The sequence below is a fragment of the Trichosurus vulpecula genome, chromosome 8, assembly GCF_011100635.1.
Source record: "Trichosurus vulpecula isolate mTriVul1 chromosome 8, mTriVul1.pri, whole genome shotgun sequence".
Lineage (NCBI taxonomy): Eukaryota > Metazoa > Chordata > Mammalia > Diprotodontia > Phalangeridae > Trichosurus > Trichosurus vulpecula.
In genome coordinates this window covers 265,521,160-265,593,248 of record NC_050580.1, presented here as the reverse complement: position 1 = coordinate 265,593,248, position 72,089 = coordinate 265,521,160, and the positions used below count along the sequence as shown (strand labels likewise).

General features: G+C 40.0%; 1 protein-coding gene across 1 annotated transcript; it reads right to left on the bottom strand.

Moving 5' to 3' along the window:
* Positions 1-43,159: 43,159 nt before the first annotated feature.
* Positions 43,160-48,974, bottom strand: LOC118829927 (60S ribosomal protein L18-like). Its single transcript, XM_036736740.1, has 2 exons — positions 48,958-48,974; positions 43,160-43,727 (listed from the first exon to the last, which is right to left on the bottom strand). Exons 1-2 carry the CDS (start codon positions 48,972-48,974, stop codon positions 43,160-43,162), a joined length of 585 nt encoding a protein of 194 aa, XP_036592635.1.
* Positions 48,975-72,089: the final 23,115 nt, after the last annotated feature.

Below are 72,089 nucleotides of genomic sequence, written 5' to 3'. Positions count from 1 at the left end.
AGGAGTGGCATGAGGTACCCAAACAGTGAGAGAATACAAACCAAGGCAGATTCCCTTAGTTTTAAGATTGGCTAACAGTTATGCTGAAGAAACTGAGCATTTTTTTGCTTTTTTAAAAAAAATTTGGAATTTGACAAACCAGTCAACATTTTGCTACATGGATTCCGGTGTGATTCTTTGGTGCCATGTGGAGAGGCAGTCGAAAAGACAATACTAAATTCTCCCCAGGAACCTAGTCACATTTTTGGAATTTGGGATGTGGCCAAATGGGCAGATAATCCCCATGTAATTAACTGAGGACATACAGGGATATTGCATCACTTAAAAAAATTTCACCCTCATCCCCAAATCACGAGCTGTGAGCTGTGAACTATAATTCTCTAGAGCTTCCCCTGAAAGGCCCTTGAAGAGCACAGACATCAGTCACCAGGAACGTTTCCCTAACCCTTAGCAGAGATTTGTGTAGGGAAAATAGAGCCTTGTATTAGCCAAGAGGAATCTCTGTCTTTTTTTGTGTCGCGTTGTGTTTTCTTCCCAGCACAAGGAGGTAGAGTTGAGTCCCAGCAGCAGCACCCGTAGTATTCCTGATGAGCATAGGAGGGTAGTGGCAATGCAGGCCTCCCGTCCAATTCTGCATAAGGTGGTAGAGTCAGCCTGCTATAGCAGGGAGCAGTCCAGTTCCCACAGTATCAGCGCGCTCAAACCTACAGGAATACTTTGTTCTAGCACTGGCTAGAAAATCTCAGCCTCTAATAGTGACAGCTGTCCCACCCTGGCACAAGGGTAGCGGTTGACTCTACAGAGTGAACAGTGGGGCCCAAGTCTCTGGGGCCTCTGGCTTTGTCGGTTTTTATTTTTTTTGTGTCTTCCCCAGAACACAGGTAGGTGATCTTGGGCATCAGTAAATTATAGCCACCAGGATCTAAATTGGTTGATAAGTTTGGATAGAGTAAACCTCAAGAGAAGGAGAGGTTGTTGAGTCAAGGAAGTAGAGGGAAAGTCTGGAAGAAGCTTTGGAGAGCAAGGGGTGTTTTGATTTACCATCCCAGACCAAGGAAGGTACCACTATATCATTGTAACACTTGTGACAGTGCCTCTCTCAACCAACATGGGGCCTGAGTTATGTGGCTCCGGTGCTGCTTAAAGCTTAGAAAAAAACTTTTGTATAGGAATGGACTACAATATGAACACTAGATGGCACTCTAGTCATCAGTCCAATCTTCCCTGTTAGCTTCTCTTTGGCACATGCTATGGATAACCTTTTTAAGAAACTCTGACATCCTGACTGGTCTTACTTAGCAAATATCTAGGCTGCTACCCCCACCCACCCCTTAAAGACAATGTGGTCACTTTAAACATTTTGAATTAACCCTTGTTGGTCCAGTCCAAAGTTAATTTAGGGGGGGAAAATCAATTGTTCAAAATACTAAAACGTAGAATCAACTATATGTACCAAATTTGGGAACCTCTACTCTAGCTGGGCTCTCCTCTCTCAGTTCATTGCCACTTTATTCACAAACTCAGAGACTCATCACGGTGTGACCACACCTCCTCCCAGGTGCTTTCCTGGATTTTTGGGAATGTCTTTGGGAAAAATCCTATCCAGAGGGTGTGCTAATACATATTTAATAACCAGTTTTAAAGAAAAAAATTATACAGACACATTTTAAAGTTTAATCTGTATTAGTAACATTTTCTCAACTCCCTTAAGTGTAGAAAATCAACACAACAATGAATTAAGCCCTGATTTGCAGTGGGTGTCAATTCTGAGGTGTAACCGCTTACACTGAAAGTTTAACAATCTGCTTCAGCAGAGCTGGCTCTATCCAGTTCACTCTTGACCATACCACACTTCAAAAACCCTTTTGCTTAATAAATTTCTTGGCCCTGTTCTGCTTTGAAGAAGTCTTTGTTTCTGTACCTGTGACCTGGCATTGAAGAAAAAAGCTCCCTCAGCACCATTGAGTTTCTATTCAAAATAGAGATGTGAGGCATCATCGTCAGTTAGTTAAGTAACAGTTGTTAGTCAATATATTGTATATTTACATAGCCTTCTTAACCAAGTAAGCCTCCCTTAATAGAAGCATAGACTTAGAAAGGGAACAAGCATTTCAAAATCTCCTTTGGTTATTGAGGTCCCTATCACTCAAGGATCTCTGCTTTCTTATGGGAATCTGTTTCACTTGAAAGCACCTGCTTATTAGCAAAGGGGAAAAAGAGCCCTTGCCTACAAAAAAAGGAGCAGATTTTTTACAAGACTTTCCCTCACTTGTTTTTCACAGGAAGAAACTGTATATATAGGCACATGTGCAGGTATATAGGCATAGGTATACATTTTGTTGTTGTTGTTGTGAGCAGCTAGGTGGTGCAGTGGATTGAGTTACCTGGCCTAGAGTCAGGAAGACTCCTCTTCCTGAATTCAAATCTGGCCTCAGACACCTACTAGCTGTGTGACCCTGGGCAAGTCACTTAAGCCTATTTGCCTCAGTTTCCTCATCTGTAAAATGAGCTGAAGTAGAAAATGGCAAACCCCTCTAGTATCTTTGCCAAGAGAATTGCAAGTGGGGTCACAAAGAGTCAGATGGGACTGAAAAATGACTGAACAACCAAAATATGTGACACCCAAGCATGTATGTATATAGACATACATACACACATACGTACACATATAGATGTACAAATACATAGATCCACATGTGCACATGCACATGTACAAACCTGACTTGGAATTCCATTGATGGAGGAAGCTCTCATTGAGGAAACCCTATCATTGCTACTTTTTATGCAACTTAGAATCTTCCACACTTACCTGGGGGCACTGACCGATCAAGGCTCTTGTCCATAACTAGAGTTTGTCAGAGGTAGAACTTGAACCCCAGGTCTTCGTGACTCCAAGGCCAGCTCTTATTCCGCTACTCCCTGCTGCCTCTTCATAATATGGATCCATATATTCGCACATTATAGTAAAAACCCCTTTCAGTAAAAGTTTTTTTTTCTTTCTGTGTATGCTTAAACCTAAGTCTCTTTTTTAAAAAAAATTTATTTAATATATTTAGTTTTCAGCATTGATTTTCACAAAAGTTTGAATTACAATTTTTTTCCCCATTTCTACCCTCCCCCCACTCCAAGATGGCATATATTCTGGTTGCCCTGTTCCCCAGTCAGCCCTCCCATCTGTCACCCCACTCCCCTCCCATCCCCCTTTCCCTTCTTTTCTTGTAGGGCAAGATAAATTTCTATGCCCCATTGCCTGTGTATCTTATTTCCTAGTTGCATGAAAAAACTTTTTTTTTGTTGTTGTTGTTTTTGAACATCTGTTTTTAAAACTTTGAGTTCCAAATTCTCTCCCCTCTTCCCTCCCCACCCACCCTCCCTAAGAAGGCAAGCAATTCAACATAGGCCACATGCGCATCATCATGTAAAACCCTTCCACAATACTCATGTTGTGAAAGATTAACCATGTTTTGCTCCTTCCTAACCTGTCCCCCTTTATTGAATTTTCTCCCTTGGCCCTGTCCCTTTTCAAAAGTGTGTTTTTGATTACCTCCTCCCTCCCGTCTGCCCTCCCTTCTATCATCCCCCCTTTTTTATCATCTTCCTCCTTCTTTCCTGTGGGGTAAGATACCTAATTGAGTGTGTATGGTATTCCCTTCTCGGGTCAAATCCAGTGAGAGCAAGATTTACTCATTCCCCTCACCTGTCCCCTCTTCCCTTCCTACAGAACCACTTTTTCTTGCCACTTTTATTCGAGATAATCCACCCCATTCTATCTCTCCCTATCTCCCTCTCTCAATATATTCCTCTCTTATCCCTTAAATTGATTTTATTTTTTTAGATATCTTCCCTTCATATTCAACTCACCTTGTGCCCTTTGTGTGTGTGTGTATATATATACCTACATATATACATACATAGACACACACATATGTATATATATATGTATACACATACACACACACACACATATATATATATATATGCATATTCCTTTCAGCTACTATGATATTGAGGTCTCATGAATCATATACATCATCTTTCTATGTAGGAATGTAAACAAAACAGTTCAACTTTAGTAAGTCCCTTATGATTTCTCTTTCTGGTTTACCTTCCCATGCTTCTCTTGATTGTTGTGTTTGAAAGCCACCTTTTCTATTCAGCTCAGGTCTTTTCACTGAGAAAGCTTGAAAGTCCTCTATTTTATTGAAAGTCCATATTTTGCCTTGGAGCATGATACTAAGTTTTGCTGGGTAGGTGATTCTTGGTTTTAATCCTAGCTCCATTGACCTCCGGAATATCGTATTCCAGGCCCTTCGGTCCCTTAATGTGGAAGCTGCCAGATCCTGTGTTATCCTGATTATTTTCCCACAATATTCAAATTGTTTCTTTCTGGCTGCTTGCAGTATTTTCTCCTTGACCTGGGAGCTCTGGAATTTGGCGACAATGTTTCTAGGAGTTTTATTTTTGTGATCTATTTGAGGAGGCGATCTATGGATTCTTTCAATTTCTATTTTGCCCTGTGGCTCTAGAATATCAGAGCCATTCTCCTTGATAATTTCTTGAAAGATGATATCTAGGCTCTTTTTATGATCATGGCTTTCAGGTAGGCCAATAATTTTTAAATTATCTCTCCTGGATCTATTTTCTAGGTCAGTGGTTTTTCCAATGAGATATTTCACATTGTCTTCCATTTTTTCATTCCTTTGGTTCTGTTTTATAATATCTTGATTTCTCATCAAGTTACTAGCCTCTACTTGCTCCAATCTAATTTTTAAAGTAGTATTTTCTTCAGTGGTCTTTTGGACCTCCTTTTCCATTTGGCTAATTCTGCCTTTCAAGGCATTCTTCTCCTCATTGGCTTTTTGGAGCTCTTTTGACATTTGAGTTAGTCTATTTTTTAAAGTGTTGTTTTCTTCAATATTTTTTTCAGTATTTTTTTGGGTCTCCTTTAGCAAGTCATTGACTTGTTTTTCATGGTTTTCTTGCATCATTCTCGTTTCTCATCCCAATTTTTCCTCTACTTCTCTAACTTGCTTTTCCAACTCCTTTTTGAGCTCTTCCATGGCCTGAGACCAGTTCATGTCTTTCTTGGAGGCTCTTGCGCTTTGTTGACTTCTTCAGGCTGTATGTTTTGGTCTTCTTTGTCACCAAAGAAAGATTCCAAAGTCTGAGACTGAATCTGGGTGTTTTTTTGCTGCCTGGCCATGTTCCCAGCCAACTTACTTGACCCTTGAGTTTTTCCTAGGGGTATGACTGCTTGTAGAGCAAAGAGTACTTTGTTCCAAGCTTGAGGGGATGCACTGTTGATTTCAGAGCTGTTTCTATACAGCCAGCTCTGCCACCCCAGCACTCCTCCTTCCTCAAGAACCACCAACCCAGACCTGATGCAAATCTTCAGCAGGCTCTTCACTCCTGCTCTGATCCACCACTTAATTCCTCCCACCATGTGGGCCTGGGGCCAGAAGTAACTGCAGCTGTAGTTCTGTAGCTGCACCTCCCCCGCTGCCCCTGGGGCGATGGCCAGCCAAACCGTGAACTCTCACCTGCAGATTTTCCCACTAACCTTCTCTGTTGTCTTTGGTGTTTGTAGGTTGAGAAGTCTAGTAACTGCCACAGCTCACTGATTCAGGGTGCTAGGGCCTGTTCTGCCCGGCTCCTGGTCTGGCTGGTCCTGCTGCCTCCCAAGCTGAGCTCTGCTCCCCTCCACTCCGTGTGCGATAGACCTCATCCAGTGACCATCCAGGCTGTCCTGGGATGGATCCCTGCTTCCCTCTGCTATTTTTTGGGTTCTGCAGTTCTAGAATTTGTTCAGAGCCATTTTTTATAGGTTTTTGGAGGAACGTGGTGGGGAGCTCACGCAAGTCGCTGCTTTCCAGCCGCCATCTTGGCTCCACCCCCGGAAGTCCCCTTTCGGTAAAAGTTAATGGTACTTTCTTTCATTCCTGATAAAATAGTCGAGGACTGTCTCCAGGGGTGTTTTTGTTTCCTCGAACACTTGTTGCTGTCTCTCATGCTGAAATAGTATCTTTTGGATGTGAGGAGCAGAAAAAGGGCCTGACCAAAACCCACTCAACATAGAATTGGTAAAGTCGATAGCAAAATTCTGCACAAGTAAACATCTATATTTTTATGTGAAATAAGGTTAAACAGAATTAGAAAATGCTTGTATTTGATGATTAAATACCTTGTTTCTCTTGAATGCTTTAAAAGTCTCTGTTCCCTCTGCCTTCAGATTCCTAAAGTCAAACTCTGGCTCTAATCACTGAGTTGCATAAAGTAAAGATTTCGGAAGCAGACTGCTACGATGCAGTGATTTCTATCAGAGTTGGCAATTTTTCCGAATCTAACAAGAAAATTAGGAAACTATCTTGTTGCTGGAATCCAAGAAACTGGGCCCACACATTTTTTCTCCTTCACACGTGTTGGGTCACCAGTACGTATAGGATTTGGAAACAACCCAAACCAGATGGGGACGTTATTCTTATTAATATTATTATTAGGATATAGTGGTGCATCATTGTCCTGTGAGAAATAATGAATATGAGGGTTCAGAGAAACATGGGAATCATTGTAAAAACCGATGTAGAATTAAATTAACCGAACCAGGAGAACAAAATATACAATGACTATCGTAGCATATGCTCTCTGGGCTTCCTCTCCCAACTTCTACCTTGTGATGGCAGACTGGGTCCCAAGAGATTAACTATTACATCTCTCTAGATGGCTCGACACACAGCCTTGAGATGTTGGGGGTGTTTTTCTAGTACTGTTTAGCTCATGAGCCTCTACTGCAGTGTGCTTTGTGCCATTTAGTTATTGGTTTTAGTCAGCCACCCTTAATCAGCTTTTAGAAAAGTAGTGTACAAAGCACCTGCACTGGAGTCAGGAGGACCTGAGTTCAAATGTGGCCTCATGTACTTACTAGCTCTGTGACCATGGGCAAGTCACTTAATCTCGATTATTTTCAAAAGAAAAAGAAAAGTGGTCTAGTACGAAAAATTGGCATAAAACACCCGGAGACACTGCTATGATGCTAGTGAAAAAGTCCAAATTTACTACAAAATTCCCTAAATTCTTCTCTGCTAAAGGTGAGAGGGGAAGAGAGGCTGACACTTTCCTTCCCCTCCTCCAATTAATTTCTTCTCAGGGGCTTTGCTAGCTTCCACCACTAGGCTGACAGATGTTCACGTGCCCAATTCCAAACTAGCTTGTCAGTTTTACAAGAGGCCTAACCAAATTCCTTACCCAATCCCAACAGACTTCCTTTGAATCCTTGATGCAGTGGGAATATCCAGGCCTTGTTTACCCTTCCGATTCATCGATCCAAAAGAGATTCTCTCATATGTTTAAGGTAATGGAGCTATTATCTCCTTAGTTGATTTAAATGGGATAAGGTGGTTTAACGGATTGACGCAGTTGACCCTACCGTTCCACTACAATAAGGTAAAAGAAAACATCACTAAAATGAGACCAAACTCAGAGTAGTTGAAATGATGGCCATGCTTAATCCTAGATAAGAGCTTATCAAATGCATCTCTTTCTTTTTGGTAGAGAGATAGGAGATTTTAAGTGAAAGAATGTTACATAAAGTATCAGAAATGACCAATGGATAGTTTTGTTCAACCGTTTGTCTTTGTTACAAGGGGGAGCTCAATATTTCAGTAAGGTCTATATGGAAATGACTGATATAAAAACAGAAAGCACAATGCAGCTCATTTTAAAAAATTGCTTCTCACATTAAAAAAAATAGAATAGGGTTGTTATGGGTGGGTAGGTGGGTGGGGACAGAGAATATTTGGCAGTAATGTGGAACCACTATGATAGCTCTGAAAATTCTAATGCCCTTGAGATTTGTTACAAATTATTGTTATAAAGCACTTTTCAGACAATAAGACAGCAAACTCCATGCCAAAATAACCCATTTAGATAAATATTTTCATTATAGTAATCTGATTTCAGATTTTATATCAAATAACAAATGGAACATTGCATGCTATGTTTATACATTTCCCAAGAGACTAAATTACTTATGCATAATTTATTGGAACTTTAAGTTTGCTACTTAGTTTACATATTAATGGAGAATACTTATTGTGGAACACACAATAGCTTTAAAAAAGAAACTACTTAAATTTCTGTGGAGGATTGAAGACCTTAAAGATAAGTATATTAGCTGGCAAAGAATTGCAAAGTGAGAGGATGCCCATCAACTGGGGAGTGGCTGAACAAGTTGTGGTATATGAATGTAATGGAATACTATTGTGCTGTATAAGAAATGATGAATGGGCTGGTTTCAGAAAAACCTGGAAAGTCTTATATGAACTGAAGCAAAGCAAAGTGAGCAGAACCGAGAGAACGTTGTACACAGTAACAGCAATATCGTAATGATAATGAACTGTGAAAGACTTAGCTACTCTGATCAAGACAATGAACCAAGACAATTCCAAAAGACCCATGATGAAAAATTCTATCCATTTCCAGTGAGAGAACTGACCTCTGAGTATAGTCTGAAGCAGACTTTTTTCACTCTATTTTTATTGGGGTTTTTGTGTGTGTGTGTGTGTGTGTGTTTTCTTTTGCAATATGACTAAAATGTGTAGTATGACTTAACATGTGTAGTATCATGTTGTTTACCTTCTCAAGTTGGGGAGAGACACAGGAGGGAAAGAACTTGGAATGTTAAAATTTTTTCTAAAAAATGTAAAAGGAAATTGTTTAATGAAATAAAATATCTTTAAAAAAGATAGTGCTTTATCAAATTGGCTCTCACTAGGCCTAGGTCTCAGAAAAAGAAGCTAGCTAGACACAGAAAGAGCACCAGCATTGATCAGGGCATGACTGATAGAAAGTAAAGACTCTTTAATTTGGAAGATGGATGGAGAAACTGGTTAAAAGAAGCTCCAGGAGAAAGCTACCAGAAACGAATAAGTATAACTTCACCTGGAGAAAACATGAACTATAGAACTGTTCTAATGCCCATGAACTCATTCTTTTTTAGTCCATTTGTCTAAATTGAAAACTGGGCTCCTGAAATGCTGTATGAGGTTAGAAGCTCGAGGGGAGAATTTGGAGTTTGCTTGGAATGTTACCTGTATATGCAGAATTGACTGCTGTGGTAGGAGCAATAGTCTAACCGCTCCTTCCCATGTGTGTTAGGCTAGTTTTTCTTAAACACTGGGTTGGCTCTGGTCCTAGTTTCAGAACTACTGATGACATTTACTCATCACCTGAGTGGACAGTGGCCACAAGCAGCTCCAGGGGCCCTCTGAGGGTGCCTGGGGGATCACAATGGGTGACACCAGTAGTGGAATTTTGCTCAGCTGAATCGAGTTGAGGTATTCTCCATTTTGTCCATTGTATTCTCAAAGGAATTGATCAATTTTTCTCCCACCTCTCTAACTTGATTTTTAAAATCCTTCTTGAGCTCTTCCAAAAATTCTTTTCGGGCTTAAGACCAGTTCATATTCCCTTTTGAGGCTTCAGATGTGGGTATAATGGCAATACTGTCCTCTTCTGAATTTGTATTTTGATCTTTCCTGTCCCCATAGTAAGAATCTATGGTCTTTGCTTTTCCAGGTTACTTTTTGCTCATTATGATTGCCTTTTTCCTGGCTTTTAAAGTGGATCTCTGCTTCTAGGGCACAGGGGGCTCTGTCCCATGCTTCTTGGGGGCTAGGGGCCTGGTTACTGGCTTTGTGTGCTGGGGCCTCTGGTTCTGGCAGCTGGAACCTATATAATGCTGCAGCTTACCTGGTGCTGAGCTGGAGTTGGCTGGTGTGTGCTGAGGCCCGGTGAGGTCTTTCTGTGTTTCCCTGGGGTTACGCTGAAGCTCTCAGCATGAGGTGTGGGGGAGGGGTGGTCCAGCTGCTGAAGGTCTCCTCCTACCTGAGGGCTGCTCTAGAGCATAGGGAGGCTCAGCCACTGGTGGATGCCTGTCCTCTCTGATATCTTCCACTTCCCCTGGCTGTGCCAAGGCATGCTGGGGGTCCTGGTGTTGGCACTTGCTAGCTCCACCACCTTGGCAGCTCTTGCTGTTCTGCTAAGGTGGGGCTTGCTGCTGACTTTCCTGGATGCCTCCTGTTTTGTACTGGTTCCCTTCAGCCACAGCAAGAGGGATTTTTCCTGTTAATCTGCCTAGCCTCTTGAGCTAAGAAACTGCTCTGCCCCGTCTTTCTGCTGGATCCACTGTTTCAGGATTTTGCCTGGGGCATTATTTTCTGAGTTTTTCAAGGTTAGTAAGGGAGAATGAGAGCAGCTTGTTGCTTACTCTGCCATCTTGGCTCCTGGAAGTCCAAGTTGAGGTATTCTCAATGCCTATCCTTGTTGAATATCCTTCTCCTGCTATGGCTAAGTAAATTTCTTTTGGTTAATTGTTGAAAGACCTAGGAGAATCGGGCTGAGTCAGACCCAGCAGAGAACAACTGTCATATAAATACTCAGCTGCTAATTTCTTGAGGTTTATTGCCATTTTAAGCCCTTATTATGTGCTACCTAAAATAGTTCTTTGTTCTATTAACCCTGTGTCTCACTTGTATAAAATTATACACCAAACACTTTACGTGGTCACCTACTAGAAAGCTGTTGGCAAATTCTGAGACCAAGAGATAGTCAAGGGGACGTTCAGAACTTTAACAGATAATTGCACAGTTAAGAGAAACTCTGTAGCCAAGATTCTTCCTAATGGAAAAAAGTGACTCTAAGAACTGAGTCATGTAGGAAGTTAGTTATTTCCAAATGATCCATGCCACCAGAGCTACCCTTTTAAATAGTTGTATTGTGTATTAAGTGAGAAAGGAACTGTATTTACAAGTCTGCCCAAACTTGCTTTAATTAGTTTAGTCAACTATCCAACGGATTGAAAGGTATGTATTGGGGGGAAGGGGAAGTAAATTGAATCAAAAGAGCTGAACTAATAACCTTCTAAAAGATGCAACTATAGAGAGTTAACTTAAAAAAACATTTTATTGATGCTCTGTTTTTCTTTTAAATAACACTGTAACTTTACAGTAACTGCTTGACCTTCCTCTCTCCTGACCCCATAGAATGCTACCTGCTTGTAACAGTATAGTCAAGAAAAACAAATATAGACTCTCTGCCTAGATATAGAAAGCAAATATCATCATCCTTCTGAAGTAATGATTGGACAGAGTTCTGAACTTTTTTATTATTATTTCCTTTACATAATTATGGTCAACAGGTAAATTGTTCTCCTGTTCTGATTACTTTGCTCACTTTTGCTTACTTTTCCATCAGTTCATACAAGTCTTTGTAAGTTTCTCTGATTTCTTCACATTCATTATTTCTTATAGTGGAATACTATTCTGGTCTATTTATTTGCAACAATTTATTCAGTCAGGTTCCAATCATTAGGTACCTACTTTGTTTTCAGTTCTCTTCTAATGCAAAAAGTGCGAGACACACACACACACACACACACACACACACACACACACACACTTTGCCTCTATCTCTGGCCTCCTTGGTCTAAGCCTAATAGTGGTACCACTGGTTTAAAAGCAGGACTGTGTTGGAACCAGCTGTAGCCAAGGAGTCCATTGTTAAATTATCAGTGTGAGTGTTTACACCTCAGAAATCAGTAATAACTCTAAATAAGGGTTGGATTTATTGTTTTGTTGAATGCCTAGAGTCTAGTGTTAATAATGCAGCTTAAATTTAAAAGTATACAGATATTATTTTTCTCTGGCCAGATTGTTAAACATTTATCAGCACACCCATATGCTGCTCTATAAGTGTTTCTAGAGCTCAGCAGGACTGCAGCAGAAAACTTAGGGAAGGAAGTTATCACCAGATAGGAGGCATGATGACTGTAGGTTAATAACACAACAACAACAACAAACTTGCATTTATATGGCACTTATTTGCAAAGTGGTTTGCAAAGTCCATGTGGAGTGTGTGTGTGTGTGTGTGTGTGTGTGTGTGTGTGTGTGTGTTTTAGTAAGACATCTTCGACGCTGTGGTCACAGAATGACTTGTAGATTGCAATGAGAGATTAAAAAAAACAAACTCCAAAACAAAAAATAAAAAACCCACTATTGCTTTGTATCAGTAGCGGCAAAAATTCATCAGCTAATCTTTGCTGGAAGACATTTTTTATTTGTCTTGCTGATCTGAATTTGTCTACCCTTCCAGAGTTCTTCAAGTTCTTTTCTCTCTATGGCCATAATCGAGGAGACTTGGGCCATTATTGGTTCAAGTCATTTAACTTCTTTGTGCATCAGTTTCCTCATCCTTAAAGAATAGGGCTAGACTACGTGATTGCTAAAATTCCTTACAGAAGTAACATTCCGTGATGCCATGGTTTCGTTATTCATAAATAGCTACCTAGGCATAGTCTAGCCTTAGCGTTGGCAACAGGTACATTTTCTGGAAGCAGGAGATTTGGGGAGAGGGCTGGGGTGAGTAGGGACTGACCCAGGTTGCAACATTATTAGCATGAGGAAGAAATATTACCATAAAATTGTGGACTGTGCTTGAGAATATTTATAGAAAGTTAGGTATCAGAAGCAGGGGCAGCAGCACTTGGCACAGTGCCTGGCACAGAGTAGGTACATCATAAATGCTAGCTGACTGGACTAAACAATGTGTGCCTGTTTACTGTAGAAGAGACAGTTCATCTTTTCTGTAGCAAAACCTAAGACTTTGAGGAAAAGGGCTTTATGCTTATCTATTTGACATACTCTTTCAACAAAGCCCAATTTCCCTATTTGTGGAGATCAGGACATTCCCTGGAAGGATAACAGAAGTCCTAGTACAGTTGTCCCTTCCACATTGTGGGGGTTAAGGGTGTGGTGGCTCTCTGATCTGGAAAATCCACGTAAAACTTTTTGGCCCTCCTTTCGTACCAGAGAAGAAGACTGAATTTTTCCTTTTTCTTTTATAGGGTGTTTACAGTACCTTGTTATAAGATTTGGGTTGATGTTGTTGAATACTGTACATATATTTTATGCATTTCTGAGCTTCTAAACCTTTTCTGTGTCACCTGCTGGCCTTCATGTGTTGTCTGTGGCTCCCACAAAACTCCCCCAAAATTCGCATTTAATTTCTTATGCCAACCCACGTTACATCGGAACCATGATGAGGAAAGTCATGATGTCAAAGGGATACTTATTATTTCTCCTAGAGGATCTACGGTGCTCTTTACAAAGGAGTATGTATTGATATTGATGTGTCAGTTCATAGGGTTCTGCCCTACTTCTGTCCAGTGGGTTGTTTTAATTATTCATCCCCCCCTTAAGGATATGGTTGAACAAATGATTTAATTTAATTAAATAAAAACACAGTAAAATTAAAACAAGTAGATATATGTTCACAAAGTGCCATATTCTACTCCTTCCTAGTGCCAACCCTCAAGAGGAAAAAACATCTCTCTCAAGTTGGAATCTGGTTCTTCCCTCTTCTAGCCTCAGCATGGGGAAGAGAAGAGAAGCAACTTGGAATTCAGTATATGCTGCTAGACCTCTTATCTTCCAGTAAAGTTGAGAACAGGCAATAGGCAGTAAACTTACAACCAATAAATAAGCATTTATTAAGTGCTTACCAGGTACCATGCTAAATGCTGGAGATATGAAGAAGAAAAACAAACCCTGCCCTCAAGAGGCATACATTCTCATGTAGGAGACAAGATGTCTATGAATAGGTGCACATAAGGTATATACAGACTAGATGAAGGTAACTTTAAAAGAGGAGACACTAGTAGCTAAAGGACTTGGAAGGGCCTCTTGCATAAGGGAATGTTTGAGCTGAGTCTTGAAAAAAGTCAGGGATTTCAGACAGTGAACAGGAAAGGCCCCGAGATAGGAGACTGCTAGCTAGAATGCAAAGCGGAATAATGAATAAGACTTTAAAGGAAGGGGCCAGGCTGTGAAGAGCTTTAAATGCCAAACCAATTCTACTCAGTCTCAGAGGTAATAAAGAATTGCTGAAGTTTATCAGGTAGTGGTATGTGTGACACAATCACACCCACGAGTAAAATCACTTTGGCAGTATGTGGAAGCTGGTTTGGAGTAGGGAGAAACTTGAGGCAAGGAGAACAGGTGGGAGACTATTAAAGGAGTCCAGGTGAAAGGTGATGAGGGCCTGAACTAGGCTGGGAGCAGTGTGGGTGGCAAGGAGGCATGGCCAAGAGACAGTGTGGAGGTAGAAATGGGGTGAGTGAGATAGAGAGAGGATGTGAAGATGACACTTAAGTTGCAAACCTGGGTGACTAGGGGGATGGATGGTGATGGCCTAGACAGTAACAGTGATACACCCTGTTGCATTGGGAAGTATTTGATGATTCCCCTGGTTGCAGCAGCTAAATCAATAAACTACAGGAATTCTGTTCCAGAGGCTTTAGATACACTCTACTGTGGTCTGGCTCACATACTGTTTGAAGCATTTTTATTGCAAGGAGTTGCTGTTTAAAGACTCCTTAAGCCAACACCGCCTGGAGCCTAGCAGCAGAGAGGCTGGTGGGGTCATGAGGCATTGCTCTGCCCCTTCCCCATTCTATGTTTTTTTTCCTTCTCCTTTAAGTTCCACACAGTAGTTCTACACTGTACAGCAGCCTTCTCCAGGTGGTATGTATCTCACAGGGCAAAATCCAGCTTGTGGGGTGGGTAGATATGAAGTTTGTGGGAAAGAAAAAAAAAGATCTTTTCTCTATCTTTCTCACCTTCTGTTTAGGCTATTCTATGTGTCTTCCACTTCCTTCCCACTCCCCATCCCGATTGTCCTCATACCATCCTTGATGTTTGATGCACAAATCAGCCAGTCAGAAGAGGCAAATCATAAGGAAAAGAACACCAATAAACACAGCAGATTTTCAAATTATATAGGGCGGTGGCAATTGATGGTGATGAAGAAAAATTGCCAGCAGATGCATCATGATGACCCAACTGACCTAATTCCTTCACCATCATAAGAGAGTCAGGAAATATCACCATTAGCATAAAAATGTTGTTTTTGTGAGAGGAGGTAGTTCCAGTAGTACATTTTCTGAATTTTGTTTTTTTCAGAGGTTGAGGTCTAAACCTGACAATTTAGCTTGTCAAATATTTGCCCTATCCTGTTTCATGAACCCTAACAAAGTGAATGGGACCATCTCTAAAATATTAACCAAGTTAAACCATTAGCAAAAATAACCAAAATTTTAAAAATCAACTGGATAATACCATCATTAGCACTTATGATCCCAAATATTAGTAATAAAGAGTTTAAGTTTTGAATTAATAGTCATTAATGTTTTGATTTCAGCTGAAAGTAAGTCTCAAATGGGATGGCCTAGTATTTGGGGTTTGGTCCTATACTATTTCATATTTGCATCAGTGACTTGAATAAAGGCATAAGTAGATAAATGGATAAAGGCAAGCATATTAAACTTGCAGATGACTAAAGATGAGACAGGTAGCTAACATGTGGATTATATAATGAAGATATTTTTTAAAATTGTGACAGGTTAGAACATCAAATATGATCTAATAAGGTTAATGTAATAAAAAGAAGTATAAAGTCTTTTACTTAGGTTCAAAATTCAACCAAGATAGGGGAAACAGAGTTAGGCTGTCTGAAAAAGATCTGGGGATTTGAGTGGACTGCAAGTCAGCAGTGTGATATGGCAAAAAAGTGAATGCAATCTCAGGCTACATTAGGATAAACAGTGTTTATTTTTTTAAAATTTTTTAAAATTTACTTTAGCTTTAAACATTCATTTCCACAAGATTTTGAGTTACAAATTTTCTCCCCATCTCTATCCTCCCCCCACCTCAAGATGGCATGTATTCTGATTGCTCCTTTCCCCAGTCTGCCCTCCCTTCTATCACACCACTCCCCATCCTCCTTACTTTCTTGTAGGGCCTGATAGATTTCTATACCCTATTGCCTGTGTATTTTATTTCCCAGTTGCATGTAAAAACAATTTTAAACATTTATTTTTAGAATTTTGAGTTCCAAATTCTCTCTCTTCTTCCCTCCGCACCCACCCTCTTTGAGAAGGCAAGCAATTCAATATACATTATACATGTATCGTTATGCAAAACACTTCCACAATACTTATGTTGTGAAACACTAACATTTCCCTCGATCCTATCCCATCCCCCTTTATTCAGTTTTCTCCTTTGACCCTGTCCCTTTTCAAAAATGTTTGCTTCTGACTACCCCCTCCCTCAATCTGCCCTCCCTTCTATCATCCTTCCCCCACCTTATCCCCTTCCCCCCTACTTTCCTGTAGGGCAAGATACCCAATTAAGTGTGTATGTTATTCCCTCCTTAAGCCAAATCTTATGAGAGCAAGGTTCACTCATTCCCTTTCACCTACCCCCTCTTCCCTTGCTTTATAACTGTTTTTTCTTGCCACTTTTATGTGCAATAATTTACCCCATTCTATCTCTCCCTTTCTCTTCCCAATGTATTCCTCTCTCACCCCTTAATTATATTTTCTCTCTCTCTCTCTCTCTCTCTCTCTCTCTATATATATATATATATATATATATATATATATATATATATACACACACATATATATGAATATTCCCTTCAACTACCCTAATACTGAGAAAGGTCTCATGAGTTACAGATACCATCTTTCCATGCAGGAATGTAAACAGTTCAACTTTAGTAAGTCCCTTTTGATTTCTCTTTCCTGTTTACCTTTTCATGCTTCTTTTGATTCGTATATTTGAAAGTCAAATTTTCTATTCAACTCTGCTCTTTTTATCAAGAATGCTTGAAAGTCCTCTATTTCATTGACAATCCATTTTTGGCCCTGAAGTAGTATACTCAGTTTTGCTGGGCAGGTGATTCTTGATTTTAATCCTAGTTCCCTTGACCTCCAGAATATCATATTCCAAGCACTTTGATCCCTTAGTGCAGAAGCTGCTAAATTTTGTGTTATCTTGATTGTGTTTCCACAATACTCAAATTGTTTCTTTCTGGCTGCTTGCATTATTTTCTCCTTGACCTGGGAACTCTGGAATTTGGCGATAATTTTCCTAGGAGTTTTCTTTTTGGGATCTTTTCAAAAAGCAATTAGTGTATTCTTTCAATTTCTATTTTACCCTCTAGTTATAGAATATCAGGGCAGTTTTCCTTGATAATTTCTTGAAAGATGCTCCAGGCTCTTTTTTTTGATCATGGCTTTCAGGTAGTCCAATACTTTTAAAATTATCTCTCCTGGATCTATTTTCCAGGTCAGTGGTTTTTCCAATGAGATATTTCACATTGTCTTCCATTTTTTCATTCTTTTGATTCTGTTTTATAATTTCTTAATTTCTCATAAAGTCACTAGCTTCTACTTGCTCCATTCTAATTTTTAAGGCATTATTTTCTTCAGCAGTCTTTTGGACCTCCTTTTCCATTTAGCTAATTCTGTTTTTTAAGTCATTCTTTTCCTCATTGGCTTTTTGGAGCTCCTTTGCCATTTGGGTTAGTCTGTTTTTTAAGGTGTTATTTTCTTCAATTTTTTTTTTTGGTTCTCCTTTAGCAATCTGTTGACTAATTTTTCATGATTTTCTTGCATCACTCTCATTTTTCTTCCCAATTTTCCCTCTATTTCTCTTACTTGCTTTTCCAAATCCTTTTTGAACTCTTCCATGGCCTAAGACCAATTCATATTTTTCTTGGAGGCTTTTGATGTAGGCTCTTTGACTTTGTTAACTTCTCCTGGCTCTATGTTTTGATCTTCTTTGTCACCAAAGTAAGATTCTATAGTCTGAATCCTTTTATGCTGTCTGCTCATTTCCCCAGCCAATTACTTGACTTTTAAGCTTTTTATCAGGGTATGACTGCTTCCAGAGTGGAGAGTGTGCTGTCCCAAGCTTCAGGAGTTTTGCGCTGCTGTTTTCAGAGCTACTTCTATTCTGACGTGGTATAATCCAATGAGAGGTGTTTACTTCTCCTGGCCTGTGCTCTGGTCTATGAGTGACCTCAAGCACTCCTTTCTGCCACTGAACTACCAGGAGGACTCCTTCTCCACAGCCACCACAAGCTCTGCCACACCCACACTCCTCCTCCCCCAAGGAATGCCAACCAAGACTTCGACCCAGATCCAGGCAGGGCAAAGCAAGAGAATCCTGCCTCAGAGCCAGCAAAGAGATGCCTGTACTCCCTCTCTGATGAACTACTTGATTCCCTTCACCATCTGTGGACCTGGTGCCACTGCCGCTGCTGCTACTGCTGCTGCTGCCGCAGCTGTGCCACCTCTGCTGCCCCAGGGCTGGGGTCAGAATGCGCTCTTCTCTCACCCAGGTCCAACAGTTTTCCCACTGACCTGCTACATTATCTCTGGCTTTTGGCAAACAGCTTTTAGTGGTATGGCAGTGATACTTCAGCTGTATTTTGCCTTGGTCAGATTACATCTGGAATACCGTGTTTAGTTGGGGGAACCAAACTTTTGGAAGAGCCAAAGAGCATCCGAAGGGCCTTAGGTTCTTTCTGTATGAGGATTGGTTGTAAGAACTGGGAATTTTTAACCTGGAGAAGATAAGACTCATAGAGCCATGATAGCTATTTTCAAATATTTCAAGGGTTTTCATGTGGAGCCTGACTTAAACACTTTCTATTTGCCTCCAGAGGGAGCAATAGGTAGAAGTTTAAACAGACAAATTTAGTCTCGCTGTGAGGAAAAACTTCCTTACAATTCGAGCTCTTAAAAAATGGAACGTTCGGCCTTGGGAGGCATGGGTTCCCATTTATTGGAAATCTAGCAAAATGGGGATGACCACTTTTTGAATATGGCATAGAGAGGATTCTTTTTCAGATATAGTTTGGACTATGTGGCCACCAAGGTTCCTTCCAACTCTGAAATACTTTTAATCTCTAAAGGAAGTAACTTTCATAATTCATGAGAATTTGTGTATCTAAAGGGAAAGTATGTTTAAATGTGATATTGGGGGCCAGATAGGCATCCTACAAGTTAATACTCAGTGGTTTCAGAATAAAGACGCTTAGGGAATGTCCGTTGGCAGATTTGTAGCATATGAGGCAAACAGGCAGGCAACAAACATTGATTAAGTGCTCGTTATATGTCAGATACCATACTAAGTGCTAGGTATACAAATATAAGTAAAAGAAAGATGGTCCCTATCCTCGAAGAACTTACATTTTTGATAGGGAAGACAACACATAAAAGGGAGCCAAAAAACGGATGGGGGTGGGGAGGAGAACCTGCATGGGCACCACATAGGGGCAAAGTGTGTCATGTCAGGAGAGCAACTGGACGGAGAGTAAATTCATGTTGAATTGTGAGATCATGTGGGTGGTCATCCTAGATCCTCAGCTGCCTGTTGGCCTGCTTCACCTGCTTTCATCTCACATTGAATGTCTCAAACTAAACTCATCCTTTTTTCCTTTTTTTCCTTCTCTTCCCTCTCCCTCTCAGCAAGTCCTCCTCTGAACTTCTCAATTCTATCTCTCTTCTCCCAGCCACTCAAGCGCAGAAACATGAGGGTCAGTCTTAACTTTTCCCTCTCTCTCTCCCTTTCTTCTAGTCGATCACTAAGTTTATGGATTTTTCTTTCATTTTTCTCATATTCATCTCTTCTTTTCTGTTTCCATTGCCACTTCCCTAATCCATGTCCTCATCGCCTCACTTCTAGACTATGGTAGTAGTCTCTTAATTGGTCTCCCTGCCTTGAAATTTTGCTTTCTCCAATCAAAACGATACCAGATTGATCTTCCTAAGCATAGCTTTGATCGCTTCTGTCGTCTGCTAAAAAGGCTTTTAATGGTCCCTCCCTCCAGGAGTAATGGTGATGGTGGTGGTGATGATGATGATGATGATGGCTACTATTCATATAGCACTTTAAGGGTTAGCCTATTTGATCCTCATAATAACCCTTGGAAACATTTGGATATAGGTGTTATCCCCATTTTACAGATGAGAAAAACAAGGCTGAGACAGTTTAAATGACTTTCCTAGGGCCACATAGGTAGTGATTATCTGAAGAAGAATCCAAGCTCAGATCTCCCTGACTCTGAGTACAAGACTCCATCCACTATGCCGCCTAATTATCTCAAAGCCCAAACTCCTTAGCTTGGCCCTCCAGGCCCTCCAAGACCCAATCCCTATCTATTTCACCAGCTTTCACTCTGCCTAAATAAATAATAAAAAAGTCTACTCCAAATTAGCATGTTCCCATTATCACCCTTGCCCCTGCCAAAGTATCCTCCTCTACTTTTTCTCTACTTCTCTAAATCCTCTCCTTTTAAGGCCCAATTCATGTTTCACCTCCTGTAATGATGCACTCCAGGTTACCACATCAAGTATGTGCAAAAGAAGCAATGTTATTGGGGAGGGGGAGGCAGGAGCATTTGAGGATCAGGAGTAGCTTCAGGTGGAAAGCGGCACTCGAATTCATCTTTTGAGGACGCAGCTAGGTGCCTCAGTGGATAGAGCCCTAGGCCTGGAGTCAGGAAGACCTGAGTTCAGATTTGAACTCAGACACTTACTAGCTGTGTGATCCTGGACAAATCACTTACCTCTGTTTGCCTTGACCAGATGGAGAAGGAAATGACAAGCCACTCCAGTATCTTGGCCGAGCCTCATGGGCAATGTGGTCCATGGGGGTCACAAAGAGTTGGACATGACCAGATGACTCGACAACACCGACAACAAACACAACAATGGGGATTCTAAGAGGCCGAGGTGAGAAGTCAATTCATGGGAAATCCTTCTGTGAAGTCAATGGCCAGGAGACAGCGTTATATCTAAGCCACAGCAGGAAGGTCCATTTGATCTGGTCATAGAGTGCACGAAGGACAGTAATATATGACAAAGATGGACAGATAAATCAGAGCCTGGTTTTCAGAGCTTTAAAGGCCAAACAGAGGAGTTCATATTTGATTCTAGAAATACCACGTTGCCACTAGAGTTAATTGAGCAGTGGGGTGTCATAGTCAAAACTGGGCTTTAAAGACATCATTTGGCGGCTGTGTGAAGATTGGATAAGAGAGGGAAAGACTTGGGGGAGCAGTTGTACAGTCATAGGAGGAGAGATTCAGAGCTAGAGGATCTGAATTTAGGCTATCGCGATAGATGTTTAGGGCCTGAGTTAGGGGGGTGGCTGTATGAGCGAAGAGAAGGGGACTGACTCAAGGGATGTGGTAGAGGCAGAAGCTACAAGGCTTAGCAAAGGACTGTGTCTGGTTGGCACCCAGTTAATATATATTAATGATGCATTGAATACCTGCTTTAGGTATTCAATTAGCAGAATAATATACAATATTAACCGAATGCAGCTCATTTCCCACATGATTATTTGTTATACTTTGGGGCATTTTGTTACTCTTTGGATTAAAATGAAGGTCTTGTGGTGCAGCAGGAAGGAAACTATACGTAGAGTAAGAAGATTGGTTCATGTCCTAGCTCGGCTACTTACTGCCTTGGGCAAATACTCAGCCTTGCTGGGTCTCCTTGCCTAAGTCTAGCACAGTGAAAATTGTGCTGGATTTTGAGTCAGAGGCACTGTATCCAAATATTGCTTCTCTCCCTTCATACCTGAGAGACCTTGGGAAAGACACTAAACCTCCCTGTTCCTCAGCGTCCTTATTAATTAAATGTAAAAGTTGGACTAGATGATATCTAAGGTCCCTTCTAGCAAATTTAGAATCCTGTGAAACGTACTGTAAAATGCAGGGATAAGTACAGCCAGTTACCACTAGATGGAGTGAGTGATTTTCCAAGTCACTTCCAAGCCTTTTCTTTTACAGAATCATAAATGATTATGACCATTGCTTAGGCCTCATATGGTTTAGGTCGGCAAGGGGTGTCAGATTACTGATATCTTTGGGGATTTACTGAGGGCTTGTTCATAATTTTGTAAAGAATACCTCCTGTCCACTCTGTCACCCCACCAGGTAAAAACAGAAGTGAAGGAAACAAGTAGGATTTGTACAGAAGGAAATAAATTGCAAGTGATTAAAAACAGTCCTGTGGCTGAGGGGTGAAATTTCATACATATTCAATTATAAATTAGCATAACAAACATCCACTTTTAATAAGCACATAGTTAGCTTTTGTGGCTTTTTGATGGTGAGGTCCCCAAAGGTCCTTCTTTCTGGGGCACGTGTGGACAGCGGTAGCATTTAGTTTGACTGTTTTTGCTACTGTTGCTTAAATCCTCAAATTTCACTGGCATTTTAAAGATCAAACATGACAACTTTTTCTTTAACTCACTTTTGTTTTGAAAGGCCCTATATTTTACTTCCAGTGTGTAAACTGGCAGTTCGGTTTAGAGTGAAAGGAATCTAAAATAATTTAACTGAGAAAATCACTTTTTACTTAGGGCAAAATTGGCATCACTGCGCCAGTCAGAAAGTGAAACCCTGCACCTTGTTTTTGGCAAACGTTGTCACTTTTCCATAGCTCCGGCAGAAATGTTAGAATTATTATAAATCAGCTCTGGAGCATGCTGTTACTTCATCTTCTGTAAAAATTTCAATCATATTCTTAATGTTTCTGTTTCCAAGCCAACTGTTTAATGCTTAAGTCTTTCTTTGAGACTGCAGCTCAGACTATTCATTTATGCTAACAGAGGAGCTTGAACAATACTGTAAATTAAAGAAAATGTAATTTGGAGATTTGTCTTATAATTTACCATTTTCAAAAAGCACTCTCTGGAGAAATTAATAGCTTAAATATTACTGGAATAATGAGGATCAAGTTTGAGGAAAATATAGCTTGAAAGTCTATTACTGAAAATGATGGAAATAGGCATTTTTGCATTGCTATCTGAGCAAATATAATACCATACCATTTATCTCTAATTATCCCCAAGAAAAAGAACCAGAAACCCTGAAGAAAAAAAAACCAAAGAGTAAAGATTTAAATGGATCTGTTATTCTATTGCTTTCCTTTGCCTATTATTTCTGTTATTATAAATATTAACAAAAATCAGCAAATAGGAACAGAAAAGAAAAACAGAAGGCTGATATTCTTTGGGTCAAAAAGAGCCTACGCTCAGTTCATATGAAATCTTGGGCCTATTATTCCAGCAAAACATCTTCACAGAATCCAAATGTTCATTTTCAAATCTATTCTTATCCAATGAAGTGTGTGATTTTTCTATTCATGTTAAAGAAAGCCAGACTGAGAATTTATCTAAATTCAGTTAATTACATTTGGTCAAGCATTGTCCTTGGCACAGTTATTTGTCAGTCTTAAAAATTTTTGTCCTCTTAATCAGCTATGGCTTCAGGGGCCATTGGCTGGAAAATACTCACTTTAATTATCTCAGGGTACAGGGCTACAGCGAGGACCTTTATTCTGTGTGTTGTTGCTTTGCAGTCTAAATAAATGGATGGGTTTGTGCAACAGTTCTGTCCCGCGGAGGTAAAACATGAACAAACAACTTGGGACACTTCAGAGAGATGAACTGGTATTTTAGTTTAGCGTTGGAAAGTTGACAGCAGTTGTTGTTTTTTCTCCCCCTGAACTGGAGGTCGGTTCTGACAGTCAGCTGCAGTGTATTCCTGATGGAGCAGTTATCATTTGGGCTGGGTGGTTTTTACCACCACCACCCAATTAATTTTTAAATTATACCACAAGGAATTGACACATTCTCTTTATGCGTTTCTATCTGTGATCTGGAGCTTTGATGCCTCCCTAACCCCTACTTGTGAGAAACAGCTCTCTCCTTGTAGAACTAGGAGGATGAGAGAGAATAGAAACAGGCAGATTTTTTACACCTCCTCTTGTCAGTCTAGATGATTCACTAAGCCTGGTAGGCTGCATGCCCTGTATCAATACAATCACATAATCATTACCTGTAAGTTAAATCACTCCATACACCCACTGGTAAAAATATGACAATAAAGCTATTCTTATGATTTCTTTTGCCTTTGAAGTAATTATATATAGTTGAGAAACTAAAGTACCTTCAAGTAGTACCTTTCTACTAGTGAAACTTTTTTTTGTCAGCCCTTCTCATCTCCTCCCAACCCCTAATATTGAAACTGAAAAAAGTCATGGTGCAGAGATATGAATTTCTAGAGTATTCAGCAGACATTTTCAGCTAAATGGAGGAGTATGGAAAGTATAAGACCATGGAAAATGCCAAGGATTTCATTATCCCTAACATGGTATCTTGCAAATAATAGCTAAGAAACTAACTACCAAATCAATGTCGGATGAATTAATTTCTTTTTAAAAGACATGAAAAATGCCGTTTTCCCAGAAATAAAACTTTGCTGGGGAGGGGCAGGAGTAGGCCTATCTTGTAATAATAAATTCAAGCATCAGTAATTGTCTTGAGAATGAAGGGAAATGCAGATTAGTTTTAGGATTTTACAATTTTTAGAGCATCTCTCTGGTTAGCTTTGAAAAAAATTAATTTTGTTTACCTCGGTGTTGGATGTTGGAATTGAGAGTGGATGAAGAAGCCACATAACCTCTTAGGGCATGGGTTTGAATCCAACACAGGTTGTCACAAAAAGTTGTTACCATCTGACAACTGTCTTGTGAAATGAGCTGGTTTCAGTCCAGTGGACAGATGTCCATATCACAAAATACTCTAATTGGCAGTCTTAGTAGAGCAGCCAAGAATTGAATAGGCCTGGAATATGAACCCTCTTCTCACTCTCTGGAGGGGCAAACAGAGGTACAGTCATCAAGAAAGCTTGGAATTGTTAGTGGCCATGCTATATATGTGTCTTTATGGATAAACAGAGGACTTTGTGTTTCAAAGCTGTCAGCTGAGTTCCCTTCAATATATTGAACTTGCTTTAAAAAAAAAAACGATCTTCCAAGTTCAGACAAGCAAGCATCTATTCCTTGCTGTGGCAAATGCTACTGCACAAACATATACTTTTTCACCCCATCGTATTTTAAATGTACCTCCTGTTCAGGGATGTGAGTTTTCATAACTGTCCCTTATCCTTTTAAAGACTAACACGTTCCAAAAACCGGCATGTGCAAAATCAAAGAAATATTTGAACCAAGAGTGTTTTGCCCGTGGCTGAAAAATATGGTTTGTCCAATCTGCTGCTGTCTGTTTGGCCACACTAAAGTGAGGACCTAGAAAGACCAGTCATGCTCCCTGAGGGATTGTTTTACTAAATGTTGGAAATTACACAGATTGAATTTTTCAGTACTTCCATTCCATGTCAGCCATGCATAGACAGGCATAGCTGGAGTCAGCTTTTATTCAGACTAGATGTCTACTTGGGGAGTGGGTGACAGCCTCAGTAGTGTGACTTGGAGGCTCAGAAGGGGCATAGTAACTCAAATACCTCCTTGATCTATGTGTTGGCTAATGCCTAAAATTCCATTGTTAGAGCTCTCTCTCTCTCTCTCTCTCTCTGTCTCTCTCTGTCTCTCTCTGTCTCTCTCTCTCTCTCTCTCTGTTTCTCTGTCTCTCTTTCTCTCTCTGTCTGTCTCTCTTTCTCTGTCTCTCTCTTTCTCTGTCTGTCTCTCTCTTCCTCTTTCTCTTTTCCTTTCTCTCTCTTCCTCTCTGTCTGTCTCTCTCTCTCTCTCTCACCCTCTCCCTCTTTTCCTTTCTCTCTCTTTCTCTCTGTCTCTCTCTCTTCCTTTCTCTCTCCCTTTCACTCTCTCTTCCTTTCTTTTTCTCTCTCTCTCCCTCCCTTTCTCTCTCTCTCTCTCTCTCTCTCTCTCTCTCTCTCTCTCTCTCTTTCTCTCTCCCTTTCACTCTCTCTTCCTTTCTTTTTCTCTCTCTCTCTCCCTCCCTCCCTTCCTCTCTCTCTCTCTCTTGCTGTTTTGATCTCTGTTAAAACGCACTTACTACTGGGGAGGGTAATAATTTAAACTCTCATCAGATTCATACATCTTAGTATGAATGAGTTTCATATTCTTTATTGAGAAGAGATTTTGCCTGAGGGAAGATAGAAAAAGAAGAAGAATGGGTTGAGGGTAGAAGTGGAGTTCTGAAGAAACCTTGCCTTCTTCACAACTTTGTCCTAGGCATAGCCTTTGCCAATGTTAAAATTCCATAAATATATATCCCTGATTCAAAATAAAATGTAGTTTGACTTTTTTTAAAGAACAGTTTTAAATACTGAAAACACAAGTTACTGTTGATTATTTATTTATTTTTACACTTATGACCTTATTCTGTGTCTACTGACCTGGAATAAAAACTTATTTATGCCCAAAGACAGAAGCAACCATCTAATACATAGCAAATCATACAATATGCTTTGTGGTAGCAAAGAATTAGAACCAAAGTGGGGAATAGCCCATCAATTGGGGGATGGTTAAGAATATTACAGTATATGAATATATGGAATATTATTTTGTAGAAAGAAATGAATATGAGGAATTCAGAAACATCAGAAGACTTGGATGAACTGAGGCAGAGTGAAATGAGCAGTATCAAAAGAATATTCAATGACTTCCCCAGTGAAACTGAAAAAAAATCATTAAAAAGAAAGCCAAACTTGGAGTAACCAAAAACCAGTGCTGGTTCTGGAGAACAGATGATGAAACATGCTTCACTTCCCATGGTGTGGTGATAAGGGACACATGGGCAGGATGTTATATGTGTTGTCAGATACAGTTATTATATCCAGAATTTTTGACTTAATTGTTTTTCTTGGTTTTAAGAAAGAGTTCCAGGAAGAAGGGGAGGTTTCTTTTCTCCCTGGAAATGACTGCAATACAGTATCAGAAGGCATCATACTTTTGAAAATCTTTTTAAAAAATGTACTTAAAAAACTGACTCAGCTGCAACTATAAGCATGAGTTACTGTTTGCTATTGATCTCCATTGGCATGGTATTATGACTGAAATCAGAATTTCAGAACAGGAAGGTTCTTTGGTCATGATCTAGTTCAACCCTCTCTTTTTATAGATGAAAAAACTGAAGTCCTGAGAAACAAGGTAATTTTCCTAAGGTCATATTGCTAGTATTAGAACTAGAATTCTAAATCCAGCCCTCAGGAAAATGTTGAAATTAAAAGTTATTCTATGCCCAAGGAGGTACAAAACTGTGCATACCTTTTGACTTAGCAATACCACTACTACATTTGTATCCCAAAGACATCAAAGAAAAAGGAAAAAGACCTGTATTTACAAAAATATTTGTAACAGTTCATTTTATGGTGGCAAATAACTGGAGATTGAGGAGTTCTCCATAAATTGAGGAATGGCTCAACTAGTTGTGGTATATGATCATGATGTAATACTGTTGAACTATAAGATATGATCAGGGAGATGGGTTCAGAAATACCTGGGAAGACGTATATGAACTGATGCAAAGTGAAGTGAGCTGAATCAGAAGAACATTGTACAATGCAACAGGAATATTGTTATGATGATCAACTGTGAAAGACTTAGCTACTTTGATCAATACAGTGATCCAAGAAGATTCCAAAGAACCCATGAAGAAAAATGCTGTCATGTCAAAAATGGTATCAAAGAATTGTAGAAACACAGAAGATGCTCATTGATTGGGGAGTAGCTAAACCAATTGAGGTTCATGACTATAATAGAATATTATTGTGTCTTAAAAGCTATGAATACAATGACTCTGGAGAATCATGAAAAGATGCATATGAATTGCTACAAAATTAACCAAGGAAACAACATACAATAGAAAGGACACAAAACAATAAAAAATGAAGCTTGAAAAATTAAAGAATGAGAGATACGAAAAGATATGTCCCCTCACTTTTTTGTAGAAGTTGGAGAGGGGCCACAGATGTGGAACACTGTATTATTGTCAGATATTTTGGATTGGTTTTTAGTGATTTTTTTTCTCTTCCTTTTTTTCTTTTTAGAAAATTCTTTGTTTTACATAGAATATTGTTCATGGAGAAAGAAGAAGGAGAGATATATGAGGAAATAATAATGATGTGAAAAAGGAAGATATCAATAAAACTTATTTTAAAAATTAACTACTTTTTGAATTATTAAGACCCACTGACCCAGTGGGAAAAAAGGGGGTGGGGAGTAGTTGAAGGTCATACATAAGTAAAAACAACTCAACTGAATCAGATTATGGATGGGTTTTTGGACCTTTTGAGAGAGAAATTAGATTTTTTTACTCTATTTTAACCTTATGGATGGGAAGTATACAATTTAAGTTCAAAGAAATCAAATCAACAAGCATTTATTAAACACCTATTATGTGCCAGACACTGTGCTAAGCTCTAGGAACACAAAGAAAGGCAATAAACAGTAGCATCAAGGAGCTTGAAGTCAAATTGGGAAGACAATATGCCAGTGGCTTTGTACCGATAAGATATGTACAGGATAATTTGGAGATAATCAACAAAGCAAAGACACGAGTATTAGAGAGAATTGGTAGAGAGGATGGTAAAAGATGTGATTTAAGCCAGGAGGCAGAGATGAGGAGAGAAGAATTCCAGGCAAGGGGGGCAACCAGTGAAAATGCTTGGAGTTGGGAGATGTTATGGGTTGAAGAGGAGTAAGGTGTGAGTAGACTGATAAATATTTTTAAAATAAAATCAATGTCCATATTTGCTAGTGAAGGGATTGAAGAGGAGGGGGGGAAGAGGAAGAAGGGGGTAAAAAAGTGGAAAGTGGAAAGTGGAAAGGGAGAGAAAAGAAAGAATCAAGCAGGCTCGGGAAGTAAGAGCCAGAAAGAGGACTAGTGTATTAGAGAGATGGACACAAAGCAATAGAGAAGTGGAGAGAAAGAAATATACAAAAAAAGGAAATACACACACAAGAGGATGAGAAAGGGAGAGGCTAAGATTCTGAAGGAAGCATTAGGTCAGATAAGTTATTTTTGTCAGACCTTATTCACTTGGTCTATAGACTTGTATTATTTTCCTTTGAAAGGCTTGATGATGTAACCATTGTTCTCCACACTTCAAAGCCTCTTTATCCTGCATAATTTCCTTTTTAAATGCTTATTAGATGATTTAACCACTGTTCACAGCACTTCAAGTACTCTTTATCCTAAATTTTCATAGGCTCTGTTTCAACTATATAGAAAACTACGTTGTGATGAGGAGAAAGGAAATGATTTTCTGAGCTACAATCACAAGGATGACTACAACATTACTCCAAAGACCAGGTGAAATTAAGCTAAGGATTTGATATAACCTTTGGAGCAGATATTCTCTATTTCTGATTTAGACTTGGTCTCAATGTATTTTGTTAATAAATTTGTTCCTTATGAAAGTTGCTTCATTGTTAAAAAGGGAACATGAAAATCAATTATGGTCTAAGATGTATCTAGAGCTTTGTGGGGATATGATGGTACAAGTCCTTCAAAAGTTTTAACTAAGGTGAAGATAGAGGGAATAAAAAAGAATGAATAAGAGGAAAAAGGGAAAGAAAGGGAAAAAAAAGATTGAAATAGAAAAGGACAAATGAAGAGGAATGAGAAGAAATAGAGAAGGGAAAGAAGAGATACAGAAGGAGAGAAGAGACAAAGCTACTTGGCTTGGCTTAAAAACACCTGACAATGTCTAGTTGACCTCTCAGGTCTCTTTAAATTCTAGATCTATGATTCTAGGATCCTTCACTATGAGAGCCTTTGACATAGGGGTAACAAATAGTATTGTAACTATTCATGTAAGAGGGTCTATCACATATGCAGACCCCGTAAGCTTGACAAGATGATGTCTTTACATGAAGGACACTAGGGAACTGCTTCTTGGAGAATCGTGATGGCATGTAAGGAAAGTGCCTTGGAGGGGAAGACTCTAGAGCATGCATAGACATCCTTTAACTGGTTACAGTTGGCTAATAACAAGTTAAAATGGAGGTTCTTTGGCTACAGGAATATTTAAAAAAGTCAGTTAGCTTCAGCTATGTCTTTTTGCTTAAGCAATGTTGTGGGAAGTTGGACACCAATGAAAGGAATAGGACCCTTTGCCTTGTGAGTCTGAAAGTTCTTCTTGAAGGAGGCAGGACATGGTGGCTAAGTCTGGAGGATAATGGATGAGGACCTTCTCCTGAATGGAAGTTCTAGTACAATGATGGGGAACCTGCAGCCTTGAGGCCTTCTAGATTCTTAAGTGTGGCCTTTTGACCAAATTCAAATTTTACAGAACAAATCCATGCTTATGGATCTAGAAGGCCACATGTGGCCTCAAGGCCGCAAGTTCCCTACCCTTGTTTAGTAGAACTAACCATTGGGAGAAGGGGTCAGCAGGAGCAGAGTGAGGAGGTAGCTGAGGCATAGTGTTACATATGACAGAATGTGTGATATTTCTGTAGTCCTCTAACGTAAATAGGGGAGGGCAATGCATTTCCTGAACTCTTCTCCAAGGACAGGCTTGGTCATTACCATTTCATAGTAGCACATCTTCTAACTTAAAAACTGCAAATAACTCTAGGGAAATGCGCAGAAATTTAATTTTTTTAAAGGGGAAAGTTAAAAGTTCTTAACAAACTATAGTAATAGATATTCTTGGTCTTCACTAAGCTATAAAAGGGATTAGGCCTGTCAGTTCTTAGTCTTCCTCCACTGTATTTGGAGGATGTATAGTTTCTGTATCTGGAGTGAGGACTCTTAAGGTAAGGGGAAGGATCAAAAGTACAGGAAAGGAAGATCTTTTTTTTAAAATTTTTATTTAGTATTTTATTTTTTCCAGTTACATGTAAAAATAATTTTAACATTCATTTTTAAAACTTTGAGTTCCAAATTCTCTCCCTTCCTCCCTCTTCACCTCCCATCATTGAGAAGGCAAGCAATTTGATATAGGTTATACATGTGTAGTCATGCAAAACACTTCCATAATAGTCATGTTGTGAAAGACTAACTATATTTCCCTTCATCCTATCCCACCCCCCCTATTTATTCTATTCTCTCTTTCCTTTTACCCTGTCCCTCCTCAAAAGTGTTTTGCTTCTGACTACTCCCTCCCCCAATCTGCCCTCCTATCCCCTCCCCTTTCTTTTATTCCTTCTCCCCCACTTTCCTATAGGATAAGACAGATTTCTATACCCAACTGCGTGTGTATGTTATTCCCTCTTTGAGCCAATTCTGATGAGAGTGAGGTTCACTCACTCCCTCTCAACTCCCCCTCTTCCCTTCCACTGTAAAAGCTTTTTCTTATCTCTTTTATGCAAGATAATTTACCCCATTCAACCTCTCCCTTTCTCTTTCTCCCTGTACATTCCTCCCTCACCCCTTAATTTTATTTTTTTAGATATCACACCTTCATATTCAACTCACACCTGTGCCCTCTGTCTATAAACTCCGTCTAACTACCCTAATATTGAAAAAAGTCTTATGAGTTATAAATATCACCATTCCATGTAGGAATGTAAACAGTTTAATTTTAATACATCCCTTATGATTTCTCCTTCCTGTTTACCTTTTCATACTTCTCTTGAATCTTGTATTTGAAAGTCAAATTTTCTATTTAGCTTGGTCTTTTCTCAAGAATGCATGAAATTCCTCTATCTTGTCGAATATCCATTTCCATGGATTATACTCTGTTTTTCTGGGTAGGTGTTTCTTGGTTGTAATCCTAGCTCCTTTGCCCTCTGGAATATTATATTCCAAGCCCTCTGATTCTTTAATGTAGAAGCTGCTAAATCTTGTGTTATCCTGATTGTGGCTCCACGATACTTGAATTGTTTCTTTTTGGATGCTTGAAATATTTTCTCCTTGATGTGGGAACTCTAGAATTTGGATGTAATATTCCTGGGAGTTTTCATTTTGAGATCTTTTTCAGGAGGTGATAGTGGATTCTTTTTTTAAAAAATCAACCAATTAATTAATTAATTAATTAATTTTTAGTTTTAGTTTGCAACATTCAGTTCCTCAAGTTTTTGAGTTTCAAATTTTCTCCCCCCCCCCCAGTGGATTCTTTCTTTTTCTCTTTTTAGTTTATAGCACTCAGTTCGAAAAGTTTTTGGGTTCCAAATTTTCTCCCCCTTCCTCTCCTCTCCCCTGCCCCCCAAGAGAGCATGCAATCTGATATATGTTCTACATATAAACTTATTTTCACAATAATTAAGTTATGAAGAAGAATTATAACAAATGGAATGAACCATGAGAAAGAAGAAACAAAACCAAAAAAGAGAGAGAGCGAATAGTTTGACTGAATCTGCATTCAAATTCCGTAGTTCTTTCTCTGGATGTAGACAGCTCTTTCCATCACGAGTCCTTTGGAGCTGTTTTAGACCCTTGCATTGCTGAGAGGAGCCAAGTCTATCAAAATTAGTCATCACAGATACCATGTGTCTGTAATTGTGTATAATGTTCTACTGGTTCTGCTCCCTTCACTCAGCGTCAGGTCACGTAAGTCTTTTCAGGTTATTATGAAGTCTATCTGCTCATCATTTCTCATAGCACATTAGTATTCCATTACATTCACATACCACAACTTGTTTAGTCATTCCCCAATTGATGGGCATCCCCTTGATTTCCAGTTCTTTGCCACCATGAAAAGAGCTGCTATAAATATTTTTGTACACACTGGTCCATTTCCCACTTGAGTGATCTCTTTGGGATACAGCCCTAGAAGAGGTATTGCTAAGTCAAAGTGTATGCACATTTTTATAGCCCTTTGGGCATAGTTCCAAAATTTTTTCCAGAATGGCTGGATCTGTTCACAACTCCACCAACAATGTAACAATGTTCCAATTTTCCCACATCCTCTCCAGCATTTATCATTTTCCTGTTTTGTCATGTTAGCCATCTGACAGGAGAAATGTGGTACCTAAGAGTTGTTTCAATTCGCATTTCTCTAATCTATAGTGATTTCGAGCATTTTTTCATATGACTATAGGTATCTTTAATTTCTTCCTCTGAAAACTGCCTATTCATATCCTTTGACCATTTGTCAATTGGGGAATGACTTGTATTATTATAAATTTGATTCAGCTCCCTGTGTATTTTAGAGATGAGGCCTTTATTAGAGACACTGGTTGTAAAAATTCTTTCCCAATTTTCTGCTTCCCTCCTAATCTTGGTTGCACTGGCTTTGTTTGTACAAAAACTTTTAAATTTAACATAATCACAATTATCCATTTTGCATTTTGTAATGCTCTCTATCTCTTGTTTGGTCATAAATTCTTCCCTTCTTCATAAATCTGTCGGGTAAACTATTCCCTGCTCTCCCAAATTGCTTAGACTATCAGCCTTTCTATCTAAATTGTGAGCTCATTTTGACTTGACTTTGCTATACGGTGTAAGGTCTGTGCCCAGTTTCTGCCATGGTACTTTCCAGTTTTCCCAGCAGTTTTTGTAAAATAGTGAGTTCTTATCTCAGAAGCTGGACTCTTTGGGTTTATCAAAGAGTAGATTACTGTAGTTGTTGACTACTGTGTCTTATGTACCTAACCTATTCCTTTCAATTTCTATCTTACCCTCTACTTCGAGAATATCAGGGCAGTTTTCATTGATAATTTCTTGAAAGATGATGTCCAGACTCTTTTTTGGATTATGGCCTTCAGGTAGTCCAGTAATTTTTAAATTATCTCTCCTGGATCTATTGTCCAGGTCAGTTGTTTTTCCAATGAGATCTTTCTCATTGTCTTCTATTTTTTTCATTCTTTTGGTTCTGTTTTGTAATTTCTTGATTTCTCATAAAGTCATTAGCCTCCATTTACTCCATTCTAATTTTTAAGGAGTAATTTTCTTCAGTGAGCTTTTGGACCTCCTTTTCCATTTGGCCAATTCTATTTTTTAAGGCATTCTTCTCCTCATTGGCTTTTTGGACCTCTTTTGCCATTTGATCTAGTCTATTTTTTAAGGTGTTATTTTCTTCCATATTTTTTGGGTCTCCTCTAGCAAGCTGTTGACAAGTTTTTCATGGTTTTCTTGCATCACTCTCATTTCTCTTCCCAATTTTTCCTCTACTTCTCTTAGTTGGTTTTCAGAAATCCTTTTTGAGCTCTTCCACGGCCAAGAGCAATTTATATTTTTCTGGGAGGCTTTGAATGTAGGAACTTTGACTTTGTTGTCTTCTTCTGTTTTGATCTTTCTTGTCACTACAGTAACTTTCTAGAATCAGAATTTTTTCCCCATTGTTTGCTCCTTTCCCCAGCCTATTAATTGAATTTTCAGTGTCTGTTAAGGCAAGGCTCTGCTTCCAATGTGGAGGGCATACTGTCCCAAACTTAAGGGGTTTTGTGCAGCTGTTTTCAGAGATGCTTCTAGGGACCTGTAAGTTTTCAGTTCTTCCAAGGTGGTATGACCTAAGGAGAGGTGTGTACTACTCTCCTGGCCTGTGCTCTGGTCTATGAGTAACCACAAGTACTCTTTTCTGCCCTGGAACTGTGAGGAGGACCCCCTCTCCACTGTTGCCACAAGCTCTGCTATGCTAGTGCTCTTCCTCATCCCAGGACTGTGACCTAGGTCCACATAAGGGCAAAGCAACAAAGTAGGTCAATTTGGCTTGAATGAAGAGTGTGTGAAGGAGAATAGATTGTAATGAGACTAGAGAAATAGACTAGCTATAGATCATGAATGGTCTTAACTGCCAAACAGATGAGTTTTTGTTTTATCCTAGAGCCGATAGGGAGTAATTGGAGGTTTTCAAGTAAGGGAGTGAAATGGTTAGCCCCGTGGTTTAGGAGTATCACTTTGACAGCTATATAGAGGATGGATTGGAGATAGATCTGAGTCAGTCCAATTAGGAGGCTAGACAAGGCTAGAGGTGATGACTAGGAAGGGAGTTGTAAGAAAGGAGAAAAGAGAATGGATGTGAGAGATGTTGTGGAGGTGGCATCCATAAGACCTGGCAGCCTATTGCATTTTGGGGGTGAGAGAGAACAAAGGATACATTAAGTACTTGAGAGTGACTAGCAGGATCGTGGTGCCCTTTACAGAAACAGAAAAGTTAGGAAGAAGGGTGGGTTTTGAGGAAAAGATAATGTGTTTTGGACATGATGAATTTGAGGTGTTTAAAGGACTTTCAGTTTGAAATGTCCAACATGTAGTTGGTGATTCGGGAGACACTAGGGCTGAATAGATATGAACACATTGTATATACATGCATACACATACATATATACATATATGTATATGTGTATATATGTCTGTGTATTTCTTAGGCACCCCTTTCTCACTTCTATCAATTAGATCCCCTAATTCTCTTCAAATCCCTGCTCAAGTGCCATCTCCTTCAAAAGGCCTTTCCTTATCTTCTGAGCTCCCAGCATCCTTTCCAAAAGTATTTTGCCTGTATTTCATAATTATTTGTATACATACCATTTTCTCAATAGAATATAAGCTCCATGAGAGTAGGGATGTTGATGATAGACACATAGTAGGTCCTTTAGATGTTTGAATGTATATATACACATGTACATCCATCCATCCATCCATCCATCCATCCATCCATCCATACATACATACCTTCCTCTATCTATCTACCTCTGGGAGGCGGCTGCCTAGAGCTGATGATTGAAGGCACAGAATACAGTTATCCCTTCCACATCATGACTTTCCCCAGGTCAGGGTAAGAAATTGAATGGGAATTTTTGGGGAGTTTTGCAGAAACCATAGATAACACATGCAGGCCAGCAGAGGACACGGAGCCTATGACCAAATACTTAACCCAAATTTTACAATAAGGTACTATAAACACTCCATGAAAGAACAAGAAAAAATTCAAACTTCTTTTCTGATATGAAGGGAGGGCCAAAAATTTTATGTGGATTTTTCAGATCACAGGGGTGCTGTGCCCCTAACCCTTGCAATATGGAAGGGATAACTGTATAATGAGGTCACCAGGAGAGGTGTTTAGAGAGAGAAGAGAAGAGGCTCTAGCAGAGAGCCTTGGGGGTGTATCTACAGCTAGGCCATATGACATGGGTGATGACCCAGTAAAAGTGATTAATCTGTGCCCCACAGGTAAGAGAAAAACTAAGAGAGAGTAGTGGCATGAAAACTTAGAGAGGAGGCAGTCTTAAAGTGGAGATGGTGTCAACAGTGTCAAATGCTGCAGAGATTTCAAGGAGGATGAAACCTGAAAAAGGGTCTGTGAATTTGTCAAGTAAGAGACCATTGGTAACTAGAGAGAGCAGTTCTAGTTGAATGGTGATGCTGGAAGTCAGGTTGTAAAGGGCTAAGAAATGACTGAGAGGAAAGTGAATGGAGATGATTTTTCTTTGATGATAAAAGGGAGAAAGATATAGGATGGTAGCTTGAGGAAATGGTAAATTCAAATGAAGATATCTTAAAGATGAAGGAGACATTGGAATGTTTATAGGCAGTAGAAAAGAGTCAGTAGATAGGGAGGGATTGAAGGCGAGAGAGAGAGAGAGAGAGAGAGAGAGAGAGAGAGAGAGAGGGAGAGAGAGAGAGAGAGAGAGAGAGAGAGAGAGAGAGAGAGAGAGAGAGAGAGAGAATGGAGGGGGAAGAATGGAGAAGAGATAGAGAGGGAGAGAAGGTGGAGAGGAAAGAGATGGGGCATAAGTATGAATGGGATCCAGAATACCAGTGGGGGATGGGGTTTGTTTTGGTGAGACATACTAGGGTAAAGATGAAGGTAATGAAAGATAGTAAAAGGGCTTTTGAGAGTATAGTAGGTAACAGAATAGCCTCTATTTTCTCTGTAAAACATGAGGTCAGATGTTTTGCTGAAGGAGAGGTGGGGAATGGAGTAGCTGGGAAGCCTGAGGGAAAAAAAAATCAATACTGAAAATAGCCTGGGATGATACAATAGAGAGTCGATCAGGGAAGTCAAATGATTACCTTTTGGAAGAGAGGGCCCAGATGGGATTAGCTAACAAATTTGTAGTGGTGCCAGTCAGTACAGTTGTGTGACTTTCTCCAGCACTATTTGGTAACATTTGTGTATAAGGAAAGGAAGACAGTGGTAGGAGGTAATCTAGGGTTGGGGTTTGACAAGATATGAGTAACGATAGGACAAGGGGCCAAAGAATTCAAGAGTAGGGAGGCCTGTGTAAAGCTGAACTAGTAAATTATTGGATCACAATTAGAGAGTTAGGATTGTAAAGCAAGAGCAGAGGACATGGCCTGGGAGATTACCGAGATATGGAGGAACTGTGGGGACATGATGGGGATAAAGGATAGGTCTGGGAGGGGCGAGACACAGAGAGAGATTGAACGAGAGGAAGTTATTGTTGGATGGGGGAATCTCAGAGTTTTTGATCATAGGGTTAAAGTCAGGAAGGGATTTTAGAGATGATCTAGTTCAAACTCCTGGTTTTTCACACAGAAAGTAACTAGTAAAGTTGGAAATTGAATCTAGATTTTCTGATGCAAAATCCAGTGTCCTTGCTGCTATATAACATTGGATGTCTGTTGGTGTAAAATGGAAATCTTTCATTGTCATCCACCTCAAATACTTCATTGTGGTGTGAAAGCGACTCTTGGTTTTTGAAGGCTGTGCCAGGGGAGAATAAGCTCTGTGAGGTCTTACTTCCTTTTCAACCCTGGGCCTATCGCACTGTTCATCTGTATTGTCTGTATCCATTTAGTTGCATGTTGAGATCTGGGCAAAAGACGTTCTTCATCCATTTGGTCTTTCCTGTATAGGTGGATAAGCCAAACTCTCTCGAGTGATAAATTATCTTTGAGGAGCTTCTGCAAGGTCTTGGGGCTTAATGCAACTAAAAACAGACAATCAACGGCATCTGCATGCAGGAACATCTAGAGCAGGGGTGGAGAACATGCAGCCTCAAGGCCTCTAAGCCTTTCTATTGAATTAGAACCTGGTTAGTGACTAACAGTGCCACCTAGTGGTTAAATCAACTTTAGTTGGTTGTATTTATGTTTAATATCAAATTTAAAACATCTGTCATTTCCATCTTTTGTTTCTATATTGCCCTCATTTCCAGATATTCTTCCCTTAACTCACTGAGCTATCCTTTGCAATAAAGAATTTTTGAAAGATGGAGAGAAGAGAAAAATCATTTAAAAAAATCTTCCAGTACATCAACTGAGTCCAACGGGATATGCAACATTTCACACCCATGCTCCCCTCCTAACCTCTGCAAAAGAGGAAGGGAAATACTTTTTTTCAATTCTTTTCCAGGGCTTCCAGCTTCTTGGCCATTTTCATTACGCAGCATTCAGTTTCATTTGTTTGTCCTTTTCCATCTACATTTTTGTAGTCATCATGTATATTGTTTTCCTGGTTCACCTTACTTCACTTTGCATTAGTTCACATGGGGTCTTCCCCGGCCTTTCTGTATCTTTTATAATCGTTGCTTCTTGTAGCACAATAATATTTCCTTACATTCACATATGTAGATTTGTTTATCCATTTCCCAGTAAATGGGCGTCTACTTTGTAGGTTTTTTGCTACCCCCCCAAAAGTTTTGCTATGAATAGATGAATTTAAGCTGATTTTGAATATGAAGCTGATATGAATTATAATCTGAATTCAAGCCATCTTTCCCCAATCAGTTTGTGCATGGGTACATATGTTACCCATATGTAGCATAAACATTTTGGTGATTTTTGAATGAATTAGCAATTGGTGAACTTAGCCAAAATGATCAAACCAGTTGTATATATAAAGATCCAATGCAGGCTACCTTTTGGAAGCATAGTAAATTACTTGCCTCACCATTTGTATTTGGGGTTGTGTGTGTGTATGTGTGTGTGTGTGTGTGTGTGTGTGTGAGAGCGCGTGTGCCCATGTGTGTATATGTGTGTGTTTTAGTTTGAGAGTGCTGTTCTGCAAATGTAAACTTTTTATTATATGAGAAGTTGAGAAAAGATAATGGGACTGAAAACTTGGGGCTAAGAGTGCTACAGAACTGCAAATGACTGGGGTGGGGAGAAGGTGGGGATTAAGGGTGAAGAAGAGATTGAGGTGATGAACTAGAAAAAAGTTTGTGAGAAAGAGATACTAGAGGGGATATTGAAGTCAATCAGGGCAGTCACTTGTTGCTTAGAGAACACTGCAAACAAGGCTTTTACCTTGAACTAAATAAGAAAGGACTTTTTTTTCCCTTTAAAAATTAGGGATTGAGAGAAGTCATCCAATTGATCTGGGGGTGGGGCAAAGAGTGGAGAAGAAAACATAGTCCTATTAAACTGGATTCTGTAATTGTGCTGCGTATTTATAATTTGCCTTCCTGAATACAGTTTTTACCCTGAGATTCCCTGCATTATGGTCAAGTAGCATATCCTCTCTAGATGGTTGGCTGACAGGCAAAAGATTTGTATAACATAGAGATAGGAAGAATAGTTTTAGAAGGATGAAGAGGTAGGCTGTGGTACCAAAGTTCAAGTCTAATTAGAAAACAAGTTTTTGTCCTTTGGGTTATAATGAACAAATCCAGTGATAAGTGTGGGAAGACTTTTTTAAGGGGATATCCTTGGCTATTTCAAGTGACAGAAGATGTGGTGAAGGAAGTGGGATAGGAGACCAGTGAAGCTAAGAATGAGTTTTCCACTTATATGAATAATTATTCCTCCTGCCTTGCTCTTATCTAGTGCAACAGACACTGCCTGAAACTATAAAAACTAGAGTTTTACATTAGAATGAATGAGTGTTTGAAAACTGTTTCTAAGGCCCAAGTTATATGGCCATACAATTGTGTGTGTGTGTGTGTGTGTGTGTGTGTGCGCGCATGTGTGTTCCATGCTGTAGATAAAAATGAACAATTAGTTAAGAAACTTCAGCTGATTTTGTTAAAATTGTCAGTATGAGCTGAGATAAATTGAAATGTTTTTGTAGGAAGATTGAGATGAATAACTTTCATCCAAGATATGGTTAATCACTCTACTCCAGGGAAGAATGGGGAAAAATTCTCTAAAATGTTCCATAACTAGTGATTTGAATTATGCATCCTTTAGATTAAAGAAAGGAAAATTATGTGTATAAACATATTACACATATGTATCTATATATAATTAGAGATGTATCAATAGCTTGCATTTATATAGCACTTTTGAAGGTTTGCAAAGCACTTTACATATCTATTTATCTACTTTATCTATCTGTCTGTCTGTCTATCTATCTGTCTCTCTATCTGTCTATCTATCTATCTATCTATCTATCTATCTATCTATCTATCTATCTGCCTGTCTATCTATCTATCTATCTATCTATCTATCTATCTATCTATCTATCTGTCTGTCTGTCTGTCTGTCTGTCTATCTATCTGTCTATCTGTCTATCTATCTATCTATCTATCTATCTATCTATCTATCTATCTATCTGTCTATCTGTCTATCTATCTGTCTGTCTGTCTGTCTATCTGTCTATCTGTCTGTCTATCTATCTATCTGTCTGTCTATCTATCTATCTATCTGTCTGTCTGTCTGTCTGTCTGTCTGTCTGTCTATCTGTCTATCTGTCTATCTATCTATCTGTCTATCTATCTATCTATCTATCTATCTATCTATCTGTCTGTCTGTCTGTCTGTCTATCTGTCTATCCGTCCGTCTGTCTATCTATCTATCCGTCCGTCCATCTGTCTGTCCGTCCGTCCGTCTGTCTGTCCGTCCGTCCGTCTGTCTGTCCGTCCATCCGTCCGTCTGTCCGTCCGTCTGTCTGTCTGTCTGTCTATCTGTCTATCTATCTCATTTGCTCTTCATAACAATCTGGTGCAGTAGGTGCTGCTGTCTTTATTTACAGATAAGCAGATTGAGGATTATAATGGAGGGGAGTCTAGAAAACAGTGTTGTTCCACAGAGAGAGTTTTAACAAATTTTATTGCTACTCACAGAGAAGGAAGAGAACAACTGCTAGCAAGCACAGTCTCAGTGTGTGATCTGTGTGCCCACACTGGGCAATACAGGTCGGGGTATTATCGGGGATGTAAAGGAATATTCTTATTCCAGTCAAAGACCTAGAGTTCTTCAGGGCTCAGTCTTATATGCAGTTTGAGACAAAGAGCCAGTATGATATTGAGGGGAATGCTCTGTTGTCTATCAGAGGTTTCACAGGCAGCATGGGGCCCACAACACTTGAGCACAGCTGGAACCGGGTTAAAATATAATTTGGAAATATTTAAGAAAATAAATAAAAATGTAATAAAATATAGATAACATTACATTTTAAAACTAAGCCAATATGCAGCCTGTAGAGATCTTTATGTATGAATTAGTGGCCACTGTTTCTGTTTGAGTTTGACACCAGGGGTCTATGTCAAAGTGAGGCTATTTTCTTTTTTTAAAATTTTAAAATTAATTTTAAACAAATACAAAATGAGAAAAGAAAAAAAGAACATTTCCACACACACAGCAGGATATAAAGAGAGGATTCAGTATAAAACAATAAATTTTCATTTCAAAGTGTTTACTTTTTTTGAAAGCCTGTGTAATAAATCCTACACGTTGTATTCAAAACTCCCAACTTTTTTGCGCTTCCTTGTAAGTTTTCTTTTTTCTCTGCTGTGCGCTCTTTAGTTTATTTTTTTCTCCCTTCCTTCCTACCCTGCCCTAGAGAAAGTATAATCTAATCTAACATGAACATGTACATACCCGTATATATCTCTGTCTCTACATATAGGTACGTATACACAATAGACATATATGTAACACCATGTTAAACACGTTTCTCTTTGTTAGTTGTTTCTCTTGATGTGGATAGCCTCTTCCTCCATGGGTCCAAGTCTTGCCATTCTTTCTAAAACCAGCCAGCTCATCCTTTCTTCCAGCACAGTCACGTACCGCACCTTGTTTGGCCATTCCCCGATTGAAGGGCATCTATTGTTTTTGCCACTCCGATAGGTGGTAAGACGATAGTTCCAAGTTGTTTTAATTTGAATTTCTCTAATCAATAATGACTTAGAGCATTTTAAAAATTATCGCATGGGGGAAAAACCAAACAAATGTAAAACGATTCGATTCAGTAAACGTTTATTAAATGTGTACTTTGCGCTAAGCACTGTGCTAAATGCTGGGGATATAAAAAGGGGCAAAAGACAGTCCCTGCCCTCAAGGGACTTAAAATCTGATGGAAAGATAGCATGCGAACAAATAACATGGAGCAAGCTCTATATAGGTTCGTTGTCTCAGTTGGGGCCAACTCTTCATGACTGCATTTGGGATTTTCTTGGCAAAGACACTGAAGTGGTTTGCCATGTCCTTCTCCAGTTCATTTTTACAGATGAGGAAACTGAGGCAAACAGGGTGAAGTGACTTGCCTAGGGTCACGCAGGCAGTAAATACCTGAGGCCAGATTTGAACTCTGGTCTCCCTGATTCCAAGTCTAGCACTCCATCCATTGTGCCATATAGCTGCCATATACAGTCTAAATAGGAAGAAATTAAAAGAGGCAAAGCACCGGAATGAAGAGGGGCTGGAGAAGGCTTCCTGAAGAAGGTGAGATTTAAGTTGGGATTTAAAGGGAGCTAGGGAGGTCAATAGTCAGAGTGGAGGAGGGACAATGTACCAGGCATGGTCAGAGAAAATGCCTGGAGTGACCAATGAAGTATCTTATTTGTGAAACAGCCAGGAGGCCAGTATCACCGGATCAAAAATGACGGTTTGGGGAATAAGGTGTAAGGAGGCTGGAAAAGTAGGAGGGGGCTAGGTGATGAAGAGAGCATTTTATATTTTCCCCTGGAGACAAGAGGAAGCCACTGGAGTTTACTGAGTATGGGGTGTGACCTCATTGGATCTGAGTTTTAGGAAAATCAGACTGGAGTGGATTAACTTTGTGTAACCCTCCATCCCCGCTCTCCCACCACCCCAAATTAATGTTTTTACCTTTATGCTGGTTGTTGCAGTAGAGTCATTGCATGACTGCTTTTGCTGAAGATGAATTGGCATTTTGATCGAATCATGAACGTGGAGATTCTGAGAACAAACGTGCCACAGAGGACAGAGAAATGGGCATACCAGGTACCAGGAGTAGCCAAAGATGAAGTAGAGGCCCCCTGGATTTCATGAATGCAGACCATTTAAAAAGTGTCTAAATAGGAGGAGTCACAACTAACAACAGTATTTAGAAATTTCTGGTGTTATTCATGGGTAGATTCTAATACACAATTAAATATGCAAAAACCTAGCAGGATTCTGGCACATTGTTTTATTTTGGGAAGCTGAGATTGTAGTGCTGTAGAGCTCAACAGGAAAAAATAAGTGCATCCTAGGAACCATGAAAAACCCCAAATCATTACCTGAAACACACACACACACACACACACACACACACACACACACACTGGTTGGGAAAAATGTGGATTTGTCCACAATAGTTTTAAAATTTTTTAAACATTTTATTATTTTTGTTGTATCATCATCATTTCTTAATACTTCCTCTTGCCAATGCAACCTTCTCTCTCTCTCTCTCTCTTTTTTTTTGTTGTCCAAAATCTTTAATATAACAAGGAGAAAGGGAATTAGTTTTTGTAGCCTCGGCTGGCACGGCGGCCCCTGGCATGCTCGAACTTTCGGCCCTTGGATCGGACATATGATTTGGTGTGGCTGTGGGGAGTGCCTGGTGCCTTCCCAAAATGCCTGTATACCTCTCGGCCCTTTTGGGGACCAGACAGCAGGACAGTGCCCCGGCCCTTGGGTGAGCTCATGGCCAGCTGGTCAAAGGTGAGGATCTTCCCACCAGCTTTGAGGATGCGATTGTGGGCATTGCTGGTAACACGAAGGGCACAGACCTTCAGCTTGGGAACATCCTGGATCCTGACATCATCTGTCACGGTCCCAACAACCACGGCTGTCTTGTTTTCCCGGCCGGGCAGCTTCATTTTCCTGATCATGCGGGACAGGGACAAGGGGGGCTGGTTGGTCCGACTCATGAACAGCCTTTTCGGGACAACCTTGTTGAAAGTCGAGTTGGTTCTTCGGGCCAGGAACCGGTAGAGCTTCGCTAGCAGCTGCAGGTAGATGTCGTGGCTCTTGGGCTCCTTGCGCCGGACTTTGCGGTCCTTGTGATGTCGACTCCCATGCTCACACCTTACCAAACACCGGCCCAACCAGGAAAGGCAACCTTCTCTTTTAAGAAAAAAGCACAGCTAAGCCAAACAAACTGATACATTGATCATGTTTGACCACATATGCCTTGTCCTCCACTCTCAGGCCAATACGTTTGTACAAAGGTGTGTGTTCTGTGGAGGCAACAGGGGTCTTTGCATTTATCTGAATTGTTCCCCCTTTTTTTTATTGGTTTTACCTTGTTGTGGTAACTGCAGGCATTTTCTTTTTGTTTTCCTTCATTCTGAGTCACTTTATATTGACCTCCCTGAGTTTTATTCAGAATGTTTATCATTATCATCTTTTGGTCATTTCTTGTGGCTCGATAGTACAGGCACACCTCAGAGACGTTGTGGGTTTGGTTCCAGACCACTTCCGGAAAGTGAATTTCACAGTAAAGCAAGTCACATGAATTTTTGGATTTTCCAGGGCATCTAAAAATTATGTTTACACCATGCTGTAGTCTATAAAGTGTGCAATAGTATTATGTCTAAAATAATGTAATATCTTAGTTAAAAATACTTTATTGCTAAAAACGCTTCCGTCAGTGTGTTGGTAAGCAAAATGGGCTCTTAGCACTTAGTTGGCTTTTGTTTCCTTTGAGTAATTCAGTGTATTTCATTGAGCCTTACTAGGTGCTAAGCCCCAGGCCCAAACCCCTATTAGGTGTAAAACCAATGTGGGTGTGGATTGGTAACTAAGGTGGGGCCCAAGGTGGGGCTAACTCAGGGGAGGGCCTAGTTTACAATTGAGTTTGAATGATAGATTTGGGACATCAGAGGCTCTTAGACCACGTGGGTTTAAGTCGCCAGTTTGTGATGATTTTAGGTCACGTGGGTGAGTCGCATGTGTGACTCACCCCTGACGCTGAAAAAGATATAAAACCAGGCGTTGGTCTTCTCTTCTTTGGAACTCTTACCCACAGCAGTGGTGGCTCGCATGACTCTGGGCCAGCCCTTGTTCTGAGCTCCCGGGCTGAACCTAGATGTTGGTAACTATGAATCTGCATTTGGTCTGTCTGTCGATGTTTGTACTTTGTTTGTAATTTGCTCTGAAGTTCAGTGTGCTGGTCTCTTCCCCTGAACTAAGTGAATGATATTTGTATGCTGAATTAAAGTAAACTTGTCAACCCCTTCACGTAGCTTTCCTTAGTTAAGCAGATCAAAAGAACCTGTGCTGGTAGCGTTCTTGTTGTTGGGCTTTCACCCCCCACAACAGCTGCTAGCCGGATTGTTGAAACAGTCAGTTGTAATCTTTTCGCTGGTAGAGGATCTTGCCTCAATGTCAATCAGAGTAGTGGTTGCGGAAGGCTGGGGTGGCTGTGGCAATTTCTTAAAATAAGACAACAAGGAGGTTTGCCTCATCAGTCGATTCTTCCTTTCACTTGAATGCTTAGAGGCCATTGTAGGGTTATTAATTAGCTTAATTTCAATATTGTTGTGTTTCAGGGGATGAGGCCCTAGAAAAGGGAGAGAGATGGAGCAGTAGAACACACACATTTATCGATTGTCTCATGTGGGCATGTCCTGTTCCAACAGTAACATCAAAGATCATCGATCACAGATCACCATAACAGATATGATAATAATGAAAAAGTTGGAAATATTGCAGGAATCACCACAGTGTGACACAGAGACACAATGTGAGCATGTGCTATTGGAAAAAACGGTCCCACCAGACCTGCTCGATGCAGGGTTGCCACAAACCTTCAATTTGTGAAAAATGTGCTGTCTGAGAAGCATGATAAAGTGAAACCCAATAAATGAGGTGTGCTTGTGTTCTATTGCATTTACATGCCACAATTTGTTCAGCCGTTCCATAATTAATTAGCACTCACTTTGTTTTCAGTTGTGGGTTGTTTTTGCTACCACAAAAAGTGCTACTATGAATATTTTGGTATATATGGGAACTTCTTTGACTCATTTTTATTACAAGTACTCATTCAGTTACTTTTGTGAGTAAGGTCCTACTGTCCTTGATAAATTATTCTATCACTGTTAGGAGTTTTATTATAATTAACAGTTGAAACTCGTTCTTCCAAAATACCCCATGGTGTATTAATGAGGAGTCTTAATGATAAGATTTCCATTTTTAAAAGAGACTAGAGAATTGAGGAGAGAGAGTATTTTCAATAGAAATGCATCAGTTGAAAATTTCACTGTGAATTAAATTGATCAGTACATGAAATGGCCTGGTCTGACTATTTTGCACACTCATTTCACACATTTCCAAGATATTCTGATTCGATGTTGCTCTTTGACTTGTGAAAGAACCTTCCATTGCTCTGCAGCCTGAAGGCTTCTTTTCCATTGTCTATATACTTGTTCATGTGTCTCCTGTCTTTAAAAAAGCAAAGCAAAGCCCTTCTTATCTCCTTAAGCTATCATTCTATAGCTCATTTCTCTTTTATTGCTGAACTTCTAGATAAAGCAGTGTGTACTCAGCGCCTGCCTTTATTTCCTTACTTTACTGTGTGCAAGCTGACTTCCAACTCTACTGTAACTAAGTACTCTTTCTGAGGTCAGTCAGCAGCCAGTGGCTAAATTGTTCAATCTGATGGCCTTTTCTCAGCTCTTATTCTCCTAGTTCAGGGGTGGAGAACCCGTGGTCTGGAGGTCACATGTGGCCCTCTAGGTCCTTGGGTGTGGCCCAAGGGGATTTGTTCTGTGAAGTTTGGATTCAGTCAAAGGGCCGCACTTGAGGACCTAGAGGGCCACATGTGGCCTCGAGGCTTCAGGTTCCCCACCCCTGAAATTAGTGCCTTCTGCAATACCTGGCACTATTGCGTATTCCAACAAAGCAGTTGCTTTCTCTTCCTTGGACTTGGGTAATACTGTTCTTTCTTGGTTATCCTCTTATCTGTCTGGCCCCTAAGTCCTTTCTTGATATCTTCTATTTAGCTTTCTCCTGCCGGCCCCCAAATGTGAGTGTCGTCCAAGGCTCTATTCTCATTGTTCTTCTCTTCCCTTTTTACAATGCTCCAAATTTATCTAACCATCCTCTACCTTTCCCCTCATCTATAGTCCCACATTTTCTTTTTTTTTTTTGAGGGGGAAGGCAGTTGGGGTTAAGTGACTTGCCCAGGGTCACACAGCTAGTAAATTGTCAGATGTCTGAGGTGGTATTTGAACTCAGGTCCTCCTGACCCCAGGGCTGGTTCTCTACTCACTGCACCACCTAGCTGCCCCTGTCCCATATTTTCAACTGCCCATTGGAAACCATTCATATCCAGTTGCCAAGTCCTACCTCAGCAACATTTGTCATATCCATCCCCAAATAGGTTTGAGCTTTTGCTGCTTCCTCTCTTCTCCACCCTCCACTCCTAGAGACGTAGCCTCAGAAGATGAAGCAACTTGAGCATTTCATGATGTGAGCATTTACTATATCTTCATTCATCGCTTTGTCCAGGACCCACCAAGGGAGACAGCAGATGTACACCCAGTTCCAACTCAATTTTATTTCTCTTTTTCGGGGTTTATATAATAATGAATACCACCTTAAATATATACCTATATAGACACATATAGACAGATATATATACATATATTAAAACATGTATATAAAACAAAAAATGCATGCATATCTATATATGTATACATACAGTATAACTCTCCTAATCTCTTCCTCTGTTCTGTTTATCCTGGTCAGAACAATTTTCATGCACAAGGGTTGTAGGGTAAAATTTCTTTGCAGAAATGTATCTTTTAGCCAGTCAGAGCACCTGCTTATCTGTGTGGGATTCTTCTGGACAATATGAAGACAGAAATACATTTTCATCTAGTTACTGCCTATTCCTTTGGTTTAACTTCTAGTGACAATGTTCACCTTTCCATAGTCCTCTGAGCTGGTGACTCTAATCCTGTTTCAAACACAACCGCCAATAACATTTTATGCCCAAGAGGTTTTTATCCTATCATCAAAGTTTCTATTTTCACTTCCACTGACTTAGTTACCTCCTTCTTAGACCATAGTAGTAGTTTGCTAATTAGTCTCTATACATATTTCTCTCCTCCATAATCCATTCTTTATACTCTTGCCAAAAAAATCTTCCCAATGTGGAGCTCTGACCACGTAAATCAAAAACTTCCTATTGCCTGGAAAGTGCATTGAATTTAATGATGGTAGAAGTAAGGTTGCAACCTGCTTTTGCTGTTTACTTCCGATGTGACTTTGTGACTTCATCTTTGGGCCCTCAGTTTCCTCAATTGTTATGCAAAATGAAGAGATTAGAGTATGTTATTAAGGTCCTTTCAGTTCTAAATTCTTTTACCCCATTAGTGAATACTATTTTCTAGGTACAATTTCTAAGTAGAAATTTTCTTAAAATGAAGAGAATTGATTATATTCTGCTATACATTTTACTTCCTATATTTAGCTATAAATGCCTCTCTAAATGAGTGGGGTGTGTGTGTGTGTGTGTGTGTGTGTGTGTGTGTGTGTGTGAAATCAAATTATTCTAAGTAAGAAAAAGAGAGCTCAGGCCCCAAACTAATATATTCAAATTAGACTTATTGAAGGATATTCTTCAATCTCCTGAGGCTTCTGGAGGGCTGAAAATGAAGGATTTTAGGAGTATTCAAGTCTCCATCTTGAGATAGACCTCCCCTCGCTGTCTAATTAGCTGCCTTTGCACCATGTCATCTTCTGAAGAGTAGGCAGCTAAAAAAGAGGTAGCGTTGTCTTTTAACGCAGGAAAATTTCTACGTCTGAAGTTTGTTAGTGATATCTCACTCGTTCTCCTTGTATCCCAGGGATTCTAGGACGCTGTGGGGAAGCAAGATGTTATCTATTCGTTCCTCTTCCAAATCTGTGCTTTGGAATCTTTGAGCGCTGCAATTAGTTGAGTGGGTAAAAGGGAGAAATAAGCGGGTACATAGTCCGATTTTAGCTTTATTGGAGGGGTCTCTTAATAAAGGCAGGGGTTTGCTCTCATGTCCTTGGCTAGACTCTGAGAAACATTTATATATAAATTCCCCAGAACCTGAAGGCTCACACCCCTGCGCCGGTATCCATTAACTCAAAAGGAACTTCAGAGCAAAACAATGAACAAAGATGCCATCATTTATGGCCTGTGTTTTAGGCCAGGTGTGTACTGCTTGTAAGTGCAAGGTTAGGATTTGGGAGATGGAGTCAATGAAGGAAAAAAAACCAACAACCCAACCTCCAAAACTCTTTTATTCAGTAGCGATAGTAAGGATACAAAAACACTTACCAAAGATGTACATTCATAGGTGCGACTCTCCAGCCCTGCCTGCCCCCAACCCAGCCACCCCCAACACTGCTTGGGAATGAGAATCCCAAGAGCTCTGAAGAACTACACTTGGTTCTTTAAAATGATTCATATGGGCTTTCTTACCGTTACTAAAAGCAGGGCCTCATTACATAGCCAATCAGATAAACAGTCAATATCCCACGCTCGTGCTACCCATCTCCTCAGGTTGTTCTTCTATGACTAAGCACTCGGCATGTGCCTTGAATCACTCAAACCATGTGGTCTAGTCAACTCCACAGGGTCCAAGGCTAGTGAAGACTTTTTGGCACATACAACGGCATGAATTTCTGATTTAATTCGACTCCTTTGAGTCAGTCTTTAGACTATAAACTGTGATTTAGGTGAAATAAACAAGTTAACATTCACATGGAGGTTTTGGTTAAGTGCTTTATATAGTAGGCAATCTTGCATTTGTGAGATGGGTCAGCAGGCAATTACTGGAGCTAGAATAGACCCAAAGATCTTATAAGATGGTACATAAACTCCTTAAGCTGGCATTTAAGGCCCTTCACAATTTCAATATCTCTGTCTAACCTTACCACATTTTACTCCCCTTCATCCACTGTGCTCTAGCCAAACTGTCCCACTAGCTGACCTTTGAAGTTACGCTCTCTCTTCCCTTTGTGCATGTACTCCTTCCATACTTCTGTGTGTCTAAATTCATTTCTTTTTCCCAGTTCAGGCTCCACTTCTTTCTGGAGTCTTCTTTGATCCCCCCAACCAAAGTCATCTCTCCTACCTTATATAATCTTAAATTGTCTGGTTTTCTTCTGGGCCCTTATCACATTCTACCTTGAATCAACCAGCTGTTTCCTGAAGTATAGGTCAGACCCAAAAAGCTCCATTGCCCCCCATTATTTCTAGGAGCAAATCTAAATCTCTTTGGCATTTAAAGCGCTTTGTAGCCTGACCCCAACCTGCCTTTCCATCTTATTATACATCACTCCCCTTTCTTGAATTCTATTTTCCAGTCACTGGCCTTGTTTGTTCCTCATACACCACAGTCCATTTCCCATCTCTGCATCCTCGAATTATCCATATCCTATGCTTGGAATGCCCTCTGACTCCATCAGTTTCCTCCATCTTCTACATGGGAGAGAGAAGGGAAGGCAAGGAAAAAAGCATTTGTTAAGTGCCTACTATGTGCCGGGCACTGTGCTAAACACTTTACAAAAATATCTCGTCTGATCCTCATAACAATCCTCTGAGGAAGATGTTATTATCATCACCTCCATTTTGCAGTTGAGGAAATTAAGGCAGACAGAGGTTAAGTGACTTGTCTAAGGTCACATCGCTAGTAAATTTCTGAGGCAAGATTTGAACTCAGTCTTACTGACTCCAGGCTCAGCGCACTAGACACTGTGTCACCTAGGCATGAAACCTTTCTTTTTCTTGCACATCTATTCTCCATTCCCCTCCTGCCCCCCACCCCCGCCCCAGCTGCTGGTACCCTCTCCCCCATCACTTTTTATCATTTTGTACCAATTCTTTTCATGTCTTTATGAACACGGTGTTCCTCCTCCTCCCTAATAGAATGTTAGCTTCATGAGGATAGGGACTATTTTACTTTTGTCTCTGTGCTTCGCACATGTAGTAGGAGCTTTATAATGCTTATTGTTAGATTGATTTGTGTAGGTGTCTGAATTCCTCTATTAGAGTATAAAATCCTTGATTGCAAGGATTGTTGCTTTTGTGACTTTTGTATTTCCAGGACCTTTCACTGTGGTTTTGAATTTAGCAGATGATAAATAAATCTTTGTTAAATTGAACAAAGATGGAAGACAGGATTTCTAACAAGAAAATAAACTCTTTTGCCACTAAAGTCTTACTCCAGTTCCTCATTTTTGCATGAAGACAACCCTGACACATGAAGATTCTATCACAAGAGTAGAAAAGCTGATCGGTCTTACCAAAATGGAAAAGTTTTGAAATACTGACTCTGTCTCTGCAAGTCTGAGTGGGTGATATGATCAAGAATTGTCTGGTCAGTCTAACCAGGTTAAAGGACGAGGGCTTTGAACTTTTCTTTTTCTGTCCTTGAAGGTCAATTGTATTTATCTCACTCCATCAAGGAGACATCATCTGCCACCTCAGTGGGATTGTATACGTGTTATATATCTTCAAACCCAGAAAAAAATGCCTCATCTTTTAACCTTGCTAAGTTGACCAGGTTTACCCCTGATTATAGCCTTTCTATAAGTCATCAAGCTTAGGGTTTATCCAAGATTTGGCCGCCAAGTAATGATTGCGTGTGTGTGTGTGTGTGTGTGTGTGTGTGTGTGTGTGTGTGTATTATGTATGTATGTATGTATGGCCACAGACTCTCATGAAGACCATCTACTTAGGCCAGAGGTATGAAACATATAGCCTCTTCCTGCAATGCTCCTGAGTGGGGTATAACCAGATTAAACTGTAATTGGGAGATAAATTTAACAAAATAAATAAAAATACAATAGAGCATAGATAGTGTTACTATGTGGTTTTCTAAGTCAATATACTGCCTGCAGGAATCCTTACTACGTCACTATACTAGGGCATAGGTAGTGGAAGCATGGGTTCACATACTTAGAAGCACATGGAAGTTTTTGTGTGTTTTCTCATTGTAAACTTCATTAAAATCTCATGGGAAAAGAAGTGAAAAGTGTGCTAGACTTGGAGTCAGGAGAAACCTGGGTTTGAATCCTGCCCCCGCCCCTCCAACTTATTAGTTACCTGACGGACCCCAGGCAATCTGCTCAGTATCTTTGAGTCTTTTTCTTACTCTATAAAAATAAGATACTAAGATCTCTGGTCCTTACTTTCTGGGGTAGTAAGATCACATGAAATAAAGTGTATAAAGGTCTTTGCCAGTCTTAATATGCTGTTTAAATGTCCTTTATCATTCCCTGCAGCCTCTTCCTCTGACTGGCTGGTCCCTCCCAGAATCTCCACATTTTCCATCCTCTCCAGGCTGAACTCCTGATTCTCTGTACTATTCTGTACTGTTCCTCTGAATAAGACCTTCCTGACATCCCTCCACTCCTTCCAAGGACAGAGAATGTTTTTCTCCTTGTATTTGTACAGTATTCCCCGTGTTTAGTAGAGTTCCTGGGACACAGTAGGCACTTAATAAATGCTTTTTGACTTGATATCACAAATCCTTCAAGCATTGAAATAAAGGCATTTCTCCATTATTCTTTCTAACAGAGGAAAGAGATAGAAGAAATCAACAAGTAATCCCAAATTGTACTTTTACTATCACCTTCCAACCCTTCTGACCAAAGGCAGTGGAAGATGATGTCATGGGATGGTTTTAAGTTTGCCCCTGTTCATCCATGATTGGAAGAGTTAACGTGGAGCAACAGGACCAAATGCCAGGCACAGAAGGAAGAGCCTGGATAATCCACAAAATCTACACTCAACTTCTGAATAATGGAACACTACTGCTGGATTATTCAGTGCAAAGGTACAGACCTCTCAGAGTATTCCCCCCAGTCCTTCACCGTAAGACAACACCATCAACACCTAAGCCTAAAGAAAATTCCAGACTCACCACAAGAAAGTATTATTGGTCCAATACCCAAGAGGGGAGTGGGGTAGTGTCTCCATAGTGTTTCAGACTGAAGGAGGGATCAGTTTCAATATCTGTTTCAGGAAGTCTTGGTGGCTTATTGTGTAGGTGTGTTATAGGTGCAAGGATATAAATTAAGCTCCTCCTGAGCTCCTTTAATTAGTTTTACATGGAGAAGTCAGAGGCATTTAAAGAGGATTGGGTTGGTTTTTTTGGTGTACAGCGCAGGTGATATTTATTAACAAGGACTGTGTGCATAAAGAGTATGTTTGTATGCATGCAAAGTGGTATTTTATTGAAGAATGCAAGGTAGGTTGTCATGGAGATTAAAAGCCTTGAAGTGCTATTCACTGGTGCTAGTTATGGTTGCTGGGCACTGGGATATTAGTTCTGGCACCCTGAATCTTTCATTGTTGTGAAAATAATTACACTTTTATCTTCCCCGTGAGGGCTATTCAAGTAGGATAAATAAATACAGACACATGAGCAAATCTAACTTAAAGGTAAATACAGCAACCCTGTGACCCATCTGGGTGCAAAATTATGGAGCTGGCATTACTCCACCATCCGAATGCTTGATTTTCATTGCAGGGTCATTGTGGCTGTTTATAAGGTGTTATTACAAAATGCCCCAAATCTGCACTTACATTAAAAAGCAAACGAAAAATGGAAGGTATTGACCATTGGAATGGTCACTGGTAAATAGAAAGGTTTTCTGTAGCAGCAAGGGAAATAAATGAAAAGCTTGTGCTCTGTTTGGTTAGCATTTACTTGAAATACTGTATTTATATGAGATTTCCAGCCTCACTTAGGGCTGCATGTAAAGCGCAAAGCTATTTTCTAGTGTGGTGGGTTTTTTTTTCCTCTCCAACGATTAGATGAAATGATCTTGACAAGTTTACCTCAGTGAGAAACTATGTATTTTCTGTACAAAAGGAACACTTATGCTTGGCAGACTCAGTATGGACATTTTCTTAACCAATAAATCAATAGAGTTGCAACATAACAAACTGTACCACACACACACACACGCACACACACACACGCACACGCACACACACACCACACAATGTAATACTGGAATCTGCCGCAGCCCCGAGTTATGTGGTTTTCAAAACCGACTTGAAGTAGTGATTAACTAGAATTATATATATTTATATTTAAACTGACACCACAGAATTCTTTTAAGTCTTGACAGATATGTGGAATATTTAAATGTAGTAATTGTAGTTGCTAAACCTCCTGGGATTAACCTGCTGGAGAGATAGTGACATCTTATACGAAGAAAAATGATTTTTATGCTGTGGGGGGAAAAGAAACTAAAAATGAGCTAATTCCATGTGTGTTTTACATAACTCTGGGAAAAAAGTTTATTGTAACTAATAAGGAGTTAGTAATATTCTATAATAATCCACTATGCGAACAATTACATAATTCACATGTATGTAGGCATATAATTTAACTTTTTCAACATTGGTATTTGTGTTTCATAATACAGCACATTTCACGCAGAGGAAAACAGAATCAGAAGGAAGTAGATCGGCAGTGTGCTAACCTTTGTGGTTCTTAAAGACAACACCAGGAGGGGGGTCTGCAGACTTTGAAACAGTGATTGAGTAGCAGGCTCTACATCACTCTAGCCCCATTAGGGAGGGAAGGTAGGGAAGAGTATTTCAGCGAAGCAGAGTAGAAAGAACAACGGATTCAAGGTCAGAGGGACCTGGGTTCGAGTCCAGATGCTACTTATACCTGACCATCTTTGGGACACTGAGCACAGAACATCTCTGGACCTCAGTTTCCTTGCCTGTAAAATGGGGGAGTTGGGCCAGATGGCCTATAAGTTTCCTTCTATTTCTAAATCTATGATCCTATGAACAAAATGGAGAGGTAGAAACCAAAAATAAAGAGAAATAAGATTAACATGCTCATTTCTAGACCAAATTATTTGTAATTATTCTATCCTGTATCAGTCACACCATCAGCTATCTGCTAAAGCATAGCAGATATGCATTCATAGGGGGAATTGAAAGGCAACATAGTGTAATAATAAAAATCATTTTTTCAGGGAGACCATCTAAGATTATTATGGTTCTGCCTAGCCTTAAATCTATTATCATGTCTGCTAAATAGCTGTAAGTCTGACTTCCAAATTAAAGAGGGAGAAAAATCAAAACATCTTATTAATAAATCAATGTAATTTGTATTGTATTTTTTTTTAATGAAAGCTACCTACATGGATGACATTAAGCTACACGGCTCCAATAAAAATTATTTTAAACAGCTATTTCTTCTTGGGGAATCTTTCCCTAATGATAGAAAAATGTCATTTGGATAAAATGAGTACAAATTTCTTAACATATGCCAAAGAAATATCAGTCAGCAAATATCTAGTAACCAGTGATAGGATTCTGCTGGTTCACACTGGTTTGGCAGAACCTGTACCTAATTTTAGGTTTTGTTCCGGAACCGGTTGTTAGCAGGGGCAGAGCCTGCACCCACCCTCTCAGCAACACCTTGCTCAGTTTCATGGAGAAGCGGTTGTTAATTCGTTTGAATCCCACCACTGCTAGTAACTATCTACTGTGCCAGGAACTCTGCCAGGTACATGGGATGCAAATATAAATAATGAAACAATCTTTACCTTCAGGGAGCTTAGAGATCAAAGGCTTAGAGCTGTGATCGAGAAGTCAAATGGAACCAATCTGTGGAGAAGATACCTCTCTTCTTCGGGCAAGACAGTTGAACATAAAGATAGCAAGGCAAAAACTGGTTGAAAAAGACTTAATGGCATTCTGAAATCAAAACTGAATGGGACAAACACATTTAAAGCATTTAGCATCTATGCAATACCAGCTGTAATGGGCTATTAAGATCTGTAATGGACTATTATAGATTTGGTAAATATCTTATCAAAAACTGTACAGTATTAATTAAATCCAGGACCCACTACCCTTAGGGCACCTAAAGAAAGATTGGCACATCCTCAGCAAAAATTGGAGGAACAGGATAAAAAGCCTACAGAAACAGTTTTGGAATAAGAAGACATTACTTCTCTGAATGATGATAGTAAGGGCTAGTGACATTTCTTGAATGTAACCAACAGCCTTCGAAACAAGATCGAGCATTAGTCAAAAGACCGTCCATAGGTGATGTCTGCGTGAAATCAGCTAACAACACGATGACAAAAAAGTATTGAACAAACGGCTGGCTCGAGCCAATCTACTTACATAACTGGAGATTTTAAAAATGATAACATAGGACTGGGTCATTATGACTAGAAATGACAGGATTGTTCTTAAGGATTTCAAACTGGTCCGTGTACAAACCGTGTAACACGTCACCAAAGGCTGCAAACGCTTAATACCTCCCGAAAGCCTATGAATATGTGCTTTGGCGGCATGATCTCGTCGTTAGATACACAAGAGTTTTGCCGTCTTCCATGGACGGATGAACAAAATCCATACTACAAATACAGAACCCCCCAAATATTCTTGGCAACTCAACCAATAAACAATATTGGAAGTAGAACATTTTCAAAGACCGGACTACCTCCCACAGTCATCCAGAAGTAACTCGAAGAAGAAGAAATGGAACAACCATATTTTTAATAGATGTTGTCCTATCAAATATTGATAATCTCCGAGCTGCATGGGAAAAAAGCTTTCAAAATCTATACCTAGTCGAAGAAATCAAAACTTTGTTGGAACAAAACCATGTGAGTACCTATCATCTCTATCATCCTCTCTGCTGGTAGAGTTGTACTGAGGATACTTTCAGGGAGCCAAAAGAAGATGTTTTTATCCTAACACTTTTATTCATGACAAAAAAGGAGTGACTTTATTCACCTGTGCAATAGTACGCAGACCATTAAATATAAAAGGACAATAACAGAATAGTGATTTATCCCCGGATTGCTTCTACTTGGACTCCAAGAAACAAAAGCAGTATGTTTTCTTCTTTATTATTAATAATGAGAGCAAACCTTGATAATACTTTAGAGTCTCCTCTGCATCCCACTGATCCTTAGTGGCCTAGATATCCCTAAACCTTCAAATGAAAGGGCCTTGAGCACTAGAACAAGACTGCATGCAATGTTACAGGATCAGTCACGACGTGAAGAATTCATCCTTTAAAGATCCATTTACGGCCAGTTTCTTCAAGATCATTCGGACTGGCCATGTGGCAACTCGAGTGGATTGAACTGGTCCCCAGATGCCAATTTGACTGTTGTCATGGTTCAGCATTCTGGAGTCTTGTTGAGGTTTGAATTTCTTCAGATAAGGGAACTCTGATCACTGCTCGTGTCTACACGGTCTTTCGAGGTGCACAGAATGTTTTTCTCACATGAGTCCTGTGAGGCAGGGAGTGTGTTATTTATTATTTCTGTTTTACAGATGGAGAAACTGAAGCTTGACGCTTGGCAAGTCGGAACAATTATACTCATGGTCCCCCAGCTTACAAGGGTGCAGAAGCAGTACTGAAAACTGGGTTTCTTGATTACAGTCTAGCATTCTCTCTACAACATTATGTTTATTGGAGTAAAACATAATTAGTTTATTTTGATAAAATAATAATTATGAAGATAAGGAGGATAATAAAATAATCATCCATTGGTCCCGATCAATCTCTGCAGTACCCTTATAAGAATTCCTAGGAGTTTCTGTTAGGAATTTTCCAGATGACTTTTCGTGCAGGGAATTCTTCAGACTATTTGATTGTAACCTCAAGAGAGTTCTATTGATTCCAAATACTTCAGATAGAAAAATCATCCGCAATTTGAAACAGAAACAGTCAAGTCACTTCACCTTTCTGGGCCTCAGTCTCCTTTATCTGTAAAAGAAATAGGTCTTGGATAAAATGGTTTTTAAGGTCCCTTTTAGTTCTCTAATTCAATGACCCTAGAGCTTTAAAATACATTTTTATGCCCTTTAAAAAATAACATTGTCACTGTCACTTCTCAACTCCTCCACAAGCCCCTCACAATAGCCCACTCTTTTAACAAAGAAGTACATTAAGCAAAACAAATCAATACATTGTCCGTGTCTGATAATAATATGTTTTATCCTACACCTATATTCTATAGCCTCTGATTGGAGGCAGGGCATATGTATATTTTCCACTCAGTTCTTCAAAGTCCCCGTGGGTCCTTGCATTGTTCAGAGTTCTAAAATCTTTCATTGCTGTTCTCCTTTACATAGCAGTGATACGTGGCAACCACGAGAACATCAACTAAATACCAATTGTTCAGCCCTTCCGCCGTGTCTGACTACGTGACCCCAGGGACCATACAGAGCACACCGACACTGTCTGTGCAAAGATAATGGAGGGGTTGGCCATTTCCTTCTCTAGAGCATTAAGGTTAGCAGAGATTAAGCGACTTGCCCAGGGACACACAACTAGTAAGTGTCCGAGGCAGGATGTCAGGTCTTCCTGACTCTAGGCCCAGCACTCTATAAACTGAGCCATCTAGCTGCCTCCTAAATACCAGTTAGGGAAGGTCGTGTTGGCTATGAGATTGGAGGTCTTAAGATATAGTCTCAGCTCTGATACTTGCTTCTTCAGTCCCTTGAAAGTAATTGTATAGCAATATGAGTAATCATATACTTATTAGATTATGTAACAACTGTCTAATGTAATTATATAAGTAATTATACTTATATGCCTCCTTTCCCTAGTTATACAAAATTATTATGAAACTCATCTATACGTTTGCCAAGGACATCCTCAATGAATAGGGACCAGGTAGATTTTCACAAGAGATATGCTACAGTGGACCACATCTTTACCATTACATAATTTATTGAAAGATGGAGAAAATATGAGGTACCACTCAAATTATTATTTTTTGATCACGTAAGAGCATTTGCTATGGCAAATCAAAATGCCTCCTTGAAGGTTCTTTTTCAACAAAGTACATCCCAAACATACAACAAAATAATTTGGTATTTTTTGAGATATTATGTTTTTCAGAAATAACCTTGTTCAATGTTTCATCATAAACGTCAGGTGATCTATATCAGGGAGATGGACGCTCACCAAAGTTGTTTGCCACTGTTACGGACCAAAGCACAATTCGAGTTGAAGAGGAGTTTCCTATGCATGGTGGAATCCTTCCAATGCTTGTTTGTGAATGACATTTGTGCTGCTTTGCATCAGGCCCTAGAGCACCGCAGTCCTGGGTGCTAAAATTCATTGTCAAAGTGCTACAATCATCTTTTTCAAAACATTTTTTCTGTAACATCTGTGCGTGTTGTTGTGTTGCGTTTTGATTAGGTAACTCTTAGATTTCTATATTCTGGCAACTTTTTAGGTTTTTCAAGGGACACGATATTAATTTAAATCATAAGAGTAATGGCAGGGGCCCTTCCTTTTAGCCTTCATTATTACTCCAAGAACCACATGTGAAGCTCTCAAACACAACTTGTGGCTCTGCGGATTCAAGAGTGGTTTATCTGTGCCCTGGAGAAGCTGAGGTGACACAGTCTAGAGCAGATTCAAAGGGTTGTGCTTCCAATTCAATGGATTCATTTTTTTCCTTGAGAATTCTCTTAGGAGTACCTTGCCCTAATACATACGTATAGTAGTCTAGTTTGGGGGCCTGGTTATTCTAGAGGCATAGCGCCTCTGCTCTGGACACATCCTCTCTCTTTTCTGTCAGGTATCCTTCTGTGCAAAAAAAGCTTCCATTTCCCACGCATCCTTAATGACTGGCACCTCCCTGGCCATGACATCGCAAGTGAGAAGCAGATAACATGTGCCAGAATGAGACCCAGATGCACCCCCATTTTGTTTACCTTTCTCCTGGGTTCTGACCTAATTGCTTCCTCTGCTCCAAGTCTCTGCTTTCTTCGATCCATTGTCACACAGCTGTCAAAGTGATCTTCCTAAATCGTCAGTGATTATGTCATTCTCATCCCCATTGGATAGTGAGCTCCCTGAGGGCAGGGACTGTTTTTACCCTTTCTTTGTACCCCTAGTACTTAGCAGTGTCTGGCACATAATAGTTTGCTTAATAAATGGTTTTTGAGTCGACTAGGGTCAAATGCAAACTCTGCCATGTCTTAAAGCCCGTAATTACCTGGTTCAAGCATATGATTTTAGTCTTTGTAGACCTTGCTCCCCTTCATGCTTCCTATGGTCCAGTCAAACTCTTAGTCTTCCTCTTTGTATATGACACTCCATTTTCCATGACCAACCACACCTTTGCACCAGCTCTCCCCTGTGCCTGGAACGTCCTCCACCCTTACTGCTGTCCCTTAGAATAATTAGTTTTCTTCAAAGGTTAATTTGTTTTGCCTGTTACATTACACCTTTCCTCACCCTCCATGCTTCTAGTGACTACCCTCCCAATTACTTTGTATTTATATCTTAAATTACACTTATAAAGATTTTCATCTCGAAATATGCTCCTTGAAGATAGAGATGGTTTCATTTCTTTGTATCTATGGCACCTGATAGTTCCTGGCACATAATAAGCTTATCGATCCAGAATCAATGTTTATTTATTCTGAATCGACAAATTATAATCAGTATAATTTTATTATCAAGTATTTTCTTTTCATCTGTTTCTTAGAAAATCACTAATACACGCATGGTAAGGCGATTCTTTATTAACCTGAACATGCAACCATGCTGACCTTACCGGATAATAAAGAGGTCTGTTTGTGCATCTGTTTCTTTGCGTATTATGTTCTCCTATTACTGAAACTACATGCTAGTTAGGCATCCTTGGGAACTATTTTTAAAGTACTGCTGGAATATTAACTAGTAAATTAAATGAAACTAAGGAATCCCACTCTCAACCTGGAGGGACATAATGAACAGTAGAATAGAAGGATTAAATCTAGGAGCTTTGAGAATTATGTGCATTAGGCATACAGAGGATGTGATTTTGGGCAGCATTACCTACAGGTAGGAGGATAAAAATAAAATTAGAGGTAATTTGATTAGAGAAATAACTTGTTTAAAACAGAATGAAGTTCAATGGAAATAGAAGGTTGGAGGTTCTGTCTACCTACCCATCTTCATTACTTTGATGTAGAGCTCCCTGGGGGCAACTCCCCTGCCCCCTTAGGGCAGCACTTCTCACACTCTGTGGTCTTAGGACCCCTTTACACCCTTAACATTATTGAGGACCTCACTTGTTTATGTGGGTTATACTATGAAATTATAGTGTAAATGGAAATGCCTTAGTACTATTATGAAAATAGTTTTGACCTTCAGCACCTCCTCAGAGGCTCTAAGGGACCTGCAGAGGACCACCGATCATACCTTAAGAACTGCTGCTTGGGCATGCTCAGTCAGCCAAGTGCGTTGCCTTCTCCCTCGTCAGAGGGGGCATAGATAGACTCTGTCTGCTTCCTGACAACCCTGATGACTCAGGAATCTGTAGAAGGTGATGATGATCTTTTAATTGGCTGCTGCTTAGACTAAATGGGCCACTCACTTTAGCTGCCCTTCTTCCTTTCTGGCTCGAAAGCATAAGGATTATTTGGAAGTATGTAGTCAGGTGGGGAAATGGCAGGAATCTTATCTCCTACCTGGTCCCATAGAGCAGGGTAAATGTCTTACCTAGGCAACCCTGTGCTTGGGTTGCCTCTCTTTGCTTATGTTTTCTTCTCTGTCTAGGTCCCTAATCAGCAGCCTCCAGACGGACGTGTCTAGGTGACCATATGAGTTTCCAACAGTCGTGAAATCTTGGGAGGCCAGCAGACGGTATTTGCAATGTTAGCTTGAGTGGCCAGTTATGGTTGGAGCAGCAGAAATAGATGGGTGGGGGTGGGGAGCGGGGAGAGGAAACAAGCATTTATGAAGCACCTACCTAGCTCAGGTCCTGTGTGCCAAGAATTCTATACATGTTATCTCTTTTGATCCTTACGACAAGTTTGTAGGGTAGGTGCTATTATCATCCCCCATTTTATAGTTGAGGAAATTGAGTCGGACAAGACCTTAAGTGACTTGCCTAGCCAGGGCCAAAGTGCTAATGAATTTGAACTGAAGTCTTCCTGACTCCAGGCCCGGCACTGCTTTATCCACTGAGCCATCTGGCTGCCTTGGGAGAAGAGTCTGCATCACTGAGAGTATGGCCACCAGAGAAGAAGATCCTACTAGGTCACGTCTGGTGTTTGAGCCCACTGTTCTTAGCAGAGGTGAAACAGCTAATTAGCAGGATTGCCAAACTGTATTATGTCTGGACAAGCTTTACTCCCAGCCTCCCGGAAGACTGTAATCTGGCGATAAATTGAGTTTCTAAATCCTGTTTAAATTGTTCATGCCGTGATTCGCTGATGTTCATCCTTGCCTAAAATGACTTGTCCTATACCAGATTCGTATGAAGCAGTTACTTCTCTCCTCTACCTTTTGGGGTAATCCTAGATTAGAGCCCATAGTAGAATTTCCCTTGGATTATTCTGCTTTTTATATCTGGCTGTGGATTATCTGGGGTGATTAAGCAGTGAATGTGAGAACTAGGGAGCCTACTTCCTCTATTGAGAAGTCAAACAGCCCCAGAGCAATGAATCCTATACACAGCTGCTGTGGGTATAGAGCCGGGAGGGCCAGGTACCCGGAGTCCTTGGGGTCCCAGCAGCAGCTGTCTGGAGCTTTTAGGCTAGATTTTAATTCCATGATTTTATTAATATGACTACTCCTTCCATGGAGGCAAATTAACTACCCTTCCACAGTTTTTCGTCCTGTGCGATTTTATCCATGTTTTTCCATAAGTCTTCCATGTACAATGCCTGGCCCATAGTAGGCATCTAATAAATATTTATCGACTGAGACAAACATTTCACTGAAGCCTGCTGTTTCCTTGTAGTTTATTTCCCTGACATACTGTGTGGATTTCTGTGCCTTTTGAACTTTTTTTTTGGGGGGGGGCAAGTCAATCTGGGTTAAGTGACTTGCTCAGGGTCACACACCTAATAAATGTCAAGTATTTGAAGTCACATTTGAGCTCAGGTCCTCTTGCTCCAGGGCCACTGTTCTATCCACTGTGCCACCTAGCTGCTCCACCTTTGAACTTTTGCTGTGAACTCTGATGCTTGACTGCCTAGCCCTTGATTTTGGCTCTGTGAACTCTGGTTTGACCCAGCAGGGCATTCTAGTCATACTTTCGGACCATGATTTGTTTGAACCATGCCCTCTATTTTTAGGAAACCCTTTAAAAATTAGTCAAACAAACCCTGGTAAATGATCGTATTTCTCAATATACAAACTATTGAGAAGCTGCTGTTGTGGTAGAGTAAAGAGGTGGTCTTGGAGTTAGGGAAACTCAGCTCTTGCTTCTGAAACAGACTGCGAGACCCTGGGAAGTCATTTAACCTCTCAGTGCCCCCAGTTATTTAATCTTTCTAAGGCTATAAATTGCAGAGCAGGTGCCAGTCTTCATTGGCAGAGTTTCCTAAATCACTAATATCGTTTGTCCTGGCTTAAAACAATAATATCAACAACCCATGCAACCGCAGTGATATATATCTATGTATCTATCTAGATAACTATCTCTCTCTCTCTCTCTCTCTCTCTCTCTCTCTCTCTCGCATCTATTTATCTATCTGTCTGTCTGTCTGTCTACCTATCTCTCTCTCTCTCTCTATCTCTGTCTCTCTACCTATCTAGCATCTATCTAATCTATCCATCTATCTCTATCTCTGTCTATCTATCTCTCTACCCATCTATCTAGCATCTATCTATCTTTATCTATCTCTACCTATCTAGCATCTCTCTCTCTCTCTCTCTCTCTCTCTCTCTCTCTCTCTCTCTCTCTCTCTCGCATCTGTCTATCTATCTATCTATCTATCTAGCAGCTACCTATCTATCTCTCTACCTATCTATCTAGCATCTATCTATCTATCTCTCTATCTATCTATCTATCTAGCATCTATCTATCTATCTATCTATCTATCTCTCTACCTATCTATCTATCTATCTATCTATCTAGCATCAATCTATCTAGCATCTATCTATCTATCTAGCATCTATCTATCTATCTCTCTACCTATCTATCTAGCATCTATCTCTCTATCTATCTGTATTGTAGGCCACATTTTCTTGCTGGACATTGTTAGCAACATGTTCCAGGCTATTCAATCCTTTTCACATATTTTTCTATTGTTCTTCATTTAGGTCATTTGAAATGTTGATTCTTTCAAGATAGGGAGGTGTTCCATGATTCACATCAGCATAGTATCACCAAGAGAGTACTACTTCAGACTAAAATCTGACAAAGTCAGATTTTTAAAAATCATTCTGTGAAAAAACCAAAACAGCTTTTTTGGGGGGAGTAGGGGAGTGATAGACAGCATTGAAACAAATAACTGTTTTGGTTGGATTTTTCTTCTCTCTCTCTCTCTCTCTCTCTCTCTCTCTCTCTCTCTCTCTCATAGTTTTAGGAATGAATAACATGGAAGTGAGATCAAGAAAGTCTGGCTAGGTGGTAGAAAAAGATTTCAGAATCCTAGCAGATTCCTAAGCTGATTAGAAGTCAGCAATGTCACACTGTGATTAAAGAAGTCAACAAAAATACCGGGCTGTAGCAACATTTACATGACAAAAACCTGGAAGTAATCTTTTCATTGTAGCTGCCTGTGTGTAGATAGACCTTTATTAGGTCTCCTGTCTGGTTTTGGTCTCTGTGTTTTACAAAAGAGAAATGGGAGAGTCTTAAGAGAATGATTAAAGAATGAAAAACAGGGTCTACATAGAAAATTAACAAAAAAGAATTGGGGTTTCATATGAAAATGGACTAAACAGTGACGTAATCATGATCTTCCCATGTAGAAAAGATCGTCCTAACGATGAGTACTGGCTACTGTACTCCAGGCCGAAGGAAGAGAAATTGTACAGGCTTACAATATCCTCGATGCCTGTGTTAGAGAGGATCAAGGATTAATCATCATGGTAAATAGCAAACATTTCTATGGGGAATCTGGGTGGTACAGTGGGTAGAGTGTCAGGCCTGAAGTCAGAAAGACCGATCTTTGTGAACTCAAATCTGGCCTCAGACAGGTATCAGCTGTGTGACCCTGGCCAAGTCACTTAACCCTGTTTGCTTTAGTTTTCTCACCTGTAAAATGAGCTGGGGAAGGAAATGGCCAACCACTCTGGCACCTTTGCCAAGAAAGCCCCAAGACACGACTGAAACGACAACAACGTTGGTGTAACTTTTTCTAGGTGCCAGGCACTGTGCTAAGCACTTCACAATTAGCACTTCATTTGATTTTCACAACAACCCTGGAGGCAGCTGCTGCTATTATCCTCATTTTACAGGTAAGGAAACTGAGGCAAACAGAGGTTAAGTGACTTGTCCAGGTCATATCGCTGATGAGTGTCTGGAGCCAGATTTGAACTGAGATCTTCTTGACTCCACTATCTATTAACTCATCATTGATATAAAGACATTTTCCTTAACTCAGTGAACACTTTGTCCTCCCCTACCTTCAATTATTTCATCCTAGCCTAAAACAACAGTCTCTCCCTCACCCCCCAAAAGCCCCTCACTACTTTATGCAGGCTTCAGGCTTCTTTTCTCTTTGGAGACCATTTGCATCAAAAAATGGTTAGATGGTGAGAGCATGATTACATAAAACTTTTAAAGAAAGAGCTTTCTTTGGTTTAAAAAGAAACCAAATTCCACGATGACAAAAAGTACCAACATAAAACTAGATATATTTTTAATTAGCCTGAAAACGGACCACCCTCTAAATTAAACGTGGTCATGTAAGCCCAGAGCCATGGGCCCTGGGTCATAGGTTGCAAAAGCAACAAAACCATCATTAAAACCACCAATCAATGTCACAGAATGAGTTAATTGGCAAACAGCACCATTCATTCCCATTTAATAGGTGGTGATAACCGAAACCAAGAGAGATATTCAAGGTCAAATCATTATACAATGAAGATTGCAGTCTAAGATTTTGAGTCCATTCCCCTTCCCACCCTTCTTTAACCTCCCATCCTGTTATTCCATTAAAACATAAGTTCCTTGAAGACAGGGTACGGCTTTGCTCTTTCTTTGGGTCTCCAGTACTTGGCACAGTGTAAGGCACATAGTAAACTCTTAATAATTGCTAATTGAGTAAAATCAATAAGAAGCATTTCCTCCTAGATATTCTTTAAAACCTAAGCATGAGAGGCTGTTCGGGCTATCACACATCAGCTCCAATTATGTTTGCTTTTGTTACTTTGGGTCAAAGCCTCCACTTTAGGTAAAGATGGCTTCATTTGCTCTAACTCATTTTGCCTTGCTTTCGAGTCGTCCAAATGATTTGTGTGGGTGTAAGAAGCATTTAAGCAAATTGTTGGACAGAATTTTGAGTTTTTATATATGTCATATCTTTAAGTCATTAGGTCTACAATTTTTCCCCCCTGTGCAAGACTATTGGTTTATTTGTTTCATGTCTCCCTACATTTCCCCCAAGTAATTGTATTGGCACTTTCCACTGATAACAATTGTGATGGCTCCAAATTATATTTAAAAAGTTCTGTGTAAAGAAGCACAGCTTTACTGCGGATCGTTTATGCAGAATGGAACACCAGCTGAGAACTCAATTCAAAGACAAAGACTGGCCAAGGTGTGCATTGGTGCATTGCAATGTGCAGCTATTGGTCCGGGCAGCTGTGATTGAGGAAATCAAATACGGGCATGGGGAGATATCACCTATTGCTCACTTAGCATCGATTCTTAGTGGCAGTTGGCTTGAGCGAGGTCTGTGATCAATTGGCTCTGTTACAACTAAATGATCCTGTCCCATTTACGGTACAGAGGAGAACTCAACTGATTCCAAAGTCTGCTGGTTTACTCAGATAAGTTTCAACAAGGCTGTTGGTATTTGGCCCTTTTCTTAAAATGTCAGAGGAAATTCTAGAGGAGTTTCACTGGGATCTCTCCCTGTCAACCAGGGTGACTTATCCTTCCGACACTCAGGGCTGCCATTGTCCTCTGGTGTGGTCCTCACGCTGCTCTTGGTTGAGCGCGTCGTCTCTGCTCAGCATTTCCATTATCTCATGGTTTTGAGCTTTGCTTTGCCATCATCTTCTAGGCTTGAGTCTTCCAAGGCCATCAGCTGAACTCTTAGTTCTCGTTTACTAAAGCATCTAGAAGGTCTCTTCCTGACAAGGGTGGACTTTCAGCAACTTACTCCAGAGTTGAGGCTGTGACATCACACACAGCAAAGGGCAGGGCATAAAAGTTGGCCAGAATGCACCCTCTATCACCACCCTCTATCCCCTCACCCCCAGCTATAACTGTCTTCTCTTTTTGATTGCCTATGTCAGGTAATGATTTGAAGTCTTTGGTCCCAGAAAACTATAAAACAGGGTAGAAATATTCCCAGTAACTCTGGCTTAACTACTGATGGCCATTCTAGATCTCTCCCCAAATAATTTTGGGGATTTGGCTTTAAAAAAAGCCAAAGGAGACATAACAAAGATGAGGAAATAATGAATGATAAAGTATTCTTTATTCTGGAAATCCTCTTTGCTTGGTATGTAAATAAAGTTAAGCAAGCCCAAAAGCAAAGCAACATTCAACTTTTTTTGGGGGGGGGAGATAAGGCATTTGGAGTTAAGTGACTTGCTCAAGGTCACACAGCTAGTAAGTATCAAATGTCTGCAGCCGGTTTGGAACTCAGCTCCTCCTGATTCCAGGGCCAGTGCTCTATTCACCGTGCCACTAGCTACTCCTTTTTAGCATTTCTTCCTTTACCGGGTGTATCTGCCGTCAGAAAAGATAAATCCTAGCTTTGGCCAGCAGAAAACCTCACTCTCATTACACTGACTTACTAAATTTAATAGGACCTTTCTGTGAGTTGTCTTTCCAGTTTGAAGGAGAATGGGTATCCCATTTTGGTATATTAGCCAGTAATGACAATAGAACTTTATAGCACTTTAAGATTTGCAAAACACTTTAAATACCTTAGCTCATTCAATTCTCACAACGACCCTATGGGGTAGGAGCCATTATTCCTTATTTTACAGATGAAGAAACTGGGGCAAAGAGTGGTTAAGTGAGTTGTCTGGGGTCACATGGCTAGTAAGTGTATGAGGTCTGTTTTGAACTCAGGTTTTCCTGGCTCCAAGCTCTCCTCTCTAGCTACTTTTTCATAGAATCTTACTCATGGAAGGGATTTCATGGTTTTACCTCCAACTATGGCCTCTGCTCTCTAGCTCCTATGTACTTGCAGGTTCCCCTGCCCCATAATCCCTTTGGATGGGATAGGCTAGCTTGTAGGCCAAAGTCTCCACCACGTCTCCTCTCTTCCCAGTCAGGACAAGGTCTCCAGAAGTTGAGGAATGGAAGGATGGAGGATTTCTGCTTCATCCATCTATAGCATCCTTATCTCCCTGGCAACAACAAGATAAGGCTACGTAAGGAAATCGTGAGAGGCAGTATTGAGTAATGGTCAGAGAACAAGCCTTGCGTTCTCTTAGAGAGACCTGGTTCAATTTCTGCCTGTGACACATACTGGTTTATGACCACAGGCATGCCACTTAACCTCTTTGCCTCCAGAGCAAATCTCTGAAGACTGTAAATTATACACACTTGCCTACCTGCATTGGCAGACAGAGTTCCCTCACCTGGAGTTCCCTGCACTGATAGGTTATCAATCTGCACCGGTAAAGGAAGTCCCCTGCCACCCCCCCCCCCCCCCCCCCCCCCCCCCCCCGCCCCAGTCCCTATCAGAGATTAAATTTCAGATCTGGACCCGCCCCCAAAAGGAAGATGAAAGCCAATAGTACATATATTAGCTACTTCAGCAGCTTCCATACTGTTATCTGCATGCACAGTTCTACCAGGTGGGCTGGCTTTGTTTTTAAATGAGGAAATTTCGGTCCTAGATTTAGGTGATTTATATGTATTTTGTTTATGCTTGAGGGTTAGAATCCAAATGCCTGAATCTTCTTCATGTTTCCTTCCTGTTGTGAGCTTTTGTATCACTTCTATAATATTTTGCCAAAGATTCTGCAGACTACTGAGCTGTAATACATGCGTTACTGTTTTTCGCTGGTGTTTTCTGGAACACTGGAAAAACAGGGCTGGGACTATATCAAAGCTTCTAGTATTTTGGAAATTTCTGACTGTCTGGGGATGCTATTGTGCACAGTTGACCTAGATTTTGGTTCCTACTATTGTCCATTGAAAATGGCTCAGTAGGAAAGAAAATGAAAATGCTCGGATATTTAGAAGTCTATAGTGACCCATAAAAACAAAAATATTTTCATGGAGTTTATGCAGTTTCCCTCTAAGATTCCTCGAACATCTGTTTTAGGTTACTGGTCAAAAATGGAAAGGAAGTAAATGAAAAAAAGCAGGATTTTTGCTTTATGCAGCAGACATTACTTTAAAGAGAAAGATTAAAAATTGCGGAAATCCACTTTAACATTGGTTAAATGAAAGAAAAACTCTCTGAGAAGATACTTTCACCTAGGCAAAAAAAAAAACCCAACAAAACCAAAATCCACCCAAAACCCCTGGATTCCAGCTAAGTGGAACTTGAATTTGACATTGCTATTAAATGCTTTCATTCAAAACCAGACCAAGAAAGTAGTGCTAATGAGCACACCCTATTTTGCCCATTCAAAATTTTGCTTTAGCCCCGAATTGAATCTTCCATTTGTCCTTTACTTTTAGCTGATTTTTTTTTTGTGGAAGAAAAGGTACAAGAAAAGAGACCGAGGGAAACAGGAAGGAAAATAAGATTTCTTTTTTCCAAATGACTAAAAAAATTTTTTGAAATGAACATTAAAACCTGTAGATGATGCCAGTGAATAGCATCACCTTGTAACACTGCCCACAGAAACACTGTAAAAAGTACAAAAGTTCACAACATATTGTAAAGTAAATTCTTCAAGAAATTGCTCTGTTATCTCAGAGGTACCAGACATACCATATGTTGTGTCTGGCCGTTGCCATGGAAACTACTTTTAAAATTTAAGAAGAGGGTAAATTGTTGCCTCAAATCTCCATAACTTAGAGAGCAGATTAAGGCACCTCTGAGTATTCATTTTTGGCACCTTTTAATGATTTGTTTCTCTCATTTCCATAGCACTTGGACTTTGTGAGCTAGAGGAGAAGAATGGGTTCATTTCTGGCTGTAGCAGAAGCTTGTGGAAAGGGAAAATAATAATATTCATCAGATTTTTTTCCCCTGCTTGGCCAATTTGACATAAATAGGGAGACTGGAAATAGGTGATGGGGATAGGAGGCAGAACTTTTTGGATGGATTAGATTTTCTCTCCTGGGTCAAGAAGCAACATCTTCTCCCCTTCAGTTTACAAGGTCTGAGAGTCTTCTCCCACTGAGATTAACTAGTTATGAGGTGGTAGGGAGCAGAAAAACATTGGAATAATAGAATAAAAGGAGAAACTGAAGCAGTTGTTCAGAAACAAAAAAAGCAAAATTCTTATCGACTTTTGCTTTGGTTTCTTGGGCCAACCACATTTTAAAGTAGATTTCCTTGTGCAAAACTAAGTTTGGTACGGGTGTCTCAAGTCCATTGTCTCTCTCTAGTCGTCAGGTCGGGAGACGGCCCAGAATGAGTAATAATGAGGGCAAAGGCAGTATCATATACTATCATATACTTTTATCTATGCCAAGTCTTTTGGCATGATTCCATGCATGTAATAGTTTCTCAATAAAGTATGTTGTTTGATTGAATCTGGAAAATGAGTCCTAAAATTTCAAAAATTTCTCTAATGACTGAACCAAAGCAAATTTGCTTTAAAACATTTTAAATTGACCATGTATTAGTTTTGTATAAATGCAAAAAGTCAAGTTTTTCTTCTTTTTTCTTTTTCTTCTTTATCCCTCCTCCATAATGCTAACCTCATGTAACCAAGGTCTATTGTATGTACAGACCCTATAGCTTACTTGACTGATGCAACTTACTCACGAGGAAAAGACAGTAAGTCTAGTTCTGGGAGAGTCATGAGGATGTGTAAGGAAAGTGCTTTGGAGAGACTGTGGAGCACGCTTAGACATTCTCTAGCTGGTTCTGGTCTGTTAGCCACATGATTAGGAGGAAACTTTTTAAATTAGCTGTGTCGCTAGAACTGGAGGTATTTTCAGGAGGGCCTGAGTCAGCTTCAGTTGCCTCTCTTGGCTTCATTTGGTGACTCTGTAGTGCTATCTGGTGAGTGACCTTGGACCCTTCCCTGTCTGAAGCCATGTAGCTCCAAGAAACAGGCCTTGATCCTTCACCTGTGAGTTTGTTCTTTTTAATTCTAGGTGGAGGGAGTAGAATTTCTGACTTTGGGAATGTCAAAAGATTGGAAGCAGAAGATACAAGAATCCAAGAGCTAGCGTCTAGGCTAGGTTTTGTAGCCTATGTAGCACTGATTCCTTGAGGAGCAAGGAGCAACCCTGAGAAGTGACTTTTTGGATCTAGGCCAGTGGACTCATCTGGCAGTCATGCCATATCTGGACGTGAACTTGGCAGAACTAATGCTATATAGGAACTGAATGAAGTTATCAGCCCACTTTCTCCAGAGATAGGAGAGAGTGTGCTCCTGGGGTATCAGTCAGTCAATAAACACATTAAGCACCTACTAGGAAATGTGCTAAACAATTGGGATACAAAGAATGGCAAAAGACAGTCAAATGAGGAAGGCAAAGTATAAATAACTGAGTACAATCAAGCTATGTAGAGAATAAATTGGAAATAATCAATAGAAAGTATTGGTGAGGAGATGTTTGCACTGGCATTCCTGTTATATCTTTGAAGTAAATATCATGCTGTAAAAGCTAACTTACGTTAAGTGGTTAAAAGGAACTGAGGTGCTCCTCACTGTCTCTTAATGGGAGGAACATAATTGGTAGGGGCTTGAGCCAATAGAGAAGAGAGAGAATCCACAGACCCTTCAGGGTAGCCTAGAACCTTAAAGTAAGACTAGTGCCCTGGCCCTGGGAGAGTGGGCCGGATCATGTACGTTAACACTCTCACATGGGGCATTTTACCCTTCTAGCCAGCTTCGCTCCTGTTTTCTGCTATTCTCCCAAAATCTTTGTGCCCCAAATTAATTATCTTTGTCAGGCCTGTACAACTGGCGGGCGGGCTGCTTGGCACACCAAAGGATTTCCTCTACAGACAAAGGGCGTTTTCCTCTACATTTTTCATGGTTCCGAATCCTTTGGTGGGCTGAGAGTTGTGCAGGCCTGATCTTTGTTCTTTCTTTTCCTTATTTCTATTTAACAAAGCTCTTTCTTTGAATCCATGAGTTGCCCAGTCTCTCTTTTCTTACAATTTTAGTCACCTGACTGCAAAAATCTTGGGCTATGTTGAATTCAGACACCCACCCATAATTTTTTTTGCAGGGTTTATAAAAGGGGTGGTGATCTTTCTCCTACCCTACAAATTTATGTTTATTTTCACAAGTAATTAGCTATACAGAAAGTTCTCCGTGGTACCTCTACTTTGTCTTAATTCTATTTCCTACAGAGATGAAGAGGGAATATATTCCAATCAAGGGAAATAGCCACTGCAAAGAGAAGGAAGGAAGGAAATGTGCATTTGTTACAAGGGTG